At 38.3% G+C, this 67,771-nt stretch overlaps 2 protein-coding genes and 1 pseudogene across 4 annotated transcripts; 1 reads left to right on the plus strand and 2 right to left on the minus strand.

Moving 5' to 3' along the window:
- Positions 1 to 3,556: 3,556 nt before the first annotated feature.
- LOC132190802 (uncharacterized) lies at positions 3,557 to 8,241 on the minus strand (annotated as a pseudogene).
- A 27,544-nt stretch (positions 8,242 to 35,785) lies between these two features.
- Positions 35,786 to 58,728, plus strand: LOC132179131 (etoposide-induced protein). 3 transcript variants are annotated; one of them, XM_059591779.2, is made up of 12 exons: positions 35,786 to 35,961; positions 36,173 to 36,238; positions 37,531 to 37,681; positions 39,174 to 39,226; positions 53,281 to 53,415; positions 53,540 to 53,603; positions 53,821 to 53,906; positions 53,991 to 54,073; positions 56,388 to 56,464; positions 56,594 to 56,709; positions 58,184 to 58,265; positions 58,613 to 58,728. In XM_059591779.2, the coding sequence occupies exons 1-11, from the start codon at positions 35,840 to 35,842 to the stop codon at positions 58,248 to 58,250; spliced, it is 1,020 nt and encodes a 339-aa protein (XP_059447762.2). In that variant the 5' UTR covers positions 35,786 to 35,839; the 3' UTR covers positions 58,251 to 58,265; positions 58,613 to 58,728. The 3 variants fall into 3 exon arrangements, with proteins under 3 accessions (XP_059447762.2, XP_088369449.1, XP_088369450.1); XM_088513323.1 differs by having other exon boundaries at positions 37,549 to 37,681; XM_088513324.1 differs by lacking the exon at positions 58,613 to 58,728 and adding an exon at positions 57,102 to 57,154.
- Positions 58,729 to 64,559: 5,831 nt separating this feature from the next.
- On the minus strand, positions 64,560 to 66,744 carry LOC132168412 (transcription factor TCP8). The gene is made up of 2 exons (XM_059579397.2): positions 65,062 to 66,744; positions 64,560 to 64,917 (listed from the first exon to the last, which is right to left on the minus strand). Exon 1 carries the CDS (start codon positions 66,734 to 66,736, stop codon positions 65,087 to 65,089), a length of 1,650 nt encoding a protein of 549 aa, XP_059435380.2. The 5' UTR covers positions 66,737 to 66,744; the 3' UTR covers positions 64,560 to 64,917; positions 65,062 to 65,086.
- Positions 66,745 to 67,771: the final 1,027 nt, after the last annotated feature.

Below are 67,771 nucleotides of genomic sequence, written 5' to 3' on the forward strand. Positions count from 1 at the left end.
ATAAAAAAAAAATTCAAAATTTTATATCACAAGTTCACAATGATTCATGCAGCCCAAAATTTTTAAAATCTATACATAGTAGGTAAGTTGATATGAATTAGGTGTGACATTATTTATTTATTTATTTATGAATAAAGGTATTTATTTTTGAGATAGAAGTAATTTAAATGTGCATTTTGATGTCCAATGTTTTTTTTGTTTTTTTTTTACATGTCCACACAAGGAAATGGGGAAATAAGGAGATTCGAACTAATAACCTCAGCTTCATGAGGCGTGTTTCACAGTCAATTGAACTACCCATTGGGGACGATGTCCAGTATGTCTAGTGCTTTGAAAATATGATTTTCCAAATCCTTCAAATGGTAAGCCGAAAGTGAATGGACTGTGCACCGCGTACATATCATCTCTAATCCTTTGCCCTCCTCCCTACTTAGGTTGCCCCCACACAACAAAACTTGGTTTCGCCCTTGAATCCACGTCAACTACAGTAATGAAAACAAAAGGGTTTGTCAAATATATTGTAAATATTTTGTATAAAAAAATGAAAAAAAAAAAAAAATTGTTTTTAAGTTGGTATTTTGTTTAAATAGTAATAAAAAGTTATTCTCTTTCAAAAAAAAAAAAAAAAAAAAAGTAAGAAAAAGTTATTGATATGATATAAAAAATAAAAATGTTGAGGAGTTGGTTTTTTTTTTAAAGGAAAAATATAAAAAAGCCCCTCAAACTACCAACCGTTTTCGATTTAGCCCCTTAATGTTCCAAAAGTCATAAAATAGCCCCTCAAACTACCAAACTTTTGCATTTTGGCCACTTCGTTAGTCAAAACCGTCAGTCTGGACGGAAAACGCAAAACGGCGTCGTTTGGATGGGGTGAAGTTACTGCAATGCCCTTATATATATATAAATTTTTTTTAAAGAAGGTGCAAAACGGCGCCGTTTTGCTTAGGGTATACTTTAAGTCCCTTTCTTCCAATTCCCATCTCCCCCGATCGAGACCCTTCACACGCAGCCCAGCCGCACGCCGTCCCCTCTTCTCCTTCACACGTAGCCCAGCCGCACGGTGCCGTCCCAGCCGCACGGTGTCGTCCCGTCTTCTCCTTCACACACAGCCGAGCCACACGGTCCCGTCCTGCTGCTCCGAACGTCTCCTTCACACGCAGCCCACCCGTCTGCTCTGATCGTCTCCTTCACACTCATCTTCGCCGCACGGTCCCGTCCATTCTGCTCCAATCGTCTCCTTCACACGCAGCCCACCTGTCTGCTCCGATCGTTTCCTTCACACGCAGCTCAGCCGCACAGTCCTGTCCCGTTTGCTCCGGTCGTCTCCTTCACACGCAGCCCAGCCGCACGGTCCCGTCTCTACTTCTCTGCTAATCGCCTCCCCCACGCAGCCTGTCCCGTTGTCCCGTCGTCAATGATGGAGAAGTCCGCAGGCGAAGATGATTCGAGTGGCTGTGTATTGTCGGTGGGAAGTTCGCCGGTGAAGTCTACCTCTGCGTGTACGAAATGCCTATGCGGAATTGAATCACGAGTGATGACTTCTCGCACGCAGAAAAAATCTTGGTAGAAGGTTTATTGGATGCGGTAAATACAAGGTGCGAATTTAGGTTTTAAAAATTAGATGTTTTTGATTTCTTTCTTTCTTTGTTTCTGCTTTTCTCCATTTGATTGAATTATGTACAATGATTGTTGGTTTGGATTTGTGGGTCTCTTCTAAGAGATGTGTTCCATGTTGTGTAGCCAATGTGTTTGATGTTTTAGATGATGACTACTTATGTTAGATGTTTTTCATTTGATTCTGTGATGAGAATAGAAGACTTAGGCCTCTAATAATATGAATTTGTTTGAGTAGGTAAGCTGCCAAAAAAAGAAAAAAATACAAAAATAAAGAAAGAATAAAAAGAAGAAGATATTGAACATATCAAAATAGAGTACGTACCATCTATTCAAAATTAAAGTTCTTCTCGTACTAATTATTACTAGATATACAAATAAATTGAAAGAATTATTTTTGTTTTCTTTTCTTGAGAGAATGAAAAAATTTAATCATCACTGATCAATTTGCTCTAAGATATTTTTTAGCATGAGATTATGTTATGTGGCTAAAGAGATAAGGCATTAGATGCTTGAGATATTAGGCACGTACGTTGAGAATTAAAGTACTCTTAATGGGGGCTTAATTCAAATCTAATAAAAGTCAAAAATATACATATTGACATTTGTAAAGGTAGCATTGAAGATGATAAAATTACATGGAGATTTTGTCACACATGTTTGTTCAAAAAAATTGAGACTATAAACAAAGACAAAGAGCTAGGGCGGGCTGCACTAGAGCATTAAAGAGCTAGGGCGGGCTGCACAAAGACATACACAATTCTCTTATTATGACTAGGATTTAATAATAAGAGAATCTTAAATTTGAAAGAAATTTGAGGGGATCCTAATCCGCACTAGAGCATTAACTACATATTTTCAATATGATTGGTGGTGATGCGGCACAATAATGAGTTATGTCAACTTGTCGTCGAAATTATGTGAACATACTTCCAAAATAAATTCCATAATAATAGAGGCAAGAAATACCTACTTTTGTTGATGTAGGTATTCTGGATGTGGATGTTGTCTTTTTTTCCTTCTTTTCTTTTTGACTCTTTGAAATCAAATAACATTGAATAATTACATTGTGAATTATATTACACTCTCTATGTGAATTGGTTAGTAATTATCATTTATGAAATATGCAGAACGAAGGTGATCGTGGTTATGATTATTTTGTGTGGGTTGACGAAGAAGCTATGCTCCCTGTGTCACAGTTTGATGCCCAAATAGCTGATCAGAAGAAAGGTTTTGAAATTGAACTGGCAAAGTTGACATTGCAGATTGCTGCTGAAAAGTGCAAAAATAATAGCGTCGAAAAAAATTTAAGGATGTCATTGGCCACTTGTTTGATCTTAGCTTTTTTGTTGTTGTCTTGTTTTGTTAATGATAGGGCTGCACTGTTAGTAGGGCAATGTTGTCGTGAGAGGGAAAAACCTATGTAGTTTAAGGACTATTACTTAGTGTGTTGTATTAAAGTGCGAAACCTATGTGGTAGTAGGTATATGTTTGAGATGTTTCAATTTCCTGATATGACAATTTGACAAGTTTCAATTGTTTGTACATTCACCTATTCCAACCAAATTGCATTGCTTGTGTTATATAAAGCAGTGTTTACACCTAGTCCTCGTGTAATTGGTGTTTTCCCTGTGCAATTGTAGGTAAGAGTCTGTTCATGATATAAGGAAATAATTTTGGAAAATTAAGTTAAATTTTCTAACACAAATTACAATGGTTTTATATACAAGGTAAATGTGTCTAAACATTAAACCATATATATATTACATATCCAAAATGACCAAATTGTAGCATTGACAAGGTAAATGAATCTACCATTACCTATATACATATTACACATCCAAAACAACCAAATTGTAGCACTAACCATATACATATTTACACATCCACAATGATCAATTGTCTGTATAGTAATCCATTTCCTTGGAGTCTAATATTTTCGTCAATCTGGCTTCTTCCTTTTTCTCTTGTTAGCCTCCATTACTGCAATTCCCTTCTCCACGGTGTGTACAATAGTTTTACCTCTTCTTGCAGGCATTAACGTACATGTAGTAGTACACCCAAACTGTTGTTGAGAAGGCTGAGAAGATCCGCTTGGTTTAGCAGACCCTTCTGCTTGCGATGTTCCATGTTCCTGCGTCGAAGAGTGTTGGCTCACATTAACCAACCATCAATTTCAAAGGAATAAACACATAAGCACCCACATAACTGGCAATATTTCAATCGAAAAGGGCAAAAAAAAACTTTAACATCTAATTATCAAAATTGAAAATCACATAAAAAAATATAGGCTAAATCTGAAAATTGCCAACTAAATATGAAAGTCCTTATTACATAGAATCATAATAATTACATCAAACTTCGCCTATCACATGCATGAATCACACAAACAGCCTCTTACCACATTAACCACCTAACTTTCTCAACATTTGGTAATGGACACCTGTCCTCCCTATCCCGTCGCCCATTTTTCCCATCACATTTTTTAATATATATATATATATATATATATATATATATATATATATATATATATATATATATATTCAAATTAATAAATTTTTTGGAGCTTTCATTATCTGCATTCATACTCTTATTACAGTCTAAACAAAAAATCCAACCAGTTTCTCAATACTCAAATGAATCATCATTATCTGCATTCATACTCTTATTACAGTCTAAACAAAAATTCCAACCAGTTTCTCACTACTCAAATGAATCCTCATTATCTGCATTCATACTCTTATTACAGTCTAAACAAAAAATCCAACCAGTTTCTCACTACTCAAATGAATCCTTATTATCTGCATTCATACTCTTATTACAGTCTAAAAAAAAAATCCAACCAGTTTCTCACTACTCAAATGAATCCTCATTATCTGCATTCATACTCTTATGTCAGTCTAAACAAAAAATCCAACAAGTTTCTCACTACTCAAATGAATCCTCATTATTTGCATTCATACTCTTATTACAGTCTAAACAAAAAATCCAACCAGTTTCTCACTACTCAAATGAATGGACGGGATATTTTATCGATTCTTCTAAACATAATATATCATTCAATTGACATCATTCTTCAAATTAAATTGAAGTGTATAATCATTTAACAAAAGAAACACTTAGTGTATAAAGTACTCACATTAACACTAGCATCCCTCTGAGATTGTGTGGACTGTGTATAAGGAGGTCCATACAACCTTACGGTATTGACAGTACCCTGAAACTATGTAACATTTCACAATATTAAGTAATTGATTTATATTGTGTCATCCAAAAGTAAAATGCACCACAATAAAATAATAGTATCGAAAGAGTTTGCTCACACTAGCATTGCCCTGAGACTGTGGTGTTTGATGTTGAGAAGGCCCATACAATCTGACTGTGTGGACTGTACCCTGAAACTGACCTCTACCTACACTCCTAGTCCTTGGTCCACCTCCTTGCAGTCCAATAGACCCTCCCATAGTCCTCTGAACACCTCTTTGCAGTCCAGTAGGCCCTCCCCTAGTCCTTGGTCCACTTCTTTGCAGTCCAATAGGCTCTCCCCTAGTCCTTGGTCCACCTCTTTGCAGTCGAGTAGACCCTTCTGGGGTAGGTTCAAACTGACCTCTACCTCTACCCCTACCCCTACCCCTAGTACTCCCTCTACCTCTAGAAGATGCATCAGTATCTTGCAAAATCTACAAATATGATGTAAACTTGGTAAATAAAATGTAATGAATTAATTGCAATGAGTAATGACATTTAAACAGTTTATCACTTATTGTTTCAGCATCAATGGTTGGCTGGGGAGTTGGGGTCTGACCATGTAAACTTCGCCCACTATCATCTTGTACCTATGATATTAACATAGCACAATATATATAATGACCAAGAGAAAAGAAAGAAAAAAAAAACAAAAAAGAGAAAGAAAAACATGTAGTAACTCACCTCATGTTGTCTTGCAATATCGCTTCCGCTCTTGTAATTCACTGCCTATGTTCTGTTCCATGGACATGTTCTGCTATTGTGTCCAATCCCTCTGCATTTGCCGCATCTCATTCTCACTCCACCCTTTCTCATACGGTATTGATTGACCGGCTCTTCTGGACCCCTTGTCCTTACTTTTCTGGGCCTCCCTGGTTGTATTCTACTCATGGGGGGGTCCACTTGGTCGTAGTTAGTCTTCACCCATTGCTCCTCTCTAGGCATTGGATACACAATGTCATCATAGGCTTTCTTATACATCTCAACACTATACCAATCATTTACGTAATCCTCGGGGTTTCCATTAAAAAACCAAATTGCTGACACTCCATGTGCACAGGGGATTCCAGTCATGTCCCACTATCTACAGCCACAAGTTTTCCTCAACAAATTCACAACATATTGTTTATTATTGTGGGTTACTTCGTATAACCCAGCCCCAGCATATGTGCTGTAGCAATGCCCAGCAACCTGTCCAATTTCGTCCAATTTGGCAACAACCCTTGGACATAGCCTACCCGTCATCGTGCGGATGCCATCCCTCCTCATTCGATATCTCTTCATCAACTTCTTTCTTATGAATTCCAGCATGGATATGATCGGCATGTCACATGCATTCAGGATGTAAGCATTGAAGCACTCACAGAGGTTGTTGACAAGTAGATCACACCTCGGAAATGTATTGAACCAAGCCCTGGACTATAAGCTTGGGTCAACATTTGACAAGTAGTTGTATGCATGCTCGCTTATATGCTTCAATTCATTCATTTCCTTATGGAATTCAGCTTCAGTGTATGCTACAGCCGCAGCCCATAACTTGTCTTTCAAGGCAAGACCACGATGACTTGAGTCTCTGTAATTCGCATACAAATGCCTCACACAGAACCGATGGTCACCCCCAGGAAGCACCACGTCAAACGCTGGTTGCAGCCCCTACAACCATAATAAATAATAAACAACACTTGGTTATCTTTTGATGAAAACAACGAAAAAGAAAAAGAAATAAACATAATGAACTTATAATATACTTACCTTTTGACGATCAGAAATAAATGTCCATCCTTGTACAGGGGGGGTGCCAAGGTTTGAGACCAAAGTCTCAAGAAACCATATCCAACTGTCTTTGGTTTCTGCCTCAACAACTGCAAGAGCCATTGGGTACATGTTATTATTGCCATCCCTAGAAATGGCCAACAAAAGGTGTCCCTTATAAGTCCCTTTCAAAAAGCACCCATCCAACCTAATGAAAGGCATACAACCAGCTCGAAAACCTTTCTTCATGGCAGCCAATGAGAAATACAACCTTTGGAAACATGCAGGATGGTCAGGTAAAGGTCTATCAACCTTCATCATCACACAACTACCCCGATTCATTTGTTTAATGGTTTCACAATAATCCCAAAGCTTATTGTATTGCATCTTTACTTTCCCCTGAAGCATTTCCTTTGCAATTCTTCTAGTCCTATACAATTGGCAATTATTAACGTCAACACCCCACTTGTCTTTGACTTCCCCAAGAATCGCCTTCAACGGCATGTTAGGCTGCACTCTAAACTTGTCAATAAGTTTATCAGCAATCCATCCAGATTTCACAATCAAATTCTTATGCTGCCTTGTATAAGTGTGTTTGTCTTGTATCGATCTAATTTCAAATGACTCTTGATCCTTGCATTTACGACCGTAAACCCGATACCTACAACCTGGATCCCTGCATACGACAATACATTTTGCCAGGTAATTTTTTTTAAACCTAATATCCTTCCCCTTCTTCAGGTTGTTCTCCCTAATTGCTTCTCTAAAGACTTTGATTGGGGGAAACAACTGCTCATTACTCAACTGTGGATTCGACATGTCAGTTTGTTGAAACTCAGTTCGCCTAGTTACACATCTGGCAATAGATGAAACCTCATTCTCCTCGTCACTTATAGGAGGAGATACAAGAATGTCACTTCGGGCCATGGCAGAGTTTGCTTCATCATCATCAACCTCATCACCATAGCACTGACCCCTTCCACTCGCATTTTTAGCTCCCCCTGCATTTGCATTTTGATTATCATCATCCGCCGCCTCATCACTCTCCTCCTCCTCGTCCCCATCCTCACCCTAATTACCCTCCCCATCACCCTCCTCATCCCCATCCTCACCCTCATTACCCTCCCCATGACCCTCCTCATTACCCTCAACACCACCCTCCTCAACATTTCCTCCTGCCATGGATGGCCCAGGGAGGTTATTATCTTCATCAAACAAGTCTGGTTCGAAAACTTCTTCCCAATAAGGATCATCTCGGTCAATCCTACTATTTTCACCATATTCACCATCATCATCATCATTATCTGCAGGCTCATCAAATGAAACAAGGTACAACTCAATAACCGATACCCCTTTATGTGCAGCAACCATTTCCAAGACATTATGATCTCATGAAATTAATTTTAAACCACCTTGAAAAGTACAACCTGGTTTCAAGTAATACACAAGATCCCCTGACTTGTATCCATATTTCTTTACTATACCTTCAATCTCAAAAAATGACAACTTGTTCTCGTCATACGTCTCATCATGCACATCTACATCACCCCCCACATATGTGCACGTAAACCCCCTATTAATCTTACCACCGTAATGCACCTCAAACACAAGCTCTCGTATAGTCATCATCAACAATAAAAGGATCAAAGAAAATTAACAACTCAATAAAATATATAAAAAACAAAAAAAAACAAAAACAAAAACAAAAATTCGAGCTTACGTAAATATCAACTAGTATTAAGTATAATTTAACTTTAACTAATTAATTAAAGTCACTTCACAGGAAAAATAAAAATAATAATTTACATTAAATTGTACAATGCATGTAATCTAGAGTAAGGGAACATCTCGGAAACAAATATAGACAATATATGGTCATTAATTATGTACACCCAATTATAAAGGCACATGCAGCTTTATATGATCATATGAGTATTTTATATGGCCACGTCACCCATTGCAGATGGAGGTTGGAAATAGTGATGGGTATAGCGTTACTCGACACTATAAATTAATTATTGTGATTTTATATGTGAGATAAAAAAAATAAATCAAGAATATATTTTTACATTACTAGAGTAAAAATGAATTAAGTGCTACACATACTGTTTTCCAAGATAACTTTTTTTATGTTACGAAATGATCACACAATTTTGTAACTTTAATTGATTTTTCTTTTTCAATAAATGAATATGAAAGCTTCCCTTAAAAAAAAAAAATTATTATCATTCTTGTCAACTTGACATTCTCAAACACTTGCAGCATACAAGTAGCAACAAAATATCACGAAAGTGAGGCATATTCGTAGCATATTCGTATTTCTCTCCTCTCCTATGCATGCATGATGCATATAATTAAGGAGAGATAAAATGAAAAGAAAAACGAAAAAGGAAAAGATAAAGAAGAGAAGAAAATGGTAATATTTGAATATTCAAACACTCACATCATAAGGGAGAAAAACGTATATATTTGGATATCCCTTTTGGAGCTAGTCAAGCATGGTCGGAGGATGCAACTAATTCGTCAACATTTGTGTTTTTTAATGACATTTTCACTTTCTTTCTTTTTAACTTATTTCAACATTGTTTTGAAAGTGAGGTTTCCATCATTTTTTATAAAAAAAAAAAAAAAAAAAAAAAAAAAAAAAAAAAAAAAGCATTTTAGGTTCGAATTTTACTGGTAGAACAACAACCATCCGACATCTAACAATTTTTTTCGTGCCAAAATAAATACAACTTCTAAGGTTCTTTGTTAATGTCTACTTTCCATTGGAGTTCATTTAAGATTTTGCAAGCCAAAGATGCGTTTTTAAATAAAATTATTGAAGGTTCCTCATTTGGGAGTGCATTTTAAATAAAATGGTGGTTTGTAGCATAGAAAAATCAAAATTTGACACCCAAGCCGTAGGTTGAAAGAAGCAGGGTGGGTGCTCTACATTTGAACAATTTGATTTCTTTTTTGTTAATTTTGGTCACCTTATAATGTATTACTTGTCATGGTTTCTTCAGATTTTTCTTTCATTTCCTTTACAGCAGACAACAAAGGGGATCACAGATGGCATGCATTACAGCAGGGGGACCACATAAAAAAGGGAATGCAGAATGCAAAAAAACAACCCATACAGCCAACCCATCCGACAATAAGCAGACAACAAACTCATAAACCAATAACTTCAAATATTATACCAAAATAAAAATATACAAAACAACGGTCTGCAGCCAAGGAAAAAACTATACAAACAAAAATCTTCTAAACATAGGGACCCATATCACTTTCGGACACTATAAGCTAATTTTCCTTCACAATAAATCAGAACATCAATACATCTACACACAACCAAAACCTTTCTCCACAAACCCTAAAAAATAGGAACAACTCAATTGGGAAATTAGTGGGCTACCTTCAGTGGCCGATCGGCTGTGTGGGGGAGACGATCGGAGTAAAAGGGATGGGACCGTACGGCTCAGCTGCGTGTGAAGGAGACGTTCGGAGCAGACGGGTGGGCTGCGTGTGAAGGAGACGTTTGGAGCAGTGGGACGGGACCGTGCGGCTCGGCTGCGTGTGAAGGAGAAGATGGGATGGCACCGTGCGGCTCGGCTGCGTGTGAAGGAGAAGAGGGGACGGCGTGCGGCTGGGCTGCGTGTGAAGGGTCTCGATTGGGGGAGATGGGAATTGGAAGAAAGGGACTTAAAGTATACCCTAAGCAAAACGGCACCGTTTTGCACCTTATATATATATATATATATATATATATATATATATATATATATATATATATATATATATATATATATATAGAAGGGCATTGTAGTAACTTCACCCCATCCAAATGACGCCGTTTTGTGTTTTCCGTCCAGACTGACGGTGTTGACTAACGGAGTGGCCAAAATGCAAAAGCTTAGTAGTTTGGGGGGCTACTTTATGACTTTTGGAATATTAGGGGCTAAATCCAAAACGGCTAGTAGTTTGGGAGGCTTTTTTATATTTTTCCCTAAAAAAAAATTGAAACTTATGCAAGTCCATTGCCAAACAAGGCCTCAACTTGATGTAGTGGGTTTAATCTTACAATATTGAAATTGGAGTTTGTACAGCTGAGTTCTTTCTTTTGGGGCTGGATGTTGACTGTAAAGCATTCTTAGTGAGCTCATCAAACAAAAGCCAAATTTGAAAAGAAAAGTTCACTTTTCAAATTTGAAAAGTCACTTTAATCATGACTCAAATACTAAATTTTTCACTTTTTTCTCTACTTTAGTTAAATATTATTTTTTAGGGGAAACGTCACAAAGGCCTCATGAACTTCTACGCGTTTTTAGAAAACCCTCCAAAGTTCAAAAACTCTCAATTTCAACCCTCGAACTTTTAATTTGATATAATCTACCTCATACGTTATGTTTGGCGTTAAACAAACATTAACATGGATAAAATAACCTTTTTATACCCCCTAAAACTTTTATTCCAAATTTACCCTTAATTTCACATGAAAAATTAAAAAAAAAAACAAAAAAACAAAAATTTGAGTGTATTATGGTATTTTTCATAGCCTCTGTTAAGATTTTAACACCAAATCCTAACGGAAAGAGTAGATTGCATCAAATTATAAGTTCAAATGGTGAAATTTAGAGTTTTTGAACTTTGGATGGATTTTTTCAAAACGTGTTGAAGTTCAAAGAATCTTTGTGAAACTAACCTATTTTTTATTAGTTTTAAACCAACCAACAACATAAGCATAAAGGGTAGTGTATAGCAAGAAAGTAAAAAATAAATACAAAAAAATTGTTTAACTTTAACTTTTTGACTTTTGGAATGTAGGAAGTGTGACAAAAGTTAAAAATAAAGTAAAGTATGGAGTTTGTTAAATGTGTGTTTTTATGAGGTTTGTTAAATTTGTAGGGAAAAACTAAATATAAGGAGCCTATTGTGATGCTTGTTGGCATATGGGTTCTAGCTTTTTTAGTTAGAGAGTGATATATTCTGTTTATAGAAATTCATTCATAAAAAAATAAATTATCTTTTGAATAATATAATAAATTATATTTTTATCTTACGATTATTTCATAATATTAATGCCACTTACAAACAACAATTGAAATGCTTTATTTTTTTTTTTTTAACACTGATCGATAAAAGGATTGGTTATGATTAGTGAATCAACATTATGAAATAATTGTAAGATAAAAATGCAGTTTTGAATGCTACATTTCACACAAACATGAAACATCCTACAAAATTGATGTGATAAAGTCTAGTGTGTGTGTGTGTGTATTAACAATAACCGACTAAAGGGCTATTAAACTTGACTACATCAGTTTGAGCTTCCCTAAATGTAGATATAGCAACCAAGTTAGTCGCTAGATACTCTATAGAATGAAGTGGTTTTTATTTTTATTTTTTTACAAGTGTTATTTTTACTATCACGTTATTCGGTTGTATGAAAATTGTACATGAGTCTACTAAATAGCATTACTCTCAATAGAATGATAATAGACAAAGTGAAGAGTGGGACTTGAACTTTTGTTCAACCATAAAAGCCTTCAAGAAAGATGATTAACTAAGTTGGGTTAAATGGCTCCTTAAATCCTAATATAGTGAAAGAGAATAGCAACATAAACATTTGTATATAGTGAAAATCAATTTTAGCAGTTCAGGTACTTCTGTTTCTTGGCAACGAATGAAACTGAAAGTACTTAGTTTTTTAATGTGCATAACTTTGGCTTCTTCTTTTTTTCCATTCTAACATGATTATAGGATAATGTTGAAACATGATTATAGGATAATGCATCATTAGAATCAACTCCAAATTTGATCAAATATATGCAAGCTCCTTGCGGATTTCTTAGAGCAACTAAACCCTTGATGTACAGTCTAGTTGATATATGTTCAGTTCATATATTAGATCACAACAGTCCTATTCGAAGCCTGGTCCAAGAGTCCTTAACACCAATTTTAAGCAACAACCATATATCAAATCGAATCTCTGTCTATTCTTCACCCCATATAATACCAGCCATGGCAATCGATTCATTTAACACGAAAATGACTTCCCCTTTAACATTATCTGGATGTGGTGTTTTTAGGAATACCTCATTGCTCATGTCAAATGATAAAACAAATGTCTCCCGGTCATCAGCATATGCCAACCAGGATGTGGTGTTTTCTTACGAAGTTTTGGTGTATGATGAGAGCATACCAAGATTTGCATACGCACTTGAAACACAAGAGAGAGACGACTGGAAGGCATAGCAGAATCTGCGTCACCAAGTCTTCAGGCAATTTGTTGGGGGTAATGGGTATGTGTGTTGCTGGGTTAGGGAAAGCAGAAATGATTCACAGGGTTTTTAGTTTCGACTATAAAAGAGAGAGAGATTGAAGTTGAACATTTGCCCATTTGGGCTTGGGCTTGAACAATAAGCTTTGAGTTAATAGTTCAAAATTTGCTGGAATTGGCCCAGCCCAATGTGCACATTAGGGCCTGTTGTTTTCTTGTTGTTTTGTGACTTTTGTCATTTGCTAAGGATATTACACTTATAAGAAGTTTGAAATTGTAAATGATCATAAATTACCTGCCTTTCTCTACGGACATTTCTATCTAATCCTTAAACCTGGACTTCCTCATTTGTTATTTCTCTAAATTATTTGAAGAGTACCTATTGCTTATTAGTGAGGGCATTTATTTAGAGATATATATTGAAAATTTGAAATATAACTTCTTCTTTTTTTTAAAAAAAAAAAAAAAAAAAAAAAAAGCTTTTGACTAGTTCTACTAACTGAAATTTTGGCAGTGAGATGATAAGGGTTGTTAATCCATATTAGTCCATGCCAAAATTTTACCTCATACGAGAAGAAAGTATGGATGGTGGAGTACTATATACTTGGCGATGCCATAAGGCCATTATAATTTGACATAATTATCTGAGTCATTTAAACATTAGCATGTGTTAGCCTCCTCTCTTGGCCTGAATAACTTTATTTTGTACTTGAAATTTTCTCAATAATAATATGCATCTAGTACAGTTAGGCTTTTGGTGAATAATCGCTTGCTGATATGAATCAATTCCTTTTTGTTTTTGTTTTGTTTGTCCAAATCCAATTAAATACTGAGTAATGCTATAAGTCTTCCTAGAGTCCTTCTAGAATCATTCCAAATGTGATGTGGCTTTTAAAATCACAATAGATCAAAAATTAATAAATCACATCTCAAATTCAACAATAATTTTAAAAGCCACATCACATTTGGGATGACTTTAGAAAGTGTAAAGCCCTGAAAATTAATTAACTAGTAATTAACTTCACGGTTCGTCTCCCAGCCTTATTCCACTTCGAACAAGACTCAAGGACCTCTACTTTTCAAAAAGAGATGATACTAAACAGCGGAAACAAAAAGATTCTATAAACATAACCGTTACAACCAGAGTATCTACCAAAGATCATTAAATAGCTAAAATCACATTATACAAGTCATCATCTTTACAAGGGATTCATACCATACTTTAATATGCAAACATGCATAAAAGCTCTAAGTTTACAGCATAACTCAAAAGTACTAGTTACCATGAGCATTCGCCTAAGCTTGCAATAAGTCCTCAAGCCTCTTCCGGGTCAAATCCTGCAAGATAACTGGATGCTTCGAGGTATCCTCCTCTGCTAAACTATCTATAACCGCATAGTTGTACATATGGAGAAAAAGGAAAAATAATACAAGGGTAAGTCCGACGACTTAGTGAGTATAAATGCACATGACGTACCCATTATTAAATGGTGAATTCAGTTATTTATAAAGTACATGCAACATTATGACAGTTTATCATGGATGTGATATAGATATAATATATGCATATACTCATGAGTAACAATAATAGTTCAACCGTTTGGTCTACCCGAAATATTACCTATTCTCAGCAAGGTTAGCGCTGTCCTGAAGGACCTGTAGTACAACACCGGTGGCCCGAATGTTGCACACTACCATACATAACATTAGTGGCACGACCGAGTTTGACATCGGGTGGCACACACCACTAATGATGTCCGTTCTATAGTAACTATCCATTAGGGAATGGTTGTGCCTTGGTCACGAAACCATTGGATCCAAAGCCCACACACACACACATTTGACCATAAAGTTAACCTGTATAGTAAGCCAATGGCCGTTATCCTGCACGTACCAGTGTACTATGTTATACAATACAATTAATCTTATCAGTTTTTTACATGCATAGTTTTACAAGCTTCATTGTTATCTTGTTAATCAACACACGTTTTCACAAAAGAGAGTTCACAGTAGTTCCAAAATGTATTTCATTAGAGTTGCAAAGTATGCATGTTTGATATATATAAAATAGACATGCAATGCAGGAAAAGTAACAATAAACATCCATGTGAGTTTGTACTCACCTGGGTCGTAAGGTTCCTCCGTAAAATTTTCTTGAGCCTCCATAGCCTTGAATACTAAGAAAATACCTATCATTAGTTCTAAATCCAACTAAAACGAACCTAGAACATGAAAACAGAGGATATCAGATGACTGGCCAAAGTGGTGTTCCCTGGAACCCTTCTGACTGTACGTTCGGGTTCGTAGCAATACGTCCACCGAGAAGGTTCAAGTAGAACCTCATTTGGTTCATTCATCCTCCTATCCTCCCAAATCGATTTCTAAGGCTACCAAAAGAATATCTAGGACCTCCTATCTCAAAAAAAGGTCTCCATGCAATAGAAAACACAATGGAACTAAGCCCACCTCTAAACAAGATCAATGATATAACATGTTTAACGTTTCAAACCAACGTCTAAGCAACTTTAGAAAGCATTAAAAGAGCATAACAACCTAGAAAGAAAAGTTTAGCGCAAAGGGTTACCTCCTAAAAGCAACCTTCAAGAAAACACCTCTCATTCTCCACAAAACACACAATCTCACAAGAACACACTCAAAAAACACTCACACAGGGGTATCAGAGAGCCTGGGAACGAGAATGGGTGTGAGAAACCTTGAGGGTAGGGGGTATTTATAGCAGAGGGCGCTACCAACTTCTCTGAAAAGTAACGGACGTCTGGTACTATAAGGGCGTACGTCCAGTACTATTTACCTAACGATCCAAAGGCTGTAGCGTATGTCCAGGTATTAACCAAGGGGTATTCCAAAAGTAGCGTACGTCCGTGTGGTCCCCAGCGTACGGCCGTGTACTATTGGTAGAGTACGATGTACTATTGACAGCGTACGTACAGTGGTCCCCCCGCGTACATCCTCTACTACAGACGAGAGCGTACGTCCGACAACCTTAGCATACGTCTGGTCCGAAAGTCCAAATCCCCTAAATACCCTTCTAGTTGTCCCTAGTAACCCAAAGTCTAAATTAACCCTCTAACTAAGCTACCTAAGCTTAGTTAATTATTTGGGCCACTACGGGAGGACTCTAGGAAGACTTATTGCATTACTCTTAAATATCACATTCAAATAACTAGGAAGTTGGATAAATATTAATATAAAAGAGAATTCCTTCTATCTAGATATGTTGTAAAACTAACTTTTACAATCTCCACTCAAATTTTGACACATAAGTTAAAAACACTAAATGAAATAGATCTGAAAACAACATATCTTTAAACAAAATCAATTGATCCACAAAACTTTTTCATTTTTTTTTCCCATTCATTCTAACTTTATGCCTAAACAAAATCAATTGGTTTTTTCTTTTTACTGATTTGTCAACTTTATATTGAAGGTTGTAAAAGTATCGTTTTGCACTACATCCGAAATGAAGTTATTATCAAAATATAATACTAATTCATTTGTGTGAAATTAGTATGTTTCCTAATTCCTGGTGTGCTACTCAAAACAAAACCATGTACAACAAATTTCGTGCTCCCAAATATGTTTTTATTTTTTAAAAAATAAAATAAAAAGATCAACCACATAATTTGAAGAAGATAATTTAATTACATAGAGGTTTCAGGATATATAAATAATTAGGGAAAATGTATAATAAGTCCTTGAGTCAACCCTCCAAAATTTAAAACTCTTTGAGTTTTTTTTTGCTCGAAAATTTACTCTCTGAGTCAATTGAAATGACAATAAAATCCTTACCATCAAAATTTAATTTAATTTAAAAAATTAAATCTAAAAATAAAAATAAAAATTGAAGGGTGGCCAAGCCACCCCTAGCCACCCCCAAACCCCTATGCGGCCACCCCAGCCACCCCACAGGTGGAGAGGCCACCCCAAACCCCCCATGGGGTGGCTACGAGCCACCCCATGGGTACCTAAGGTTGCTTGCGGCCACCCCATTGGGGTTGGGTGGTGGCCACCCTTCAATTTTTTTTTAGATTTAATTTTTTAAATTAAATTAATAAAAATTTAATATTTTAATCAAGTAAAACGGTACGTTTTGAGTGGCCCTAACGGCTGTTAAAAAATTTTGACGGCATAGATTTTATTGTCATTTCAATTGGCATAGGGAGTAAATTTTCGAAAAAAAAAAAAAAAAAAAATCTTAAGGAGTATTAAATTTTGGAGGGTTAACTCGGGGACTTATTATACATTTTCTGAAATAATTAACATTATCATCTATATGAAGACAAGTTTCACTCAATTGCTATTACCAATATTACAAACAAATTTTTTTTGTTTTTTTTTATTTTCCACTCATCTTTTGTTCATCGACATAAGAGATTGATAAATCTACCATTAAATATGTGGGACCACATGTATGTCCCATAAATTCAATGGTAAATTTACAAAAAAAAATATGAATAAAAGATAAATGTGTAACACTTCTCATTACACCATCATCAACCCACCGACCACAATCACTCTTACCAAAACTCATCTTCATTTGCTAGGAGTCATATGTGAGCTAGTGGGCATTGCAATTAAGGCGGTCACCATAAACTCCTCAAATAGGATCTCCGCATTAAAAGCCCCATAAGATATAAAATACTTTATTCAAAAGTCCCCCCCCCCCCCCTAAAAAAAGAAGAAGAAGAAGATAAAACCCTAAAAAATTATGTTTTAATTAATGATGGCAAGATCTTAGTTGGTCAAACATGTTATGAATTTATTATTACTATTTCTTTTTCAAGAGATACAAACATTAAAAAAAAAAAAAAAAATGTAACTAAAAAAAATGATAGAATTAAATTAATATCACTAATGCATCTAGGTGGAGCAATTTCAAGCCACTTGAGCTTTTGAATTCCTATTTGTTCGGGTCCCACAATGTCTTAATTAAAATTACATCTTCATTCACCAACTTCCACCTATTTCTTATTCCTTTCTTTTATCTTCAAAGAGAGAAGGGGTTGAGCTTTTGACCAAACACAAATATCTTCTCTCATTTTCCAAAATTTCTTAGTAGCATGAGAAGAAGGATTTGGCTAACTAAGTACTGTCTTAATTGTCCATATTTAATTTTACAAAGGGTCTATATTTAATTTTATTTTTTTCTCTCTTTCTCATGAAAAACGTAAAATTAAATATAGACAATAAAAAAACTTCAACATAGATGCTGGAGTTTTCTTTACATCAATATTTAGAAAAGATATGTCTCGATTATGTGATAATCAAGCAAGGATTTAATTAATCCAAGAGTGCAAAATCAAGTAAGGATTTGGTTTTTTTTTTTTTTATGCTTTTAGTTTGTTGTTCGTTTGCGAGAAAATGTACACGGGAAAAGAAATTTGGTTGAAATTTGAATATGGGGTTTCTCTGTTGTGGAATAGGAGTAATTATTGAGCTGATAATTAGCCCATAATTCTGATGCATATAGATAGAGATTATGAAAAAATAAAAAAAAGCATAGAATTCAATTCATATGGTTAAACGTCCACTTCTATCATCCCAAAATGTATACCTACATGCATTTAATCATTTTTTTTTTTGACATGTCCGCATAAGAGGGGGACATGATAATGATGTAATGTATTAATGTAATTTAATTCCTTCATTAATTATACACATGCAAAAATGTGTATAGGTGACAAACAATTATTATGTGCACAGTGCACAAACATAGAAGGTAGAGACGTGTAGGGTAATTGAATCAAATTAATATTTTTCTCATATTGTTATTTTTCTTTTTTTAATGGATTTTCTCATATTGTTAACCAATGCAATTATTGATACAATTCATTGTTAATGAAGATGGATCGGAGCATTAATTACTCATGCATGCATTATTTAGTTTTCATTTCTTCTTCCTTTTCGCCATTCAATGCATATAATTCTTACAGTTTTTGAAAATTCCATGAGAAGAAATAAAGACTTTACTTGGAATGCAATTTTGCAATATTTGTATTGGAAATTAAATAAAAATAACATATACAATTATATGATTCGCTCAATTATTGTTTAAGTAAAACCAATTATTATTATTATTATTATTATTATTTCCCTCCCCCTCTTGTGTGGACATATCAAAAAATATATTATTATTATTATTATTATTTTTTATTTATTATTTTTTTTTTTTGAAATTGGTTTCCATTATCAAGCTAAATCATCATCTTGCTCAGCACGTACAATATCATTCATACATAATGGGAAATCTGTTCTTCATAACTAAACTTCGTCATACTGCAAGCCTAGCTTCGCAAGTTGGTATGCAGCACCATTGGCTGATCTACGAACGTGGTTTACTTGCCATTGGATCCCACGGGATAGTAGAAGCTTGGTATCATTAATAATCTACCCATAAGCCCCCATACATGTCCTTGCTTGGTTCAGTGCATTGACTACTTCTAGGGCATCTCCCTTTAGTATGAATTTTCGCAACCCCAATGAGCTCCTTAACTCCATTTCTGTCCGTGTTGCCATGGCCTCTGCGTAGTTGGATCGGAAATTTGAGGTCATGAACCACATGCCCTCACTACTACACCTCCTTCATGATCTCTCACTATGATGCCCATCCCTATCTTGCCATTTTGACTATCCACCGCCGCATCCCAGTTGAGCTTCACATTTTCGGGAGGGGGTTTCTTCCACTTTTCTGTGGACATATCTCTTCTCCTGGGACTTTGTTCGTCCGTTCTCCGAGCTGCGCTTTCGAAAGCTTCCATTTGATCCTTTGCAATTCGGACCATTGATGTTGGGGTCAGAAATTCGCCACCAAACACCACACTGTTTCTTCTTAGCCATATTTGCCGAGCAACAGTTACCATTAAATGCATCTCCTCTTCACACAGGCGTTGTAGAAGTGTTGAGAGGATCTCCATAAAATCAATCTTGTCATTGGAACTTTTTTGTACTTTGCCGTTGCATTCTGTCCATACATCTTGGGTTGAGGGGCAACTCCATAGAATGTGGCCTGGTGTTTCCGATTCCCTCCCACAAATGGCGCACAGTGGGTCTGACACTATCTTTTTCCTATATAGATTCTCTCTGGTTGGCAGTACGGGTTGAGGGGCAACTCCATAAAATTCTTCCGATTCCCTCCCATAGGAAGAATTTTACAACTCGCAACCCTTTAATTCCCCATATTTTCTTTCACAATGATTGGGCTAAATGGTTGTTGGAACAACATCCTTCTTCTTTTTCAAACCTCTCTAAAGCTAGGTGGTAAGCACTGCGTATAGTGAATACCCCATTTTTTGTTCCCTCCCAAGCTAGAATGTCCTTCCCTCTACATGGGCATACCCCCATGCTGCATATCATTGGCCTCCTCTTCATTGAAGTTCTTTCGCACTAGCTCTGTATCCCACCCGTTTCTGTTTTCATCCAACAATTCACACACTTTAGCACTTCTGTCAAGTAATCTCACCGGTGATTGTGCAGTATGTGCCCTGGGGGTAGGCAACCAACGGTCATTCCAAATTTGTATCATCTTCCCTTCCCCCACCCTCCAAATAAGTCCTTCTTGCAAAAGTTTCTTTGAGTTCCAAATGCTTCTCCATACATAAAAAGGTTTTCGGCCAAGGTTCGGTTCCAGGAAAGTGTCATTTGGGAAGTAGTTCTCCCGCATTACTTTTGCTACCAATGTATCTTGATTTTGAATCAACCGCCACACTTGTTTTACTAACAAGGCTATATTAAATCATTCCAAATCCTGGAATCCTAGCCTTGCTTGTGCTTTTGCCCTCCCCATTTTATTTCAACTCATCCACGCTATTCGAGCGTCATTTTCCTTATGTCCTCACTAAAATTTGGACATCATTGAGGTAATAGCCTAGCAAAGGGTCTTGGGTAGCTGGAACACACTCATTGTGTAGGTGGGGATTGCCTGTATGACAGCCTTCAATAGGACCTCCTTGCCTGCTTGAGACAAAAATTTTCTTTCTATTCGCTCCCATATTTTCCCTTGTATATATGTGAAAGCACTCACTCGAGATTGGCCAACAAGAGGTATAGTCCTAGATATTTCTCATAGCTACTAGTGAAGCTGAGACATGCTAATGATGTAATGTGGGCCTTGGCAGCCTGTTTGGTGTTGCGGCTGAAAAAATAAATGGATGTCTTGTCACAATTCAACTTTTGCCCCGAAGCTTGTTCATATAAAGCTAAGATCTCTTGTATCCGGACCCATTCGAACATATTAGCCTTGCAAAACAGCAGGCTATCATCTGCAAAGAATAGATGGTTTATTCTCATACCACCTTTAGTAATGGGAAGACCTGTGATCCGCCATTCTTGTTCAGCCTTCTGTAAGAGAGATTCTTAAGCCTTATGCACACAGGATGAAAAAAATAAGGTGACAGGGGGTCACCTTGTCAGATCCCCCAGATAGGCTAAATATGTCCATAAGGCTACCCATTAATTAAGATCGAGTAAGAAATCGTATGGACACACGTCATCAATAACTGCACCCACCGTTCTACAAACCCAAGCTTCACCATTACGGCCTCTAGAAAGTCCCATTCCACCTTATTATATGCCTTGCTCATATCTAACTTCAAAGCCATGTAACCTTGTCGCCCTGTCATTCTTGAGTCCATCGTGTGGAGTGCCTCAAAGGCCACTAGAACATTGTCGGTGATAAGTCTTCCAGGATTGAAAGCATTCTGTGTAAGGGAAATTATATGGACTAATATCTGCTTTATTTTGTTAGCTAGCACTTTAGCAATTAATTTATAAAGCACATTACACAAACTTATGAGACGATACTCAATGATCCGAGTTGGATTCTTTCTTTTGGGGATTAAAGTAATATAGGTAGCATTTAGGGAGTTATCAAAATTACCAAGATTTAGGAAATGCAGCATCGCTTGACATACCACAATGCGCACTATCCCTCAAGAGTTAGTAGAAACATGCTGAAAATTCTTCTCGCCCTGGTGACTTTAAATGATGCATTTAAGCTAAAGCATTGTCGACCTCAATTGCCATGAATTCCTGCAGCAAGCATGTATTCATCTCCTCTGAAACTCGAGGCTCCATTCCCTCCAGACACTGCTCCACCCCTGCCGTGAATAGGTTTTGGTAGAAGTTAACGAAAGCAACGCTGATCTCCTTGGGCTTACTCCATTCCTATCACTCCTCATCCTTTATCTTCTTGATGGAGTTAATTTTCCTTCTGTGGGCGGCTTATGCGTGGAAAATGGGGTGTTTCGATCCCCATACTTGTACGAGTTTTGTTTTCCTCGCTGTTTCCATTGTACATCTTCATGTTCTAAGATGTACTCGATTGGGGTGTTTCGATCCCCATTCTTGTACAGGTTTTGTTTCTCTCCCTGTTTCCATCGTACATCTTCCTATTCCAAGATGTTCTCAATTTCTCCATGCAATTGTTTGATGGACTCTAAATTGCCAGGTCCTTCGTTCCTCTACAAGATTTCAAGCTCTTTTCTTTTCCTCTTTAATAATTTTTCAACATGCCCAAACTTCCTTTGGCTCCATTGTGTCAGGTTCATTTGACAATGAGAAAGCATTTGTTGGGCTGTTTGTAGCGAGGTGAACCCCCCTTCTCCTGCCTCCCATGCCTCTTGTATTATGTTGTGGTACTCATCGTCTAGAAGCCAGCAAGATTTAAACTTCAAGCCCATCTAGAAAATACTCGCTCTTCTTTCTCCTTTGAGAAATTAGTTAGCAGAAGCTTATGGTCAGATGTTCCTGCCGCCAATGCTTGCACAGTCACCTCCTTGTACAACCTGAACCACTCATTATTTGTCACCACCCGATCCAGCCGATCTTTAGTAAAACAGTCATCGCTTTTGCAATTATGCCATGTGTATTTCGAGCCTTTATACACCAAATCGTTGAGATTGCTTGATTCAAGGGCTGACCGAAATTGCTCCATTTATGTCTCCTTACGGGATGTAGCCAAATTTTTCATGCTGAGCTACAATCTCATTTAAATTGTCATAGCACATCTAGGGGCCATGCAAGAAGGACTGTAGATGATTTAGTAGTGCCGTGACTCTTTCCTCTTCGTCCAATCTGGTTGGCCATAAAACCCAGTTAGCTTCCATTTTGCACTAACTTTTGTTGTGTTAACAACTGCATTAATTTGTCATCTTGAGTAATTTTATATTTTCAGGATATTCTTTTCCTTCTAGAGTAGAGCTAAGCATCGCTCTTGCCTATCGGGTCAACCACAAACATGACTTCAAAGCCTAACTTCACTATGATGCCTTCCATTTTTCTATTCTTGCATTTAGTTTCCATGAGGAACACGGCATTAGGTTTATTCTCCTTTACCAATTGGCAAAGGTCCCAAACTGTCCGAGGGTTCCCAATCCCTCAGCAGTTCCAACTTAAGAGAATCATTGGGCGCAGTGGGGCTGTGAAACAGCCGCCACCAAAGCATTGTCTAAGTTGTATTTTACCTCTTCTCCCCGTTTTGTTTTCTTCCCCTCCCTATTTGCTTCATATTCCTTTTCAAAGTTTGTTTTCTTCTTCTTCCTTTCTGTTTTGGTCCTTTGTGCCCCCTCATTCACTCCCGCAATGTCAACCCGAGCCATCCTTTTCCACGCTTGCAAATTGGACCCCCCTTATGCAGGTTTCCTTAGTCCTCATCATGATTTCTGTAGGTGGACTTTTTTGGCCCTCTTCTACTATTGTACCATGCATTAGGGTATCAGTCCCACTACTATCCCATAATGGATTGATAGTGATCTCCATTTGGGTAGTCTCTTCTACTGCATCTTTGCGGCCCACATCCTCTGTGTCCTTCTCTCGTCTGCCTTGTGCCATTCTATATTAAGCCCACCCCCGGGCCCATTTGGCTCTCCTTTCCTTGCCCCGTCGGATGCCACACAAATGTTCGCATCAGCAAGTCCTGGCTCGTCTATCACGGCTGTACGAACCGCCTTTCCTTTAATAATCTTGTCACCTACCATTATGGATTCTCATTTTGACTCCACGTGTGCCTCCTTTCCCATATTTGCCGAAGGATTTGTTCCCCCTACCTGGTAAGAATATGACCCTTTTGGAGTACATGCCTTTTTAGTTGTGTTTGGGGAGCAGGGTTTCCTCTTTTCCTGCTACTTTCCCTATCGGTCATCATCAGCTGTAGACGAGTATCCTCCTCCCTACGGCCGTCCTCTCTAATCTTCCACTCGGAACCACACACCCCACTGTTTGGGTCTCTCCTCAGTGCTCATCCGTGTTGGTTTGGGAACTGTGCAGCCTTTATCTCCATGCACAATGCACCCGCAATTGAAACAAAATAAAGGCAATTTTTCATACCGAAAGCTCACCCATGATGTTTTCCCTTCTAAGTCCAATGCTCTCCCTCGTTCTAGTGGCTTCATTACATCAATAGTTACCCTAAATCTCAGACATCGGCCCCATCCAGGATTGTTTCCTGCAAAATTGATGTCCTCCAGTTCTCCTAAAGACTCCCAAATCCTTGTTCCAATATCTTTTGTCATACATAGTAGGGGCATGTCATGCATCTGTATCAAGAATGGCGATCATGTATCCAAAACTTCACGTATTGCCCCTAATTTTTTTTTTTAAATAAAAAATTAAAAAAAAAAAAAATCAGGGTGGCTGTAGCCACCCCTTTGGCCATCTGGCCATTTTTACAACCCCAAATTTGTTGTTGTTGTTTTTTTTTTTTATAAAAAATAAATAAATAAATAAATAAAATTAAGGAAAGTATGGGAATTTTGGGATAATATTGGTCGAATTGAAAAAAATTGAAACTTTGTGGGGGTGGATTGCAAAAATTGAAACTGTGGTGTTCGAATTGAAAAACGTTGTCAACTTTGAGGGGGTAAACTGTAATTTTCCCTATATATAATTATATCATTTTTTTCACCGATCAATTGTATAAAAGCTATATAGCTAGCTAGTCATGTATATATAATTCATGTTAAGCATAAATTTGCTGTGAGATCGACCCATGTGATACAGTAAATCGAAATTACCAAAATAAGGAAATCCAAGTTCTTTTGATTATAATTAGTACATACGTAGTGCCTTGAGAAACTAACAATTGAAGAAGAAGCAACATGGTATGAAAGAAGTGGGTGATGATGATCAACGTGCACGTTAGATTTCAAAGGCATTTGGGAAAATAACATAAAGAGCCACAGGCTAGCCCTATCTACAGCGGAAATGCATCATGGAAGAGGAAGAGCATACTTGCCGTTAATATTACACGGCCAAGTACCCATTCATGTACAGTTTATGAATTGAAATCTAGTTTTGTCGATGCAGAACCTTATCTCATATATCTGAACCACCAAGCCCGCTCTACTCCTGTACGAGTTACATTTAATGTTCATTTTCAGTGTCTGGCCTAGTTTCAGCTGCACTGCAGTTTGGATGGCACTAATGAAGTCCTGAACTTTGTATTTTTGACCGATATTGATCCCTGTTACAGAAAATCAAAGAGAAAAGAAAATAAGTAGGATTTTTTTTTTGAAAAGAAAGAAATTAATGCAAATGAAATGTAAAATAAACCATCTTGATTGAGCCTCTAAAGCAGCTGGAGAACTCCGAGATCATTGGCCCTGTCAATAGCTGTTCTAAAGTAATCATGTTGAGTGAAACTGGTAAAGGCTCCATGTTTATCCCATTCGTGCTTCCAGAATATCTCGGCAGGCATTGCGACTGTTAAGCTAGGTCAAATCTGCAGCAATGTTTGGCAGAGAGCTGCGTCACTTTTCACCTGCATGCACGCGCGCATAAAAACAAATAACAAATTAATTATAAGAGTGCATGTGATCTGCTATGTACTAAAACATAAACATAGGTAACATACCTGAACTTTGTCAAATGGCTGTTTGACAGGAGGAGGAGGGATTGGGCGCCATCGGCCATATGTGGCCATAAGCCATGGATGATGAAGTGGTCATTCTTGTGCACTTGCTGCAAGCTCCTGAATTGAAGAAGGACTTCGGCCATTGTATAGTCAAGTATTAATAATCAATAGCCAACGTCCCAACTTGAAAACACAAAGCAAGAACAAGCAAGCAAGCAAAAACTAGCTTCATATATATAGATGAATTGGCATTAAAGCAATAAAACAATTTGGTGCAGTTAATTAATTTTGAAATAATTAAAGATCAACTATATTTGAAAATGAATTGGTTATCCATCCATATGGTCTGATGGCTATATGTAAAAAATATCCATTCATTAGCGAGGCTTTGTGAGGACCACTTTGATGTTGATGGTTGATCCGCTAGCTTGATGTGGCCTAGGGGTAGATGAATTTAATGGGAGTAGATAGACAAAATAATGAAGAGGAATATTTGAAGAAGAAAGCAACAGGAAACCAATAGAATTTCAAAAGTATATTTGTTATGGTTAAGGAATAAAGACTACTCACGTGGCTAACCAGTATCACTTCTTGAAGTTGATTCACCCATTTCTTTTTAATTAATTCTATAATTAATTACTTTCTTTATCTTTTTCTTTTAGAATTTTTTTTTTTTTTTTTGGTGAAGATGTGATGATTTTCTTCTTGACATTGAAACTACATATTTCCTAAAGTATCTTATTTCTTATGGGGTGTTTAATGCTTTTAATTGCAATGCTATCTGAACACAACTTGAATACATAATTTGAATAGATAATGTAAAGTCCTCTCTAGGGTTTCTTAGAGCTTCTCAACGGTGAGGTTGGGTCTTGCCGTGAGGTAAGGGTGTGTCTCTCCTTGGTCTTAGGACAGAGGGGAAGGATGATGGAGGATGAGTGGGTGCAGTTGTGTGGAAACTTTCATCTTTCGATGGAGGGGGAAATAGGGGTGACGTTACGCCCTACGCTGATTGAAGAGATAGGAAGGGAGAGAGATCTGTTTCTGGTTGAGGGGCTAGTGGTGGGGAAGATGATCAATAAAGAGGCTTTTAAAAGAATGATGGTGTTGGTATGGGGTTTGACTGACTCTGTGGGGTTCCATGAGGTAGGAGAGAACCTGTATATTATTCAGTTCAAGAAGCGAGTAGATTTGAAATGAATATGGGATGGACGAACATGGGCGTTTGATAGAAACCTTTTGGTATTAAAACTCTATGATGGGCTTCAACAGACCATTGAGATGCGTCTAAACCATGAGGCTTTCTGGATTCAGATGCATGACCTACCTCTTGGGTGCATGACAAGGGACGTAGGACAGAGTATTGGTGAATCAGTTGGTGTGGTGGAGATGATCGATGTCAACGAAGATGGAGTGGGATGGGGTAAGTACTTTCGAGTCAAAGTCTTGGTAGATCTAACCAAACCTTTGGCTAAGGGAAGTGTTCTAAACCTGCCAGAAAAGAAGCTATGGATTTCTTTCCAATATGAGCGTCTACCACGCTTTTACTTCCGGTGTGGAGCTATTAAGCACGGAGAGGAGGGCTATCCGGCTAAAGGAGAGAGGTTGCAGCATGGGGTTGGACCATTTGCATAGTTTGGAACGTGGTTGAGGGTTAGGGTGATGAAACCAATCGGTAGCATGAGAGGACCGGCAACCATGCGAGATGCTCTGGTGGGGGAAAGGTAACTAGGTACTCTTTTTGCCTCATCTGCTCCTACTACCCAAAACAACGTGTAGTCTGGGTATCGTGATGAGATGGGCGAAAGTTGAGGAGTGGGTTTGAAGCTTGGTGTTTTGAACCAGAATAATGAAGGGGCACACTACATTACAGGCTGTGATACATAGGTTGATGAAGAGGATCCCTAGCGACGCTATGAGATAGTGATGTCTCTGAAGGAGGGATTGATGGGTACGTCAGGAGGCTCACGTGGAAGTTGTTTCTTCGGTGGGGGTTGGTATGGGTAAGAAAAATAGCAGGACAATTGACAGCTGCAAGGGAGGAACAAATTTGAAGGTTGGTGGAATTAATCTTGTGGTGCAAAAGGTCCTACAGATGGACCCACTCAATGAGCTATAAGCAAATGAAGGCTCCACGTCAAGTGCTAATGACATGATGGCCAATGTGGCTTTGCAGAGGATAGAAGTGGACCAAAACGTGCAGAGGCTGACTATGGAAGAATTTAGGTTGAGGGATGAAGATCTGATTATGGCAGAATTTTCTATGGGAGGGTTTGGTGCGGGAGAACTTAATAATCCTTGTCAATTTGTAATTCATGCTAGTCCATTGTTTCGAATGGGGGTAAATAGTCCTAGAAAACCGATTTTAACGAAATGGAAAAAGAAGGCTCGGGCAAAAGGACAATATGAGAACATGGGAGGTACTTCCAATCTTATCGTAGGAAAACAAAAAAGAAAAGCTCGATATGGGCTGAAATTGGATCTGTTGGGGCTACTGCAATGGAGGTGAATGTAGAAGAGAAACATACCAAAATGAGGAAGTTCGAGGAAAGAGAGGAATTGGATGAGTCCAGAGTGACTGGAGTGGCGGAGGCTGGAGTCCAGCCCCGCTACTCATTATGAATTGACTAAGTTGGAAATGTCATGGGCTTGGGAACCTACGAATAGTTATGAACCTTTGCCAGATGGTGAGGGATAAGTAACCTAATATTTTATTTCTCATAGAGACAAAAATGCAGAGAAATAAAATATCATATTTGCGAGGGAAACTAGGCTTTGATTGTGTGTTTGTGGTTGATTGTGTTGGGCGTAGTGGTGGTTTGACACTTTTTTGGAAAGAGAATGTGGAGCTGGAAATTCAAAATTATTCTCTTCGACACATTAATGCAGTAATAAAAGAGGTGGGCATGGACTCTCAAAGGAAACTGATAGGATTTTATGGCAATCCGAAAACCGCCTGTAGAGGGGGGTGATAAGTGCCAAATATTGCATATTTGGACCCCCTTTATTTACATTAGTTAATCCTTTAGCTATGTCGTTATTTAATATTTTGTGTTAGTTTTGTGTTTTTAGTATTTTGTAGGTCATTGAAGAAAAACTGCAGCTTTAAAGGGAAAAATGCAAAGTTGGAAGAAAGAATACTTTGAGAAAACCTAGATTGTGTGGTTAAGTCTAACCAAATCCAAGAAAAGGTTAAATCAGATTAAAGTTCAGATTTGATAAGATTTCGGATCGGATTTAAATTCAGATTCTGCATACATGTTAGTATTTTGACCATAACTCTCCGCTCAAATATCGGATTGAAGTGATTCAAATGGCATTGGAAAGCTAGCTCAAAATAATACAATTTGTTGTGAAATAGGATTTTCGTAATTCAGACGGTTTATATGCCAAAATTGCCCCACAATTAAAGGACACAAATCTGGACGAATCCTATTCCGATTTCAGACTTCTATTTTGACTGGGAGATAGACCTTCGAATTATCTAGGTTTACTTGGGCTTCTACGACTTCCCTAAGCCTATAAATAAACTTCTTTGCATTCAAGAAAAGGGACACAATCCCAGAGAGCAAAATTCTTTTGTTTAGTTTTTCTTTAGGTTTAGGTTGAGGTTTGGATTTTATGTTTATGTGGAGCTAAATTCCCAACTAAGGCTGGGGATAAAGCCTCACCGATGAAAAACATCAATACTTTTATGTAAATTTTTATTATTCTGATTTTATTGGGTTTTATATTTCTATTGTTTTACTTCTAATCAATTGTATGAAGTGATTTTTGGATATCTCTTGTGATTCAAGGATACATGTGATGATTTGAGATAATTTCATATGATTGATTGCTTGGCTTTTAACTCATAAAAATTGGATATCCCTTGTGATTTGTTCTATGGATACATCTGGTGTTTCAATTGAATTTGGATTCCTTTTGTGATTTGGTCAATGAAGGGATACATGGGATGGTTCTGATTAATTCTTTGAAGCATAGTAAAACATATCTATGATTTAATTTGTGAGAACTTCGGATTAATATTGATGAACATAAAGTATGTTGTTATGATTTGGTGAGTGTGAATTCTCAAACCTTAGTACCTTTATCCTTAGATTTACTTATTTTATTTAGTTTATGTTTATCCTTTAATTTTCAAAAACTCAAAAATCAAAACCCTTTTGGAACTAGATTAGGATTTAATTAGTTTAGATATAAATTGTTCTTTTAAAAATACAATTCTCTGTGGGTTCGACTTCGCACTTGCAATCCATTAACTACAATTGATTCATGCACTTGCTAGTTAAATAAATTTGCACAACAGGGGGGAAGGGTGGAGCGTGTTACGACATCTCCGTGACTTTACTCCACTACTGTGGTTATGTGTAGGGGACGTCAATGAGATCACATAAATTTCGGAAAAATATGGTGCGGTGCTTTGCCTTGATAAACAGATGGAGGGGCTTAGAGAAGTATTGGAGGCATGTCAGCTTAGTGATCTCGGGTTTATTGGGTCCAAATTCACTTGGTGCAATAATAGAGAGGATGCATACTTTACAAGAGAGAGGCTTGATAGAGTTGTGGCTAACACCTACAAGCTCTGACCATTCTCCTCTACTTGTATAAGAAGTTTGGGGAGGTGGATGTCCTCGTTCTAGCACGTAAAAGCTCTAACCATTCTCTTCTACTTGTTAGTTATGGGGGGAGGAGAAGTGGGGATACAGGGATGGGAGAGGCTTTTAAGTTTGAAGCTAGCTAAATGGTTAATGATGCCTGCTATCAAGTGGTTAAGGAAGCGTGGGAAGGAGGAATGGCTTAGGGGGATCTACTCGATATTGTTGTGAGCAAACTCGGTTATGAAATGGAGTAAAGGGCAAGTTATAGGTGGAAGGCTGACTGGGTAAAAAAGAAAATAGATAGAATTGAATTGCAACAGGTACTAACCGATCAAGAGACTGTGGGTGATATAAAAAAGCTTCAGAAAGCTATAGATGATAAGCTCAAAAGAGAAGATTTAAAATGGAAGCGAAGGTCGAAAGTCCATTGGCTATAGAATGGGGATAGAAATACCAAATTCTTCCATATGCATGCGAACCAATAGAGGAAAAGAAATCGCATAGATGAAGTCATGAATGTGGAAGGGGTTAAATGCACTAATCCAGACAATGTCAGTAGTGCATTCTTGGAGTACTATCAGTCTCTTTTCATGTCCTCAAATCTGGTAGGAGGGGACGAATCCCTGGGGGTGTTGGAAGAAAAAGTCAAGGCCGAGATGAATGGCCAGCTAGAAATGGACTTTACATCAGAGGAAGTTTGTATTGCTATATCGCAAATGGCTCCATATAAGTCCCCAGGCTCGGTTGGGTTTGCTCTGTGCTTCTACCAAAAATTTTGGTAGTGATTGGCATTGAGGTATGTCAAGCAGTCCTCTTTCATTTAAATTTAGGTAGATCTCTTGAGTTGATAAACGATATGAATATTGTGCCATCCCTAAAAAGAAAGTGTCTGCTAGGGTTACAGATTTTAGACCTATTAGCTTATGTAATGTGATTTACAAATTGGTTGCTAAAGTAATTGCTAATAGACTCAAACGGGTTTTACCTTATATTATCTCTCCGAACCAAAGTGCATTTGTGACTGGTAGACATATCACTGACAATGTTATAGCTGCTTATGAGATCATGCACACTATGAATACTCGCATGAAAGGGAAGATAGGCTTTATGGCGCTGAAACTTGATATGAGTAAAGCGTATGACCGAGTGGAATGAAGTTTTTTAGAAGGGGTTATGAGTAGATTGGTTTTTTCAAGCAGATGGGTTTCTTTAATATCAAAGTGCATAAGCTTAGTCTCGTACTCAATTATGATTCATGGGAGTCCAAATGGTCATATCAAACCGTCATGTGGTATTCGCCAAGGTGACCCCTTATCCCCTATCTATTTATTATGTGTACGAAGGCTCTTAGTGCTATGTTGCAAATGGCGGAAAGGAATCGGGAAATTACAAGCATCCCAATTGCTCGTGGAAGGGTCAGGCTTAATCTTTGTTCTTTGCGGATGATAGTCTTATTTTCTGTAAGGCTACCTCTCGTGAATAGTCACGGTCACAAATGGTGTTAGAAAAATATGAAAAAAGCATCGGGGAAACGATTAAATCAAGAGAAAACCTCGCTCTTTTTTAGCCAAAACACAGAGGCAAGTATAAAAAGGCAAATTTTGCTAGCATCAGGGGTACATGCCACTCAATGTGTAGAGAAATATCTAGGTTTGCCAGCTATAGTAGGAAGATCTTGAAGGAAAGCGTTTACTTTTGTGAAAGATAAAATTTGGAGTCACATTTGCAATTGGAAGAATAAATTCCTATCTCAGGCAAGGAAATAAATCTTACTAAAAGTAATGGCCCAGCTATTCCTACTTATACTATGAGCATTTTCCTACTCCCAAAGAAGGCGAAGAGATCAATGCCGTGATGCAGCGGTTTTGATGGGGCCATTATGAAAAAAGATTTGAAAATTCACTAGATTAGGTAGGAGAAAATGAGTGTGTCTAAAAGCCAAGGAGGGATGAGCTTTCGTGATATGGAGAATTTCAATAAAGCCTTATTGGCGAAGCAGTGTTGGCGTATTCTGCAGAACCCCAATTCTCTCCTTGCTAGGATCCTCAAAGCTATGTATTTCCAATACGGTACGATCTTAAATGCAAAGTTGGGTTGTAATCCTTCCTATGTTTGAGAAGCATTTGGTTTGAAATGAGGTCTCCTTAAGAAGGGCTTACAATGGCAGGTCGGTAATGGATGTCAGATACGTATTTGGGAAGATAAGTGGTTACCTCACAAAAGAGATATTGTCAGTTTGCAACCTAGAGAAGAGCTCAATAAGGAGGCAAGTGTAGACAAACTCACTGATTGGACGTCTAAGGTTGGCTAACCAATCAGCTGCGTGAGCTATTTGATGTGCGTACGATTGAGGCTATATGCCAAATTCCTATTGGCTTTATCAATAATAACGATGTGCCGATCTGAAATGCTTCAGCTCATGGAGAGTTCACAGTAAGGAGTGCCTACCATTTACAGAGAGAGTTAATCACATCTACAAAATGGGAATGTTCCCGGGCACGACAACATAGTACTTTGTGGAAACAGATATGGCAAATGAATGTTCCAATGCTATTAGGGTGTTTATGTGGCGAGCATGTTCTCCAAGTGGTGCAGACACTCAAGAAAGAGGATAGGAATTGGCGTCAGTATGGACATCTTATTGAGGAAGCGAGAGGGGTATTAAATTGTCTACAAAGCCGAAAGGTTAATCATGTTAGATGACACCTCAATAGAGCAGCCCATTGCCTTGCGAAAGAAGCACTTACTCTCACTGTGGAGCAAGGGTTTATTGAGGAAATTCCCCACTGTATTTCGGATATTATCTTTGTAGAGCGTTATACTTAATTTGTTTAGCTATTTATCAAAGCCACTCTATTCCTTTCAAAAAAAAAAAAAAAAAACACTCTAAGTGGAAAAAATAGATAATTTAAGGTTAAAATTAAAATGTGATACATAATTGAAAGGCTTGAAAGCATATTTCAACCTATAAATGATTAAAGGATTTGCCGATTTGGCTTAGTTCATGTGCTGTAATAATTTTAATAGTCCAGATTTAAATTTACTCATTTTTTTCATTTTAAAAAAAAAAAATTGATATTGACCAAATAAAAGTTTCAACTTAACTTAAAAGTTTTCAATCCAACAAATTAAAATTTTAAAAATTTCCACCCCCGGTGGTGGCTCGGCTACCCCTAGACACATGTGGGTGGTTGATCCACCCCTTATGATGGTTCGGCCACCCCTATTGCTGGTTCAAAACTACCCATAATTTTTTACATTTTTAATTTTTAAATTTTGTTTTTTAATTATATTTTTGTAGAGTTTTTTCCTAATTTTCTTAATCACTAACCAAATATAATCTCAACTTTTTTTAATTTTTTTTTTTTTTTCGATATTCACAATAAAAAAAAAAAAAAAAAAAAAAAAATTCTAGTGAAGTAAAAAAAAATCAAAAACGAGCCCAAAATACAAATTTTATAACGAGTGAACTCCAAAGGTACGTAACTTGTAGGGCAAGACTTACATGCCGTAGTTCAAAACTATCGCATGGTGCGGTAGTTCTTTGGGGTCGTTTTGGACAATAAAAAATTAATTTTTTTAAAGAAAAATAAAAATATAGGTTAACTACCTAAAACCCCCCTAGGGTTTCACTACTTTATTTTTTTTCCCTAGGTTTTGATTTGTATCACAAGAGGTATCTGTGGTTTTGATAAAGACCAAATTAGTCCTTCAGTCAATTGACCGTTAGTTGACTTAATGGAAATGACACGTGGACCAATTAAATCTTGCCACGTGTCATGTAATATATATATATATTTTCATAAAAAATAAAAAAAGAAAAAAGAAAAATTGGTGTTGGGCGAAACCACCACCAGTGGGTCTTGGGGGTGGTTATGGCCACCCCCTTGGCCCCTTGAGCCACCTCCAATTTTATTTTATTTTTTTCTGAAAAACTATATATATTTTTTTATTTTTTATCTTTAAATAAATAAATTACATGACACGTGGCAAGATTTAATTGGTCCACGTGTCATTTCCATTAAGTCAACTAACGGTCAACTGACTGAATAACCAATTTAATCTTTATCAAAACCACATGTACCTCTTATGATACAAATCAAAACTGAGAGGGAAAAAAATAAAGTAGTGAAACCCTTGGAGAGTTTTAGGTAGTTAACCCTAAAAATATTAAAAAACTAATAAAATTAAAAGAAAAAGAAAAAGGAAATTCAAAGGGGTGGCTCCATCTGGAGGTGGACGTACCACCCCCATGGCCATGGGGGTGGTCCAGCCACTGACAAAAGGCCAAAAAAAAAAAAATACTTTAAAAAAATAAGGGTTAAATACCAAATACCCCCTGAGGTTTGGTAACTTTATTTTTACCCCCTGGGGTTTCATTTTTATCACAGGACCCCCCTAAGTTTTGATAAAAGACCAAGTTAGTCCATCCGTTAGTTGACCGTTAGTTGACCGTTTAGGACTGACACGTGGACCAATCAGACGTCGACACGTGGCACATATATTAATTTTTTTAAATTTTTTTAATTAAAAAAAATGTTTAAAAAAAAAAGAAAAAAAAAAAAGAAAAGAAAAACAATTGGGGGTGGCTCTTGGCCATTTGGGGGTGGCCGATGTTTTCCGTTTCTTTTTTTTTTTTTTAAATACATTTTTTTAAAAAAAAATATATATATATATATATTTTAAAAAAATTTTGAAAAAAAAATTTTAAAAAATTAATATATGTGCCACGTGTCGACGTCTGATTGGTCCACGTGTCAGTCCTAACGGTCAACTAACGGATGGACTAATTTGATCACTTATCAAAACCACAGGGACCTCCTATGATAAAAATGAAACCCCAGGAGGGAAAAAATAAAGTTATCAAACCCCCCTGGGGTTTGGAGTATTTAACCAAAAAAAAAAAAAAGGTTTTGGGGGTGGTCCGACCACCCCCAAGGGCTTGGAGGTGGTTTCGCCCACCTCCATACCGCCGATATAGAGGTGGCCGAGCCACACCCAATGGCCAAGACCACCCCCAAAAGGCCAAAAGAAGAAGAAAAAAAAAAAGAATGTGTTTTGGGGGTGATCGGACCACCCCCAAGGGTCTGGGGTGGTTTCGGCCACCCCCTAACCCTTTTTTTTTTCTTTTGGCCTTTTGGGGTTGGCTCTTGGCGATGGGGGTGGTTCATCCACCCCCAGATCGCCCATGCCACCCTCTTGGCTAAAATGGGGTGATCCAGCCACCCTATTTTGGCTAAAGGGTGGCTAGAATTTTTATTTTTTATTTTTATTTTATTTTTTTAATAATTAATGAATATTATATTATTTCTTTTAAAAAAATTAATTTTTTATTGCGGTTGGACGATCTCAGCCGTCCATTTGGATGTGGTAGTTCCAAACGACCGCATGTAAGCCTCTCCCTAACTTGTATTTAATTTATTTATTGGTGGAGCACTCAAGCAAGGCACTGGTCTCTGTAGCTCTCTCTCTCTCTCTCTCTCTCTCTGTGTAATGGAAGCCTCAAAGCCGTTAATGAAGCATTACAGCGCAAAATTAAAGCAAGCGACGCTGCTATGGCTAGAGGGTTTTAGAGAGGCCTGTTGTCTTCACCGGGTCGTCATTCTCTGCTACAGGTCCTTTCCCTCTCTCTCTCTCTCTGAAATTATTAACTTCCCTTGCACGCCTTTTATTTCTCATCACCTTTGCTTTCCGTTTGGTTGACGAGAAAATATATGAAAGTAGAAGAAGTAAGGAGTTCTTCGATTATGTTAGAAAACTAGGTTCCAAATTTATACTTTTAGCTACTGTATCACGATTTTTTAAAAAAAATATATGTTGTGGCAGGTCGAGAGAGCTTTTGATCAGAACTGGGCAATGTTTTCTACTGAATGGTTTTATTTTCTTAGGAAGGTAATCTATTTCTTTCCTCTATAAATTGTTTAATTGGAGAAATTTTTTGATCTCGGTTTCATTTAAATGCATTTGTAGTATATTCGGTATACTAATATTGCAGTTGATTAGAAATTTCGGTTGTGTTTAATATATTTGATCAATTAGGTAATGCTATGTGCATATGCTAAGAGTTGAGCAATTGGGTAATTTGAAGTATTTAAATCTTCAATAACTGTGATCCCTGGACAAGGTTTGCCCTATCTTTTGATGCAATACCACCCCATGAGGTAGATGGTAGTTGATCCCATCACTCACAAGGTTTATTTGCTACCTTGCAGACTTTACCAATAAACTTTCTTCATGCTACCTTGCAGACTTTACTTATAAACTTTCCCAAAAGTTCGTTCTTCTTTCTTTGTTTTCTTCTTCAGGAGAAAAACAAAAAAAGAACTTGCTTGGGTGGGTTTAGTTGATGAGAAGAAAATTTAGTGGCCAAAATTTGGACTATGTAATCAGACTTGTGCAGCACCTAGTTGGATAAGACGATGGATATGATATTTCAACAGTTTGAACATTGTTTTTCAGACATACAACAATATTTGGTCCCTGTATTCATCAGAGAACATCTTTCTTGTACAATGATGGGAAAACACGAGACTAACTTTAAGAAATCATAAAAAGATGCCTAATGAAGCTGCTTTTAAAATTCTAAAGGAAGCAACAAAATACACACAAAAAGGGAAAACAAGAAGAGGAGGAGGAAGAAGAAGAATAAGCAGCAGCGATTGTCAATTACAGAAAACTGAAATCTTATATGTAATGGTTTATTCCAATCTAATGAGTTAAATACCCTAGCATGATTACCTGAATAAGAAATAAAAATAAAAATAAACTATGAACTTAAAAACACTTGCTGTACATGCATGTCATAGCTGGTAAAATTCCATTTATTCATGACAGGCAAAATTAATCCATGTTATGAATTTCAATCTTCTCCCTAGGTAATTTTGCTAATTAAGTTTTGCTTTTTACTTATAAGTAATCTAAGCAAAGATCTTTCTATTTAATGCCTTATATTACATGTACCATTTTTTTTTTTTTTTTTTTGTGATTATTTGTATCAAAAATGAAAATGTATTTGTCTAGTGGTTTCTAGCTTGCTTTTCATACATATTTTACAGTTATATGGGCCTTTGTTTCTCAATTCCAACCTACCATGTTAGTTGATGTATTAATGCTTCAGTTGGTTGTGAAACAGTGTATTTTTATCATGCTTTAATAATTTAAATATCTTCGATATCAATGTGCAGTATGTTTGTCCTCAACAGAGTTGTCGTCCCAATGCTCTACTGGATATTACCTGATCAGAGCTCACAGTTTAGTTCTCAAATAGCATTATCACTTGGTTGCGTTTTGAAATTTTATTCCATCATTCGTCATGGACTCATACAACTCTTTTATGTAAGTATCAGTATCATGTTTATCATTTTGTACCCTCACTTACGTAGCTGTTTTAATAATCATTTCAGGAATGTCTCATCGTTGAGCTTCTTAGATGGCTTTTATATGTACTTTTTATATCAGGAAACTGGATATTTGCATTGTTTTCAAAAAACCTTATGGGGTAAATAAGTTAGCATAACTATATTTTTGTGCAAAAGAGAAGGATATGATGAAAACCCACATCAAATGCGTATGTTATCCAATATAACCTGTGTAAAGGATACCAAAAAGCACAAATCCATATGGGCTGCCAGAGCCAGCTCAAATTTTAAAATCCAACTCTTGTAAGCATGATTAAATGCTTTCCTGTAAGATGCTCTCTCAGCTTTAGGTACAATGGAAAAACAGATCTCATGTCTATCTAGAGTCCCAAGCTGAGGTTCATTGTTCACGAATGGCAACTTTTTATCTTGCTAGAGAAATCTAAAGAGGTTTGATTTTGAATAAAAATTTACAAAGGCATCCTATGGAAACTAGATATTCGCCAAGATGAATCTCAGAAACTCAATCTTTTCTCTGATTTTATATAGCTACCAATCTACATTTCTGCCACCATCAAGCTATCTGGGTGTTTTGGTTAAAGGTTACTACAAAGTCCAAGTGGCTTTAATTGTTATGCAGAAACTATTTTTATATTGGGACCCACAACCAAGTTTCTAACATCTTAAGATGAGTTCATGGACTGGATCATTAAAACTAATAAAATAAACTATAATCCTAGCCTCCCATTGGTTTTGTTGCCAATCCGACTTTTGCTGTCATGCTTTTTTTTACTCTTGTGACATTTCTTTTTTGATAAGTACTCTTGTGAGATTTCTTCTCCTCCCTTTATAATATTCTGCCTTTTAATATATAGAGTTTAAACTAAAGAACCTTACTCATCGCAAAATTACATGTATTCTTACATATGGTTACCATGCATTTATTGTTGTTTCAAAATTTTGATGATTTATTTGCATGCTATGTTGAGGCTGAAGAATCAGGTTCCCTTTTTCTAGCATGGTCAACTATCCATGCTATCTGACTATGTCGACAAATGATGCAGTATTAAGAAAGAAATTTCTTATGCTATTCACCTAGATAATTTCTTAGTGATGGTTAAAGAATTATAAAAAGATGCCATTCTCAGGAATTCTAGATTAATGTACCTCAATCGACTTTCTGATCAAGGAGGTAACTTAAGACTACAAGGATGCTATACGCCCCCACCCCTTTTCCTTATTCTGAGCAAAAGGCATAATGTGTTTTTTTCCTTAACAAGGTGAGAATAGAATGGCATATTGGACATAACTTGTTGACATGACTCAGGTGATGAAACAACATGTTTATTTGTGGCTTTTGTTCTGTATGAAAAAATAAAAAAAATAAAAAAAAATAAATAAAAAATTCTCCATCAATTCCTTTGTTAACTTTCACCGATATTAATCATTTATCTGATCATAACTTGCAGGTCTTTTGGTTCTACCCATTGTATGTGTTCAGCTTAATTCTAAGCAATATCTGGTACCGTTCTTCCTTTCTGATGGCTATGTTTTGTAGTTTATGTATATCTCTGATTTCAGCTTGGTGCCTATAGCTATGACTCGGACCTGGGTAGGCTACATGTTGTCATCTTTGAATGACTGTAATCATGCATTGTCATTTTTTTTTATTAAGTAATCGAAATTTTAACCCAAGTAGACAGGAAATATACAAGAAAAACAACTAAATAGAAAAAGGAAAACAATTAAGAAAATCTTGAAAGCTAGTAAAATGAAGACAATCAAAGGTTGTTGTCCAGTGAGAAAGGGTATTGGGAAGAATAGCATGGAAAAGTCGGCGGCTTGTTTCGATGGGCACTCTCATAACATACTCAAGAAGTTATCAAATCATAGTCTTCTTAAACCGGTGCCTTCAATAGCTGATGTGAATTTAGATAGCAATGAGAGGCTAGGATTGTATTCTGAGGTGCTACGTAGTTGTGCTTTGAACAGGTGCTTGAATGAGGGTAAGGTGGTTCATGGGCAGGTGATCAAGAATGGGATGGACCCGGATTCCCATTTTTGGAGATTGGTGGTGGAAGTGTATGTGAAAGGTGGGAGTTTGCAATGTGCACGTCAGGTTCTTGATGAGATGCGTGAACGGGATGTTGTGTCTTGGACTGCACTGGTTGAGGGATGGATAGATAAAGGGTTCAGCCATCACGGTATTAGATTGTATAGCGAAATGCGGAAAGATGGTGTCAAGCCAAATGAACAAGCTTTGATGAGTGTCTTGAAAGGTTGTTCAGAGGGCTTAAACTTAGTTTGTAATGAATACAAAAACTAAATCTATAGAAATACTAAAGATAGATCTTCAGGACTAATAAAATAGTTGCTGTAAATTATTTTCTTGAAGTTTGAATGTCTCCAAAATAGAATTTCCATCAAGTTTCAAGGTAAAAAAAAGCTTGAGCTAATAGGAAGAGTGAATCTAATTTGCAAGACCGATAAAATAGTTGATGTAGATAGGAAGTCTGAAATGCACAAATGTTCATAATTGTGAGATTCTATTAGAGTTGTCATTTAATCTAGTACCAAGTTACTTGATGTTAAGAAAATTTCTTTGAGAATATGCCGAGCTTAAAGCGGAAGGGTTTGTTGCCTTAGTGAAACAATGGTGGGATTCTTATAAGTTCCAAGGTATGCCGAGCTTTGTTCTCGCTTGCAAACTCAAGGCCTTGAAGCTGAATTTGAAGACATGGAATGAGGAGGTGTTTGGTAACATTGAGAGGAATAAGAGGATTCTTCTTGAAGATCTTTGGGCGTTTGATGAGCACGAAGAAAGTAAGGCTTTGAATGAGGAGGAGTTAATGAGGAAGGCTGAGGTTGTTCGAGAGTTAGAGAAGTGTACACTTATGGAGGAGATTAGTTGGAGGCAGAAATCTAGGGTGTTTTGGTTGAAGGAAGGAGACAAGTGCACTAAATTCTTTCACTCCATAGCCAACTCTAACAGAAGATATAACTCGATAGAGACCCTTATGATTGGGGATAATCTTTCTTCAAATCAGGATGAGATTAGCGAGCACATTGTTGATTTCTATCAAAAGCTCTTTGCTGAGCAACACAATTGGAGGCCCTTGGTAGATGGTATCTCCTTGGATTCCATTTCGAAGGGAGAGACCAGCTGGTTGGAGAGAGATTTTGATGAGGAAGAGGTTAAAAAGGTCGTGTTTAAGATGAATGGCAATAAGGCATCGGGCCCCGATGGGTTTTCTATGGCTTTCTTCCAAGCTTGTTGGGATGTGGTGAGGGAGGATATTATGAGGGTGTTTAGTGCTTTTCATGCTGGCGGGATGTTTGTAAAGAGCCTCAACGCTTCTTTCATTTCGCTTATTTCGAAGATTCCCAGTGCCATCAATCTCAAAGATTTCCGCCCGATTAGCCTTGTGGGAGGTATGTACAAAATTATTGCCAAGGTTTTAGCAAACAGATTAAAGGTTGTGTTGGACAAGATCATCTCCAAGTCGCAAAATGCTTTCATCAAAGGTAGGCAGATTCTAGATCCCATCTTGATTGCTAATGAATGCCTTGGTAGTAGGCTGAGATCTGAGGAGCCAGGGGTCATTTGCAAAATGGACTTGGAAAAAACTTATGATCATGTGAATTGGGGTTTCTTGATGTACTTGCTAAGGAGGAGTGGTTTTGGAGGGATATGGTGTTCTTGGATTCAACATTGCATTTCCTCGGTGTGGTTTTCGATTATGGTAAATGGGTCTCCTAAAGGTTTTTTTAGAAGCTCCAGGGGCTTGAGACAAGGGGATCCCCTCTCTCCTTTGTTGTTTGTGTTTGTGATGGAGGTTTTGAGTAGGATGATTTCGGCGGCGGTTCATGGGGGGCTGTTAGAAAGCTTCAAAGTCGGCAACACTACAGTCTCTCATCTTTTATTTGCCGATGACACCTTGATTTTTGCAATGCTAGGCCTGCCCAGTTACGCTATTTGCGAAGTTTGTTTTTGTTATTTGAAGCTGCCTCCGGTTTGAAGGTTAATTTGGCTAAGTCGATGCTAATTCTTGTGAGGAATGTGAAGCAAGTGGATTCGTTAGCCGGTATTTTAGGGTGTGGGGCAGTTACTTTGCCAGTGAAGTACCTTGGTCTCCCGTTGGGAGGCTCGTATAAGTCCAAGCATATTTGGGATGAGAGTTATCGAGAAGATTGAACATCGGTTAGCCAGCTGGAAAAGGTTGTATTTGTCGAAGGGGGGTAGGGTCACCCTTATCAAGAGCACTCTCGCTAACCTGCCCACTTATTACTTGTCTTTATTCCCTATTCCGGTGAGTGTTGCTAAGCGCATCAAGAAGCTTCAACACAATTTCCTATGGGGAGGGATAGGCGAAGAGTTCAAGTACCACTTGGTGAAGTGGTCGTAGGTTTGCACCCCGATCAAGGAAGGAGGGTTGGGTATTAGGAATTTATTGGTCTTCAACCGCGCTCTTTTAGGGAAATGGTTGTGGCGCTATGGGTCGGAAAGAGATGCTTGGTGGAGAGTTGTGGTAGATGCGAAGTTTGGAAGCTTATGGGGAGGGTGGTGTTCTGTTGAGCCTGGAGGAACGTTTGGGGTGGGGTTATGGAAAAATATTAGAAAAGAATGGGAAACTTTCAAAGGCTTTACGAGATTTGCAGTGGGGGATGGGTCTAGGATTAGCTTTTGGCATGATTGGTGGTGTGGAGATTCAGCTCTCAAGATAGCTTTCCCGATTCTTTTTAGTATTGCTTGTGCAAAGGATGCCTCAGTTGCGTATAACGTGGAGATGCTAGGTGGGTCCAATCAGTGGAATGTGAGTTTTTCGAGAGAGGCTCATGATTGGGAGGTGGATGCCTTTGCCTCTTTCTTCTAGGTGTTACATGCTACTAGAGTGAGACAAGGGTTTGAAGATAGATTATGGTGGAATTCCTCCAAAAGAGGAACTTTCAAGGTCAAGTCTCTCTTTTTCTCCTTGGCGTGTTTGGAAGGGAGGAGGTTTCCCTGGAAAAGTGTGTGGCGGACACAGGCTCCTCCAAGGGCAGCTTTCTTTGTGTGGTCGGTGGCTTGGGGCAAAATTCTGACCTTAGATAACCTCATAAAGTGAAATGTGATTGTGGTGAACAGATGTATGTGCAAGAAGAGTGAGAAGACGGTGGATCATCTTCTTATTCATTGTGAGGTGGCGTCGGCTTTGTGGAGTGCCTTTTTTGGTCGTTTTGGGTTATCGTGGGTGATGCCTGGACAGGTTTTCGAGTTGCTAGCCTATTGGTGGTCTTCAGGAAGGAGGGGGGGGGGGAGTTTGTTTTTCCGGTTTCGATTAGCTATGATGATTTCCTTGTACGTTTTTCCCCTTCTAGTTAGGTGATCCTCTTTGTATACTTCCAGTGTACTTTGGGGCGCCTTACGCTTTTAATAAAGTCTGTTGCTTACTTATAAAAAACAAAAAAAAACAAAAAAAAAAAAATTCTTTTACAGGAAGGTTGTCTGCACATTTCTTTTGAAAATGCCAGTACCATTTGATTAATGATTAAACTATTTTAACCTTTTACAAAGTTCATATCATAGTGTCTTGTACTTCTAAAAACTTAAATTATCTAGAGAGGGGGAGTGTGTGTACATATGCACATCTTTGTACATTCATTTTCGTTATCTTTGAAATTTGCCCCGGTGACCCCAAATAACATCTAGAGGGTGGTGAATAAGTGTTTTCCAGCAAACAAAACCGATTAAAACTTTTGCAACCACACACACAATCACCAAAATTAAGTAAAGCAATAGAAAGATCAAACATAACAATTTTGGTAACGCAGTAAGAGATCCACTGCCCACCGAGACATGACCCACTTTAACCCATAAAGGTTGAAAATAGAACTTCATAAGTTATAAGCATTCTCACAGCTGACTAGGAATCCAAAGATGTTGTGCGTGTAGAAATGTTGTGAATTATACATGTACATGTAGTTGGAGTTATCTTCTGTGACTTGCTTGAGAGTTCTGAGTTCCAATGGGGTTGTCAAGGGCCTGGACGGTGGAGTCCAAGGAATTTATGATGATGGTAAAGGATGGAGATACGGTGCTGAAGCTACAAGAGCGATGCAGGGGTAAGACGCATTGGATACGGCTGGAATGGAGAGATGCGGTTTGGCTAGCGAACACCTTCAATGAGCTGAAGATGGTGGAGGATTCAAGGGTCTTTAGGGATGAATCTAGTCGTAGTTTCCCACGTACCATAGCCCAGAAATGCTTCAATAGGCATGAGAGTTTTCTGGTTTTAGAGGAGTATGATGGTAGAGATAGGAGAGGAAGAGTCATGGTGCCAGAGGGCAGGCATAGGAAGGGTTGGGATCAGTTTCAGTCGGAACTGTGCATTGCCATTGATTTTGTTCAACCTTTTGTTGGGGATGCAAGGAGGGCAGCGACAGGGAAACAAAGAAGAAGCTTTTCAGAGGTATTGCTCTCGTCATCGAAACAGGTAGAGGAGCCGTTTGGGTCCTTTGCTGAGCCGATTGCAAGAGTTCCTAAATGGCTGTTAGGAGCTGGGACCAGTAATTCGTTTGGGAAATCCTTGCATGCTGACTGCCATGTTAAAGCTGGTCATGAAGTTCAGGAGGCTGTTCCGGCGAAGGGTCCGGCGACATGGTACAAGGTGAACAGTCGTGCTAGCTGTGGGGTACAGCAGAAGAAACCTGCAAGTTACGAGGAGCAAATCTGCGAAGACCATACTTCAGGATCGTCTGGGCAGGGTTGCGTGTGTGCAGGGGAGAAGGAAAAGCTGAAGAGATCACTGTTGAAGATTCAGGAGGAAATCAGGATCTGTCTCGAGGGTTGTGACGCACGCTGCTCTTGTAGTTGTGGGTTTGGATTATCTGGGCCTAAAACCCAGGCGGCCCAAGTCCAGTCGAGTGGTCAGATGATAATTCAGGCCAAGGCCCATCCCAATCCTCCGACTGGCCAGATGAAGGAGAAGGCCGTTGTTGTGGGAGCTGGACCCAACAAGGCTCTGAGCTATTATAGAAGGAAGGTTGCGGGTAAGGAGGGGGACTTGGGTGCGTTTGAGCCCAAAAAAGGACTTCGTCCTTTCTCGAATTTCACGAGTTCAGGGGTGCCGGTCCCTTCTGTGTCGACGGCAGAGGCGCCGATGAAGGTTCCAGGGGTGTCGGTCTTTTCTGTGTCGCCGGCAGAGGCGCCGATGAAGGTACCAGGGGCGCCGGTCCATTCTGTGTCGCCGGCAGAGGCGCCGATGAAGGTACAAGGGGTGCCGATCCTATCTGTGTCGCCGGCAGAGGCGCCGTTGAAGGTTCTGCCGCTAGTGGAGGGGTCGAAGAAGGAGACTGCGGCTACGGATAGCGCCATGGACGCCGGTAATGCTACGGTGTTCACCACGACGACCGGCCTTGTTGCTCAAGTCTCGGCGTCGACGCGGGTGTGCGACCCAGCCCCGGGTATTCTGGGTAAGGAGCCGGCGATTCTTCCGGTAGGAGTTCGAAGTGAGTTTCCGACCAGTTCTGTCCTGTCGTTTCCATATGGGCCTGCTGCCGGTGATCGCGCGATATCGGGCAAGGAGCCGGTGACTTTTCCGGCAGGTGTTCGAAAGGATATCTGTTCTGTCCTGTCGACACCCTCTGGGTCTGCTGCCGGTGCTCGTGCGATAGTGGGTAAGGAGCTGGCGATTCTTCCGGCAGATGCCCATAGGGAGTTTCCGACCTGTTCCATCCTATCGACATTCTCTGGGTCTGCTGCCGGTGCTTCTGCGATAATGAAGAAGTCAGTGATGATGGGGCAGCCAGAAGTTCTGAAGGCAGGGGGGAATTTCGACAAGGGGGAGGGAGGAGGCTCAGGCCATTTGATGAGTGTCAAGATGGGCAACATGGGGGAGGGGCTTAGTGCTGGACAGTTGCAGTTAGATTGGCAGGGGGAGATCCCACCGGGTCTGGAGAAGTGGGATTTGCCAGGTTCGGATGATCTTTTGAGGAGGCAGGGGGCTATGGTCAGTGTCTGTGTTGAGAGTTTATGCTCTTTGGGTGAAGTCAGGTCAGGAGTTAGGGATTGTAGTTCGCAGGGTGAGTCGTTTGCTCCTGATTCCTTAGCCTTGGTGTCAGTTGAAGATCAGGAGCCTCTTACAGTGGAGTTTGTTACTCATTTTAGCAAGCTCGTGGGTGTCTCTTGTGATGGAGAAGCTGGGAAATTGGCTGAGACTTTTGGGTGTATAATGGCTGATAATGAGTTCATTGATGAGGAGGTGGGAGATGTGGGAGATGCGGGAAAGGCCATGGAAGCACATACGGGAAAAAAAGGTAAGAGAGAGCTCAACAACCTTCTCTCCTCTGTTAATTATGAGGTGCACAGTGGAAGCTCTTTGAGGGATAGTAAAAAGGGGAGGGCTGTTCGGACTTTTTAATGAAGCCGAAGATCCTTTCTTGGAATGTGAGGGGTTTGAATGTAAGGGATAAAAGGATGAGGGTCAGAAATCTTCTTAGAAATTGGAAGGTGGACATAGTGTGTTTTCAAGAAACGAAGGTGGATTTCGTCACCAATGTCCTTATGTAGAGTGGTGTCATGTTCCTTCTAGAGGGGCTTCGGGCGGCATCTTGGTGATGTGGGATAGAAGAGTAGTTACGAAGGTTGAGGTTGCTTTGGGCAGATTTGTGGCGGCATGCTCTTTCAGAAACGTTGATGACGGGTTCATGTGGGCCTTTGCGGGGGTTTATGGTCCCAACAGAGACAACATCAGGTGTCTCCTTTGGGAGGAGTTGGTGGGTCTTATGAGTTGGTGGGATTTGCCTTGGTGTATAGGTGGGGATTTCAATGCTACTCTGTTTCCTAGTGAAAGGTCGGGGGGGGTATATTCTCGATCCGCAATGAGAGATTTTGCAGATTTCATTTCAGAGCAAGGTCTTATGGATTTCCCGTTAGTCGGGGGGGTATCTACTTGGTCCAATAACCACTCCTGGTCAAGGCTAGATCGCTTCCTAGTCTCTCCGGAATGGGAAGCTCGTTACCCAAGTATGCGTCAAAAGAGATTGCTTCGGGTATGTTCGGATCACGCACCCATTATTCTTGATTGTAGTTGCTTCTTGGGAGGTAAGAGACCCTTCAAGTTTGAGAATATGTGGCTTAAAGTGGAGGGTTTTGTGGACAAAGTAAGGAGCTGGTGGGAGTCTTACATTTTCCATGGCACTCCGAGTTTTATTCTGGCTAAGAAGTTGCAAGCTCTTAAGGGGGACATTAAGAGTTGGAATGACCAGGAATTTGGCAATGTGGGAGGGCGCATTAAGGCGTGCATGGAAGATATAAAGGCTCTTGATAGGGTGGAGGAAGAGAGAGGTATATCGGCGGATGAAAATGAGAGGAAGAGGTTGTTAGCCAGAGATTTGGAGGCTCTTCTTTTACAGGAGGAGATTAGTTGGAGGCAAAAATCTAGAATTCGTTGGTTGAAAGAGGGAGATAAATGTACGAAATTTTTCCACCAGATTGCTAATGCAAACAGAAGACATAATGCTATTGAGTCTCTGTCTGTGGGGGGCTCCACTGCTTCAGATCAAGGGGTCATTAGCAATCACATTACCAACTTTTATGAGTCCCTTTTCTCTGAGAGTCTCAGCTGGAGACCGAGGCTAGATGATCTTGATTTTGATATGTTGAATGTTGGAGAGGCCTCTAGGTTGGAAGCTCCTTTTGAGGAAAGGGAGGTGTGGGAGGTGGTGAAAGGTATGGATAGGGACAAGGCGCCGGGCCCGAATGGCTTTTCTATGGCGTTTTTCCAGGATTGCTGGGGGGTGATTAAGGAGGACATTATGGCGGTTTTTGCAGAGTTCCATGAGCGAGGTAAATTTGAAAAAAGCCTCAATGCTACGTTTATCTCCCTTATTCCGAAGACCAATGGAGCTTCCGATATTAGGGATTTTCGTCCGATTAGTCTTGTGGGAGGGACATACAAGATTGTTGCAAAGGTCTTAGCCAACAGATTGAAGGAAGTGATGGATAGGGTCATCTCTAAGCCGCAGAATGCCTTTGTTAAAGGTAGGTAAATTTTGGACTCAGTTCTTATTGCCAATGAATGCTTGGACAGCCGAATCAGATCAGGGGAACCTGGCTTGGTGTGCAAGTTGGATATGGAAAAGGCTTATGATCATATGAATTGGAAGTTTCTTCTTTATGTTTTAAGAAGATGCGGTTTTGGAGAGAAATGGTGTTCGTGGGTTGAACATTGCATTTCGACTGTGCGCTTCTCGATTTTGATCAATGGATCCTCTTCCGGTTTCTTTGATAGCTCACGGGGCGTGAGGCAAGGAGACCCTCTTTCTCCTTTCTTGTTTGTTCTAGTCATGGAGGCGTTTAGCAGGATGATCAATGCCTCAATAAACAGGGGTCTCATCTCGGGTTTTTCTGTGGGAAGAAGAGAGTCGGATCGGGTTATTGTTTCTCACCTACTTTTTGCAGATGACACTTTGGTTTTTTGTGGAGCAGACCCTAATCAAGTTAGGAACATTGGTGCATTACTCGTTTGTTTTGAAGCTGCTTCAAGGTTAAAGGTGAATCTGGCTAAATCTGTGTTGGTCCCTGTTGGTAGTATGAACAATACAGGCACTTTGGCAGGCATTCTTGGTTGTGGCTCAGCTTCTATGCCGTTGAAGTATTTGGGTCTCCCGTTGGGGGCCCCGTTTATGGTTAAGGCCAGTTGGGAGGACATGTTGGAGAAGTATGCTAGAAGGCTGGCCCCATGGAAACGGCTATATCTGTCTAAAGGGGGGAGGGTTACTCTCATCAAGAGCACCTTATCCAATCTTCCCACCTATTTTTTGTCTCTATTTCCTATCCCTGCATCTGTGGCGAAACGTATGGAGAAAATTCAACGGGATTTCTTATGGGGTGGGATTAATGATGAGTTTAAGTTCCATCTAATTAGTTGGAACAAGGTATGTTCTCCGATCTCAGAGGGAGGATTAGGGATCCGGAATTTGCGTCTGATGAACAAGGCGTTGTTGGGAAAATGGTTGTGGAGATTTGCTCATGAGAAAGAGGCTTGGTGGAGGAAGATTCTAGTGGCAAAGTACGGCGAGGTTTGGGGTGGTTGGCGATCCAGGGAGCCTAGTGGTTCGCACGGGGTGGGGTTATGGAAGAACATTAGCAAGGGGTGGAGGTCGTTTCATTGCCAGATTAGATTGGTTCCTGGGTCTGGGTCCAATATCAGGTTTTGGGAGGATATCTGGTGTGGTGACAGGTCTCTCAAGGATGCTTTTCCTGGACTTTTCAATATTGCCACCAATAAGGATGCGTCTATTGCGGATAATAGGGAGTGTTTAAATGGTTCTGTGCAATGGAATATTTCCTTTATTCGCAGGGTTCATGATTGGGAAGTGGAGGTCTTGGCCTCTTTTTATTCTCTCTTGTATTCGTACTTGATGCGAGGGGTAGGGGAGGATAGGATGTGGTGGAACGATTCAAGAAAAGGAAAATTTGAGGTCAGATCTTATTTCAGAATCCTTGCTTCCAAAGATCATTCCCCTTTCCCTTGGAAGAGCATATGGCGTACCAAGGCTCCTTCGAGAGTGGCTTTTTTTGCGTGGACGGCCGCGCTTGGGAAGATTCTAACCCTGGATAATGTTCGGAAGAGAGGTATTATTGTGATTAACCGTTGTTGCATGTGCGAATCGGATGGGGAGTCAGTTGACCATCTCTTTCTTCATTGTGGGGTTGCGAGTACCTTGTGGAACGCTGTATTCTCTCGGTTTGGTTTGTGTTGGGTGATGCCTGGGAGCGTCAGGGGTTTGTATGCTTCCTGGTGGGCGGGTGGCAAGTCCCGTAGCGCTGTTGTGTGGAAGATGGTTCCTCTGTGCCTTATGTGGTGCATCTGGATCGAGAGAAATGCTAGATGTTTCGAGGATTCGTCTAGAAATATTGAGGATCTTCTACACTTTTTCTTGTATACCCTTTTCACTTGGACCGCTGGATGGCTAGCGCCCTTAGTGATAAGCTTCCCTGATTTCCTTTCTATGTTCTCTTCTTCTTTTTCTTCCTCTTAGTCGCTCTCTTGTATACTCCCTGTGTACTAGGGTTGCGCCCCTTTGCGCCTTGATAATATATCTTTACTTATCAAAAAAAAAAAAAAATAAGCATTCTCACAATGGAGTAGAAGGTGATCTACAGATTCCCCACCCTTATTGCACATGCAACAACAATCTACCACTATGATATGTTGTTTCCTTAAGTTATCCATAGTGAGGATCTTCCTTAAAGTGGCCGACCAAGCTAACGTTACTCTCGAGGGATTGCCAAATACTCTTCCAAGGGAAAGAGTCATTGTCATGGAGAGTAAGGACATTATAAAAATATCTGACATCCAACAACCCTTTCTTGGAAGGAGCCCAACACAACTTGTCTTCACCGACCAGTCTTAACCATATGGAATACAACATATTAAAAAATGTGGTGAAAAAATCCACCTCTCAATCATGTGCCACTAATAAAGTCGATATTGCATTAAGGAGAGTCAATAGTAAGCTAGAAATGATTTGCTATGAAAGCATCTTTGAAATGAGCCAAACTAAATAACTCTAAAAATGTTGCCTTAAGGGACTACTCCCTATACCACACCATGTCTAAATCTAACCTTGGAGCCATCCCCCATCTCAAGTCTAGTTTACCTAGAGAACTCCCCCCAACCTTTTATGATAAATTTCCATAAACCAACCCCATACGACCCGTTAACCTCACCAAAACACCACCCACCCACTAAGCTGCTATGTTTACAATCCACTATCGTTTGCACAAAGCGCCTCTCTCAAAAGCATAGTGTCTTAACCATTTTCTCAAGAGAGCTTCATTAAATAGAAGTATATTGCTCACCCCCAACCCTCATAAATCAGAGAACAAACTTTGGACCAACTCACAAAGTAATATTTGAACTCCTCACCAATAGCAACCCATAGAAAGTCCCACTATAACTTCTCAATGTGACTGGCAACCCCAGCAAGGATGAGAAAAAGTGACAAGAAATAGCCTATCACCCTTTGACAAATACAACTTCTTCTAACAAAGCAAATGACGCTCTACCTTCTCAATAATGCCATACCAAATAGATATGGCCCTAAAAGGAGCCCTAGATACTTCATAGGCAAGGAAGAAACCCAACAGCCCAAAATGCGTGCCAAACGTTCTACATTACTGACATTGCCAATAGGGACCAGCTCTTTAGCTAGGTTGATCTTCAAACCTAAGACAACTTCAAAACACAAGAACAGGCATCACAAATAATGGAGGTGATTTGGGCTTGGCTTCACAAAAATTTAAGGTGTCATCCACAAACAGGAGATGAGTGATTGTAAGCACACCAGCATTCCTAGATGTTGGTGCCACAAGAGCTACTAAAGAAACCCGCTGGAGTTCCATTGACCAAGACAAAGAAATGAACCAAAGAAATACATTGAGTTATCCACTTACTCCATTTCTCCCCAAAACCGCACCTCCTCAGCATATACAACAAAAAACTCCATTTCACTTGATCATAAGCTTTTTCAATTTCCAATTTACCAATCACACCTAGCTCCCCATATTTGATCCCAATATCAAGGCATTCATTAGTAATGAAAACTGAATTTAAAATTTGCTTGCCCCTAATAAATGCATTTTGAGAGTTGGAAATGATCATCTCCATAACCATTTTCTACCTCTTGGCAAGAACTTTGGCTACAATTTTGTAAAGTTCCCCCACAAGACTAATATGGCAAAAATGCTTAATATCAATAGCCCGACTTTTTTGGAATAAGAGAGGTAAAAATGGCATTAAGGCTTCTTTCAAACTTGTCTCTAGCATGAAAATCATGGAAGACCTTCATCATTTCATCTTTTATAGCATCCTAGCATGCATTGTCATATGAAGTGCATGTAAACATTCCATCTTATTACTAGGTATTTAGAGTTCTTTTCAGCTTCTAATCACATTTCTTGTTACATCACGTCGAGGGGAGGCTGAAGTTTTTGCTACAAATTTTGGGATGCCATATTATTTTCTTGGGATTTGTGTTGTATGTACATTGATATGTGTATTGCATCTAGGGCTGGCAATTTTAACACGACCCGACAACCCAATACGAACACGACACGAAATTATAGGGTTTGGGTCATAAATGGGTTGACCCGTTTATTTCGTGTCTGGCGGGTCGTGTCATGGGGTGGCCCGCCAAACACGTTTAACCTTTTTTTTTTTTCATATGGATCATTGGATGCCAACTGCCCTTCCTCGATCTTTCTGCTACCAGCCTACTGCACGCCTATCTAGTTTTCACTAAAAACTAAAAAGCACTTCACGTGCTTCAGTAGAATGCTACCATGATGTTTATGTAAAAAACTAAATAAAAAAATGATATAAAAAACTAAATAAAAAACTGATATGAAAAGCACTTCACGTGCTTCAGTAGTACTTCACGATCTTTTCCATGATTTCGGTCGCCAGCCATGTGATGTGAGCAAAAAAACATATATATAATAAATTCATCACATCCGTCCATTATAGCAAGTTCATCACAGCCGTTCATTCTAGGAGTATAAAAACATATTTTTCCTTCCCCAACCCGAACCCACTCAATTTGCAAGACTCTGCAACCCCTATACGCCGCACATCTCCTTATCACTCCCCTTGGACCTCTCATCGCCGAACTGCCATCACTGTTAAATGCCGTGCCGATATGCATCTTCTCCAAGTTGCATACTCCCCTTGGACCCTTCCTCGCCTAACTGCCATTGTTGAGCTGCATCATCGCTGTTAGGCATTAAGCATCATCTTTGGCACCGAGCTGCATCTTTGCCTAACCCGTCATCTTCGACTATTTCACGGGTCAAACGGGTCGTGTTGGGTGACTCGTGAAATTGTCGTGTCGTGTTCGGGTTTAGTGGGGCCAACCCGTTAGCTTATCGGGTCGTGTTTGGATTTACCCCTAAATGTGTGGCGGGTCGTAAACGGGTCGACCCGCCGACCCGTTTTGCCAGCCCTGAGTGCTTCTAAGGCTGGATTATGAACTAATTTACAAGACCCTTGCTAGGCCCGTTGTAGTAATTAGATGGATTGTTGTATACATCTTGTGTACTAGGATTGTGCTCCTCTACATCCAACGGGGGCAAAAATGTCGTGTTTGAGCAGAAAATTGCTGTTTTTTGTTCTCCGATTTCTCGCATAAGAGAAGCTCAAGGAGAAGGTGGTTTTGTTTTTGGTCTTTGTCTTTTGTTTTTGTTTTTATCTATTATATTTTTTGTTTTGGTTTTTATATTTTTTATATTCTAAAAGACATGTGTCACAATATTATTGGTGGTGACATAACACATTAACGGATTTTGTCCAATTTGCTAACAGAAAACACATCTAGGGATCCATTTGTGTTTATTGCATACCTTAGGGAGTTTTTAGTCACTTTTAAACTCCAGGGAGCTATTTGCAACTTAGTGAAACTACATAGACTAATTTTGCATTTTTCCTTTTTTTTTTTTTTTTGGGTTCAAATTCAATGTTTCTCATACATTCCCTCTAGAGCTTAATTATTTGTTTATCTGATCTGTAGCTTTAAAAGAATGTATTCATTCAGGTACAATGACATTGCCAAGTTTGGTTTTGCTGCAATGGGGAGATCTGGGCCTTCTGGAGTGGAACCCTCAAGCCCAAGTGAGTCAATAACTGCAAAAAGTACGATTCATACGAAAAGACTTGCTGGCCTGGGAGGGTAAAGTTACTATTGGTTACTGATGGTGTTTAAATGGATTCTTTACTGCTGATTGCAGGCACTTACTCACAATTAAAATGTTTCACAATAAAATTTTAAGGTTCATTTGTTCTTGTTCACACAGGGTCGTGGTTGGAATAGCAGAGCAGGTGTATTCAGTTCTTCTTTTGAGCTTCTTCTTCTTAGAGGTGAAATATATATTTGTATTTTTTTGTTGTGTACGTTTGTCTGTGTATATACTTATATTATATTCTGACGAAGCTGTTACTGGCCTTCTTGTTTTGCAATTCTTTAAGCATATTATACCAGTGTATATGCTTATGATCTACAACAAACTTAACGTCACTTTGTTATCTCTTTACTTTTTGGATGACAGACATGATACTTTCTGAGAATTGTGTGCAGGTTTTTGCTACAGGATTTGTACCTTATGTGGGGAAAGTGCTCAATTTCCTACTACTATCCTGGATGTATGCCTACTACTGTTTCGAGTATGTTGTGCTTGTAATCTGCTTTTCTACATGTTATATATACTCACAATTGGCCAGATGATACTAAGCTTTTGAACTTATTAGATACAAATGGAACATTTCTGAAGTGGCTCTCGAGAAAAGGCTGGACTTCTTTGAATCTAACTGGGCATTTTTTGCTGGTTTTGGTAATATACTTTTCAGTGGAGTCAATTGCTGAATTGGATTTGCTTAAGCATACCTGTTAGTTTTTTCAAATGGCAAAATATTCTGTTCAGATACACCTGGCTTCCCTTTAGTTGTTTGCTCTATAGTTTCTCATATGGACAATCCATGATTACTGATCTTAAGTAGCAAACCTGGAGGGCACTTAGTCATGTAGCTTCATGGTTAGGAACTGAAGCTAACTACTTGATAAATTGTAGCCACCAGTTTCCACAATGCTGAGAGAGGAAGGTTTAGTACTTGACATAACTAGTTGAGTCAAGTTTTTGCAATGATGGCGTGCTTTAATTAAAACCATTCTATATTGGCTAATGACATAAATATCAAGCTGTGGGTGTGAGGAAACCCAAGACTTCATTGTTTTCAACAGGGAATGGTGTCTAGAATTCTTCGTACCCAATTTATGCCTAATTGCTCCACCTATAGTTCCTCTAATCATATTTTATAAATGAACCAGAGCCAATCCGAATTGATCTTGTAAGACTTTAATTATTTTTTATTGTAAGATATACTTATATTTTTTTTGATAAATAAGTGATTCATTGAAAAGCGCAAAGGGGCGCAACCCTAGTACACATGAAGTATACAAAGAAAGGCCCCACTAAAGGCAAAAAGAAGAACATAAAGATAAAAATTGAGGCATGGTGGAAATCTTAGGCACACTGCAAGCTTCGGTCTAATGGAACAATGTTTGAATAAGCAACTTTTTGAGCTCTTCCATTGACCTTTCTTGATCTTCAAAACATCTTGCAGTCCACTCTCGCCAAATGATCCACATAAGACACAATGATGCTATTCGCCACACCTCCTTAGCTGAAATATTACCACGCTAACCACGCCAACACACTAACAAATCTGCTACCCTTCCAGACATAACCCATGTAACATCAAAAAGAGTGAGTACTGCACTCCATAACGCTCATGCCACTTCACAATGAAGGAGAAGATGGTTGATAGACTCACCACTATGTTTGCACATGTAACACCATCCTACCACAATGATACCTCTTTTACGCAAGTTGTTCAAAGTCAGAATCTTTCCTAGAGTCGCCGTCTACACAAAGAAACTAACTCGCAATGGAACTTTGACTTTCCATATACTTATATCTATAAAGAATATCTGGTTACTAAAAAAAAGATTTATCAGTGTATCAAAATATGGAAAATGAATTGCATAACAAGCAATCTGTCTGTTTGTGCTTATGTTTGCTTCACATATAACAATGAAACTGAATGTTTCAGTGAGGTTCTTTCTAAAATTTTTAGATCATATATGGTAATTTCTGAGATGCAGATGGGATATCTATCATTTTGAACATCTATTAACTTTCTTGATGTTTCAATCTTAAAGAATTAAAATAACAAAAAGAAAGAAAGAAAGAATAAACATGTAGATCTGTAAGGACGAGTACCTCCTTTAGTCATTGTTGCAGGATCTTATCTTCAGCACCCAATGACTGAAAATCTAAGGATTTTGGTACTGGTTTAGGGGAAACTAACAGTTCTGATTAGGTCCGTACGGATTAGGTTCATAGTTGTGTTTGGGGCTGGGAAATCAGTATATAGGTTCTTGAGCATCACACTTAAGACAAAGCTGATCACATATCAAACAAACATTTGTGTTTTTACTTCATTATTGCCTTCTGAAAATCCCAATACATGGCTTTAATACACAAACCTGATCCAATATCAAACAAACTTTTGTGTTTTTACTTCATTAATTGCCTTCTGAAAATCCCAATACATGGCTTTAATACGCCTCTACCTACCCAACTTCTCATTGGCTTTTGAAAACATTAATACAAGCCTTATGTAGGTGTTTACAGACGAGGATCCTCTCCATTTCACTTTAAATGGAAATGAGTCATTTCATAGTTAAAATTTTATTTTGTTATATCTAAAAGTATACATGTTGTCACGCCATTTAAAATCTTTAAATGATATAGTAACATGTTCACCATGTGGCAACATATACACCATTAAGTCTATAAAATCTAATTTTGGTCATTAAATGGCCCCTCTCCATTTAACTTGAAATGGAGAGGATCCTATTCCAGTGTTAGAGTTTTAAAATAATGTTTCATGGATGCGAAGCAAATTAGATTTATGCATACAAACTATGATCTTTGTGATGTCTCAAATTTCATCATTTACAGCGTAATATTGCTATAGGAATAGACATAAGAGGTCACACATACTTTCTATTTGCTTTCCTCTCATATATTCATGATTTTGGTGGTCTGTGCAACAATATTATTTTCTTTAATGGTTTTTCAGGAAGCCCTTGTGTTCTGGCTATATTTCTTTTCTCACCTCTTGTGAGCTATGGGGTTATGGCTATACTCTTTCCACTGGTACATTTAACCTTTCTCTTTTTGGTTGATTATTGTTGGATTTAGATAATTCTCCTCTTTCCTGAAGTTCAACTTTGCTTTTATATTTTCTTCATTGATGTGAGTGACCGTTGACCTTGTGCCTTTCAGTTTGTTCTAACTGCAACAGGCTCAGGGGCTGAACAGGATATTTCTTTCCAAAGAAGAAAATGGAAAGGTGTTGGATTGGGAAGGCTTCCAATATTCTATGCAGCGGACACTTTGTCGTAAGCTATCCAATTTGCTCATTGTCTCTTTTCTCAAAGGAACTTACATGTTGAATTGCTATGATTTTGTTGCAAATATAACAGAAAATACAATGGACCAATTCAGATATTATTTGGGCACCTTAAAATCACTTCCCATTTTGTGGGTCATTAGCAACTTTTTTTATGTTTTGGAAATGTAAACATTCAATTTATATACCTATGATTTAAACAGGGGAACTAGATTAGACAATTATTTTGTTAGGTTCTTAGGAAATTTGGTGGATGATTTTTCTGGAGCTGCCAAAGTTCCCACATCAAAGAAGCAAAAGATATATGATTTGCTTTCTGAAAGAGGTGCATGAATATACTACAAATTCTATACTAAATCTTCATCCTCTTATGTGCTGTAGATGGAAGAAACCAGTTCCATTTTGATAAGTCTTGTCAATGGGCTTGCCCACTGGTAAACTATTTGACATTTTGTTCTTAAAATCGTTTCGGCTTTAAAGACTTTCTGAAGTATTCCCATTGCAATTTGTGCTCCCATACTTGGAATAGAGTGGACTTCTTTAACTGTTGTTTACAACTCATTTGTTAATATGGCACTGATATCAAGAAATAATCCAACAGCACCGTAATTCCAAGAAAGAATGATAAATTATTTTGGTATGGAAGAAGCCCAACTACTTTCTCTCTTCTCTTCTGCCCTGATGCCAAATTCTAAAGCTCTCTAACACACCTAGAAATTGGCTGGAGCCTTGCATATGCCTTCCTTTAAATCACCGGTCAGCCACCATGTCAACTCTAGATTGACCTCTATCTTTCTTGATCTCTTTCAATCAAACCAAGCTAGAGAGAGAGAAAAAGACCTTAGATTTTGATAAGTGATCATCCAGTGGATTGGCCCAATTTTTGCAAGTTTGAGGGGCTCAGTCCATCTTATGGAAACTCTCTCTCTCTCTCTCTCTCTCTCTCTCTCCCACACACACACGCTCTCACAAATAGAAATATGCACACATGTAAAAATAATTATTTTTCATGTAGTTTTTATTGGGGGAGGGGGGTCCCCCCAGTAACTGTTCTATGAATACAATGGACTAGGTATGGTGCAGCTCAATTCTTTCTCTGTAGCTATTATCATGCGATTGAAACTTCTGTACTTGCTAAGATGGGTGAAGATATTGGCCTGGGCCAATAATTCCTGGAAGCTTACAACAAATTCATTTTAGACATAGGCATATGCAATTTAAGAAATTATATAGAATTATATGGTAAAACATGATTTTTGAGTTGCAGAAGACTCTAGGCTTGGACTTTTGAGGACGTGTTGAAAGAACATATATCTGCAAATTCATGCTAGCATCTTTTTAGGACTGCAAAGAGATTGGTTCTTTTTGATGTCATATACTTCAAGAAGGAAAACTGGTATTGTTTGAACTTTAATACTATGAGACTAATGCTCTGTATGTCTTGATTGGACCATCTTCTGCAGACTGCGGGTGTTATCTCTCTTGCCCTTGGAACATCAGGACCAGATTCAAGACAACAAGGCACATTAAGAAGTTATGGCAACGGTAAGTTTTCAGTTGATAGAATGCAGGCTTCAACTGGGCAAGGATCCTTAGTATTTCTTTTATGGTCAGGATTTAAAGTTAGTGCATCTAACGATATACATGATACCATATTATTTAAAAAATTTAAAAGACGTGCTAACATTAACATTATGTACACTGTTAGATACATCAACTTTAAATCTTGACCTTAAAATAGATACCATACATTTCAAAATTGAAATGGAGAGGATCTTATTCCGCTTCAACTTGCCATTCAAATATCTCTTTTGTGTATGCCTTGCAGTTTTCCTTGAAATGCTTTACCAATTCATATTGTTAATTTCATTTTGTGATGTGACAACTAAAAGGCGTGCTCCAAGCAGATTATCAAAGAAATTGTGCATAATGTGTGTGTACATTAAGCACAATAGTTGGAGATAAAGCATAAGAACAGCCTAAAGGTTTGGTTCTGTATCTGGTGTACATAAATTGCTAACTATTGATGGTCAGATTTTGTGAACTTGTCGATAGGGAGAAATTTCTCTGAGATGAAGTGTAATTGTGCCTATTGCTTAAATAATTTAATAGATGAATGGGAGGATGAAGTCACAGGTTCATTTCTAAATGCAATGAGTTGTGTTTGGCTGGCAAGAATAATAATTATAAAAAAAAAAGTCTTTATAACTAATGGAATGGATTTAACATATTATAGTTTTGTGCACTGTTTGCATAGTTTTGTTGGCATGGCAGATCCCTTTCTTTAGCATGTTTATTATGTTAATTTTTTGTTTGATTATAATTTCTTAAATAGAATTAAAGGTTGAATACTAGGCAAAAGGCTTAACTAATATTCTTTTCCCATCTACTTTTCTGGTTGGTTAGGAGGTTGTGGTTGTATAAATAGATAAATATTCGACCTAATCCGAACACTATTTTCTTTAGTCTCATAACTTTTACACTCAATCTCAGAAAGAATATTCTAATTTAAAGGTATAATAAGGGGCCAACATTATGAGATGGATCCTAGAAGTGGAAGGTATTATTGTCTCCTGTTTCTTCGGATGTGAAATATTTTATGTCAAAATATTTTTTAGTGCAAAATATTTTGTGGAAAAAAGTGGCTATTTTTCACTGTTTGTTTGTGACCTCGAAAATGGTGCAAAAAATATTTGTTGGCATTTAGCTCATATGAAAAACTCCAAAATATATTTTATACTTTCGTATAATTTGAGGAGTTGCAAAGGAAGAGAGGGGTAATAAAAGGTCTTCGGAGGTAGGATTGAGATGTCATGCAATTGTGTGTCCATATTGCGTGCAATTTATGTAGGCAATCGTGAAAGGGCTCTTGTTGGGGCTTACTTGCTCGGGCAGGTGTTTGTGCAAATAGGCCTATGAAGGACTTTTTAACAATTGCTTATTTGACGGTGTGGGAGAGGCGAGAAAAACAGTCTACGCAGATGAGGAATGTAAACTATTTTACATCTTGTGGAGTTAATTTTCTTGGTAGACTGAAAATATTTTCAAGTTGACTAATATTTTTGAGACAGAGAAAGAGCACTTTCCTATATATAATTTAGATTTATTTTTAATTCACACGTTGTTTTTTTTTTTTTTTTTTTTTTTTGGGTCTCGTGGGTTGTTGCCCTTTTCTTTTCCCACCTGATTTAGTCCTTTTGTTTGGTTTTCTTTTGTTTTTAAGCTTTTTTCGCATTGTATGCTCTTTTTGGAACTTTCTTCAGAATCTACTCGGTAGGTGCAACTCCTGTAGCCACTAGAAAGGCTAGATACCCAGCCAACAATGGTAGGAAACCAGTATTAGTAGCAGTACAAACAAAAAAATTAAAAATAATAATAATAATAATAATAAATAAATGTGAGATGATGGAAAAATAACACATTTCTCTAATAATAATAATCCATTAGAAGATTTGCCAAAAGGACATGGGGCAAGATAATGAACCCTGACAGCTTGTATGGTATCCAACATGCTCAAAAGCAAAGGAGATAATATACTTAATTGCTTACCTTTCGTCTAAAATAATAATAAATTAAAAAAACCAACTCATTAGTCATTACTACCACCTCGCGGCAATTAATTAATTTTTTTTATAAAAATAGAATATGGAATAAATTTATTATAATTGTTATCATGTAATCTTAAAAGTTAAATAAAATATTTAACTATATATATCTACCTAATGATGACTTCCATTCACATAAATTATACTAGTACCAAGTTGAAGTAGCAAACTCCTAAATTATTGATTTGACCTATTATCACCACTAATCAAGAAAGAGCGTCGTAAACAATATTATAACTTTTATTATAAGTTCCTTACAAAATGACTTAATAGTTTATATGATATTAATGACCTCAATACTAAAATATAAACGGTCAAGTGACAATTAATATATCACTTACCGCGTCAGACACTAAAATAAAAATTGTCAAGTGATAGTCCACGTGACACTCATTTCTATAAAATATGAACTATTATATACAAAAGTTATAATAGGACTATAGTACTAAAAAAACATTAAAAAGAAAATGTCATGTGAAATATGAGCATATATTTCTCGTAAAAATGTTACGATTTCTCTTGGTGTTATTCTCATCCCACGTAAATATTATTTTCTTAAAAAAAAAACTTATCCCACTAATCCGTCATTTTTTTTTTTTTTCCGTATCGTTCCTCTGAAGTCTTCTCAAACTATATAGCCTTTAATAAAGTAGCTTTGTTTTTGTGTTTATTAACATAAATATAGCAAATTAAATTATTTACAGCAATTTTTCTTCTTCGTTTCCAACTTTTCACCTATGGTAATATTTATTGGTCAAGAAAAATTTTAGTAAAAAAAAATGTTAAAAAATAAAAAGGAATCTAGAAAAAGGGCTTAAAAAAAATGGCAAGAAAGAATGTTCCACGCGCTATATGACCCTCCACTTTCATCAGAGCCGCACTTATGAGCTCTATGATTGGAGCACGTGAAGCGCGTGGAACTTTAATTTATTCCAGAATCCACTGGATCCATTTCTATACTATAGCCTCGTGAACATGAGCAAACCCAAGACAGAAAGAATCATCCTGGCCGTCCATTCACTTTACAGATCACTCATGATGACCGCCTCTTCTGTCCTTTCCTTAAACAGTAATCTCAGCAAACCTTTCTTTTATTATGTTATTTAATTTTTAATTTTAGGTCAATATTTGTACTGTCATTCAATTACTTTCTTTAATTAGAAAGATTATTTTATTATAAAAATCCCAATTCTAGCTTTTTGTTGCGGAAATTACGGATTACCGGAACACCTGCCAATGTCCAAAAAATAGGAGGGCGGGAAAGATTATTATAATTAAGTGAATATGCTTAGCATAATAATATATATATTTAAAAAAAAAAAAAAAAAAAATTCTTGAGAACAGAGTGAAAGTTGAGTTTTGTCCATTACTACACAAAACCAGGGCATGTGGGTTGACTCAACCTTTGATTCTGTCCAAAGTTCATGTGGTCTACACTGTTCTACTAACAAAAAAAATTAGTAAGAAGTACATAATTTTGGCCCAATTAGAGGTGTCAATTCGTTTTAGCATATTGAGTTCAGGTTGTATCAAGGCATGTGTATGAAAATTAGAATTTGATAAATTTAATTAAATGGATTAGACCTATCAACTTTAACTCGCTAATTTCGTGTTGAATTTGTATCATGTTTGCGTGTCAAGTAATTTGTTTTTTTACTCTTATGTCTCATGATGAGTTCAAGTCAGGTTGAAAAATAGGTATAGGACTTTATAGGTTAATCCTAACTCAACTGATTTATGACTTGTTTGGGTGTGCGTTTGAAGGGCATAAAAGTGCGTTTAATACTTAAAAAGCCCGTTTAAAGGAAGGAAAAAAAAAATTTGTTTGGTAAAAATAATTGAAATCGATTTTAAGGGTTTAAAAAGCTTAAAATTGACTAACATGCAGGAAAAACACTTTTTGACTTAAAAACTCTATTTCTCAAACGCAATCCGAAACCTGCTTTTAATTAAATGGGTCAAACTCCTGAATCCTAATCCGCTAATTTTGTGTTGAATTCGTATCGAATTTACGGGTTGAGAAATGCTACAGTTCCTCTCAATGTTCTCCTCATCCTACGTGAATATTGTTTTTTAAAAAAATTTAAAAAAAAAAAATTGAGAGACTGGTGGGATAAGCTATTTTATTTTTTCAGTACCAAAAAAAATATATATATATATATATATATATAGGATGAGGAGAACACCATAAAAAATCGTAGCATTTCTTTTTACGGGTCATTTTAGCTAATCATAAGCCATATACTTTCCAAAAAGAAAAAAAAGAAAGAAAGAAATAATTTTGCTGATTTATCCTCGTAGAACTTTTGATAAAGTGGAAACATACTACTATGATACTATCTTATCTTTGATCCTCGAAAGGAATATGATCAAAACCTCTCCATATAAAAGTAGAAAAGAATATAGGTAGCTAGCTAGCTACTCTTTGAAATTGAACGGCCACGATCAATCCAAATCCAAAATCATATGAATCGTAATTTAGATTGGATTTTGGTTTAGGACCAAATTAGCATCCAAATTAGGGTATAAAACAAGGAAACTTTGGCAACAAGAAACGATTTTCACCCAAACTTTAACGTGGCATGTAAAATGGTGTCTCTTTTTGGGTAACCAAATCAAATGCTCAAGAAATGAAAGAACAGGAATACCTACACCCATGTTATTAATAATGTATGCTGTCTTTTTGGCCACCGATGTGATGTATGCTTTTACAACGGTAAAGAAAAATGGAAAAGGGTCACCAAGGAAGAGTGAATTCAAACAAGTACAACTCTCTAGTGACACGTAGACAGTAGAAGAAGACACCCCCTTTTTTTTTTTTCTTTTTTTTTTTTTTTTTTAGAAATATGTAAATAAGAAAAAAAAATGAATGTGAGAAAGTCATCTGAATTGACTGTTCAAGTCAAATCAAAACGGAATCTCATGTCTCGACTCGATTGTAAATTTATTACTAATTCGAGTTCTCGATAATTTGGGAGTTCTGTCATTATGTTTCTAACATTTTTGATTTTGTTATTGGGCAAGAGCGGTTCGAGCAAAAGCCCACTCACCCAAACAAGTCACTCTAATAATTGGATAATGATTATTTTACCATTTTAAAATAAATGAAGATTCTAAAATAACAAATTCCAGGCCATTCATTGCATCGAACAACTTATAAAATGTAATCTATTAAAAATGTAATATGTTACCTACGAGAATTTAATATATTTTTATCACGCTCTTACTCTCTATTGTGTAGAAAAGCTTTGATCTAAAAATCGACTTTTAGTTTTCTAAAAAAGAAGTTTGTTTGCAAAAGTGAAGAAGGAAAATTTTCTTTTTGACTGCCATGGTAACATGCCACATTTTTAATATGTTGCATTTTTCAAGTCGTTCGATGTAATTAACGGCCTAAATTTTGTAATTTTAGAATCTATTATTTCTTTAAAATTCAAGCCGCTCTCACAATCCTTGCTCCCTAGAAAATCCAAATCCTATCATTGTGCAAAGTTAATTTTCTTTTGATATAATTGTGTCCTTTTAATTATGTCAAGTGTTAAAATTGGCGATATCTCTAGTACTAAACAATCCACCATTCAAGTAAAATAGTCTTCTTGAAGGCTGAAAACCAGGGAGATATCCAGTAGATGTTGGCTCTCCTTGGAAGACATGCAAAAAATACTAAAAAGGAAAGCAGCCAGAAAGATTCTTATATCTATATCGTACCTCATTAATAACACACACACACACACACACACACATATATATATATATATATATATATATATATATATATAAAATAAATAGAGAGAAATGACAAGGGGGGGTGAAACCCACCTGACATGGCCATTGGATCCGTCTTCAAAGCCACAGAGAAAATGTTGGTAAATAAACTCTCCTTTTTTCTTTTCTTTTTTTTTTTTTTTGTTGAGCAATATCTCTCCACTCCATTATTGGATATCTGATATCTCTCTCTCTCTCTCTCTCTCTCTTCACAAACATACATGAAAAGGATTTTGGTTGGCTGCTGCAGCCTGCATTCCATTCTTTGTCCCATCTGCTCTTTTTTTACCATTTCTATAAGAAATCACAGGCATTGAAGCTTATTTATCAGGCAACTTCTCCAATCCTTCTCATAAATACTAAAAAAGCAGAATTCAAAGACCCTTTTTTTTTCTCTCCTCATTTTCCTCACTGTTTCTTGAAAGTTATGACAGATAAAAAGAGATGCTTTATAGAGAGAGAGAGAGAAAAAAAAAAAAAAAAATTCCAAATTTTACTCTTAATTCCTTTTGGTTGTTTTCCATTTTTCTCATACAAACAAAGCAAATAATTAACAATACTAAACACCAACAAATATCCTCCTATACAAATCTCTCTGTCTCTCTCTCTCTCTCTCTCTGCCTATTCCTTTCAGTCCCTTTGGACCAAACTAACAAATACATCTCAAAAGTAGTCCCACATCGACAATCTAGACAAATCCCCAAAAAACATGTGAAAAAAAAAAAAAAAAAAAAAAAAAAACCTCAAAAGAACACTAAATGAGAGAACTTAGGACCCTCTCTTCTCAGACGATGATGTCTCAATGAATTTTCCAAGAACTTCCAAATCTGCAAAACAAAGCCAACAATCTCTAGCTCCTGCTCCCATACAACGAAATTTGAAAGAAAAATAATAATGGAAGAAATTAATCAAGCTGCTTTTTTTTTTTTTTTTGTTATATACATATAATATATGGTATAAGAGCGACTAACCAACTCGTATATTCTTCTGATTTTTTCACTGAGAACTATCTGGGCCTTCATCTCCACTATCCGTTGCTTGAGGCTGGTGTTGATGGTGCTGATCCAACGGATGATTTTGCTGCTGGTGATCGGAATTCATATTCAGACCCCCTCTAGAATAAGCATTCAGAGCAGCCAACATTCCCAGATTGGATTCCGAAACCCCCAGCCCGAGATGCTGAGACGGCTGCTGCTGCATTAACATGGAACCCAATTGCAGAGGATTTGCTCTGCTCCCTTGGAATTCTAGACCGCCCGGATTGAGATTGAACCTCGGCATGAAATGCAGCGGCGCTTGCAATGTGTTCCCGCTCGCGGTTGGCGCTGTCGGGAAAGTCCACATGTGGGATTCTGATGGGCCGGCGGCTGATGTGGTGACCGACGGACCTCCGGCGCCGGCGCTTACTGGCAGCATCCAGAATGTGCTGCCTGTGCCGCTACTGGGCGCCGGCGCTACTGCCCACATGGCAGTGGCGGGTAGGATATTGGAGGGCCTAAACTGCCCAGAAGATCCTCCCTCTTGTATTTGCGATTTCGGTAATTGTAAGCCGCTGCTCTTGAAAGCCTTGTTCCCTGAAGGCGAGCCTTCTCCACCGCCACCGCCACCACCACCTCCCTCGTTCTGTGGTTGTTCTTCCTTGAATAGATCTTCTCTGTAGCGTTTTCTCATGTAATTCTCTGTGGAATCTCCACCCCCACCGCTCTCTCCGCCACCGCCACTTGGAAGCGCTTCTGCTATTTGATCTGCTGTCATAAGGTGTTGTTGCTGCTGCTGCTGCTGCTGTTGATGGTAGCCTAAGAAAGCCGGGTGAGCGAATCCTTCTTCGTGGTAAGCGTGGGCGAGAGCCAGAGCGCCAGGGAAGGAATGAGGAGCGGATTTTGAAGGCGGAGCCGAGAGCGTGGAGCCGCTGCTGCGAAGCGAGACGTTGAGAGTGGAGAAATTGGCCGGGATGGTGCCGGTCCCCGTGGCGGCAATAATTGCCGGTTCGGCCTGTTGTAGCAGCCACTCGATGGTCTCGCCGTCGGACTTGTGACCCAATTCTCTGGTCAATTGAAAGACCCTGGCGGCGCAGGTCGCCGGCATTCGGATTCGTCGGCCCCGGCCGTCGACCTTCGTGTGGCGGTCCTTCGTGGATCGCTTGACCGCGGTTGTTGTTGTGGCGGCGGCTGTGGTTGTTACTGCAGTTGTAGCGGGTACGATAGCCAATTGCTGTTGCTGTTGATGTGGGTTCTTTTTGATGGAGTCGAGGAGGGGAGTGGATCGGTCGGATCTGGTGGCGATGGCGAGTGAGGCGTCAACGAGGTGAGGCGGGGCAGCGGATGTAGAGGCGGCGGAGGAGGAAGAAGATGTGGATGACGACAGAGAAGAGGGAGATGAGGAAGAAGGTACACCTGCACCTGCCCCGCCATGGGTGGAGAGGCCAGCCTGGATGGAGATGGAGCCCATGAAGGGTCCTCCTGATCTGCCATCAAAAGGGACCACAAGCTGGTGGGAAGACGAGGACGACTGGTTCTGGTTCTGCTGTTGTTGTTGGTGATGATGATGATGATGTTGTTGTTGTTGTTGATGGTGGTGGTGGTGGTGGTGAGTGGTGGTGTTGTTGTTGTTGGTTTGCTTGTTGGTTTGCAAATCTGTTAGTTCCATTTGGTGGGGGTGGGGGTGGGGGGGGGTGGGTCTTCTTTCCTGGGTTCAAAGGTGATTCATCAACCCCATCTATCTCTTTGCTCTCCTCTCTAACTCATCATCCTATTGTGTTTAGAGAGAGACAGAGAGAAAGAAGATAAGAGAGAGAGAGAGAGTGTGTTAAATTTTGCAGGTTTGGAGTTTAGTAGGACTAAGAGTTTGTGGGGTTCTCTCTTGCTTCGTGATTGACTGTTGTCCTTCCCTGAGCTGCAAGAGAGAGAGAGAGAGAGAGAGAGTAGGTTAAGAGGGGTTTGATAGAAGAGAGAAAAGCAGATGGGGACCTTGGGGGGGAAAAAAGTAGCAGAAGCCCACTCGTGGGGTCTCGTAAAAGGTTAGCTTACACACAAAAATACCCAAGTTAAAAATACACACAACATATAAATTTTGTTAACTATACAACAAGAGTTAAACTCTCCTTTATTACTACCTACACTAACTCTAGTTAAAGTAGGTAAACCGTAACGTATTTTAAGTGATTTTTTATATCATTTGAATCGTTTGTTAACTCATTCTCAATTTCCTTTTTTTGTTTTATCTAAAATAGTTGAAATAGTAATTACGATCGAATTTCATTTTTATGTCACATTAAAATAATTTTTCAACCAAAATCACCTCTTAAAAAGGGTTAGCAAACACCACCTTAGGACCTGAAAATCCAATATTGTCCTCCACTATTTTGACCAAACTGGTTTAAACCAAGGTCAACATTGTCATTTAAATAATTAGTTGAAGTGTCCCAAATAGGACTGACAATTTTTTACATGACTGACAAATCCAACATCAACCTAATTATAAGAAATCAGTGTATTAGGGTTAAGGTTAGAGTTGAGTCGGGATAAAGTTGGCCTATTTACCCATACCTGAACTCGACACGTAACATAAAGGCCATCAATTTTTGACACGATCCGTGAACTCAACACGAACCTAAAACGAAATTTGTGAGTTCTAATTAAAAGGTCTGACTCATTTAAATAAATGGGTTAGATTAAATACACG

Source organism: Corylus avellana, chromosome 2 (assembly GCF_965113065.1).
Source record: "Corylus avellana chromosome 2, dhCorAvel1.hap1.2, whole genome shotgun sequence".
NCBI classification, from domain to species: Eukaryota; Viridiplantae; Streptophyta; class Magnoliopsida; order Fagales; family Betulaceae; genus Corylus; species Corylus avellana.

Excerpts from the sequence above, each read along its gene's own strand:
- LOC132179131 (XM_059591779.2), top strand. The coding sequence starts at position 35,840 with ATGGAAGCCTCAAAGCCGTTAATGAAGCATTACAGCGCAAAATTAAAG. Across the intron at positions 35,962-36,172 it reads GTCGTCATTCTCTGCTACAG|GTCGAGAGAGCTTTTGATCA; the intron begins GTCCTTTCCCTC and ends ATGTTGTGGCAG. Across the intron at positions 53,604-53,820 it reads TGAGCTTCTTCTTCTTAGAG|GTTTTTGCTACAGGATTTGT; the intron begins GTGAAATATATA and ends AATTGTGTGCAG.
- LOC132168412 (XM_059579397.2), bottom strand. The coding sequence starts at position 66,736 with ATGGAACTAACAGATTTGCAAACCAACAAGCAAACCAACAACAACAAC.